The sequence below is a fragment of the Trachypithecus francoisi genome, unplaced genomic scaffold (genome assembly GCF_009764315.1).
Source record: "Trachypithecus francoisi isolate TF-2019V2 unplaced genomic scaffold, Tfra_2.0 Lachesis_group8, whole genome shotgun sequence".
In the NCBI taxonomy this organism is placed as follows: domain Eukaryota; kingdom Metazoa; phylum Chordata; class Mammalia; order Primates; family Cercopithecidae; genus Trachypithecus; species Trachypithecus francoisi.
In genome coordinates this window covers 24,702,870-24,774,958 of record NW_022681473.1, presented here as the reverse complement: position 1 = coordinate 24,774,958, position 72,089 = coordinate 24,702,870, and the positions used below count along the sequence as shown (strand labels likewise).

At 37.8% G+C, this 72,089-nt stretch overlaps 1 protein-coding gene across 1 annotated transcript; it reads right to left on the bottom strand.

The window, feature by feature from the left end:
* Positions 1-18,262: 18,262 nt before the first annotated feature.
* LRRC4C (leucine rich repeat containing 4C) lies at positions 18,263-46,272 on the bottom strand. The gene is made up of 3 exons (XM_033204539.1): positions 46,221-46,272; positions 45,906-45,966; positions 18,263-21,183 (listed from the first exon to the last, which is right to left on the bottom strand). The coding sequence occupies exon 3, from the start codon at positions 21,139-21,141 to the stop codon at positions 19,219-19,221; it is 1,923 nt and encodes a 640-aa protein (XP_033060430.1). The 5' UTR covers positions 21,142-21,183; positions 45,906-45,966; positions 46,221-46,272; the 3' UTR covers positions 18,263-19,218.
* Positions 46,273-72,089: the final 25,817 nt, after the last annotated feature.

Below are 72,089 nucleotides of genomic sequence, written 5' to 3'. Positions count from 1 at the left end.
ATGTTCTCTTTTATGAACCTAAGAAAGGATGTGTAAAATTATGTTATGGATTCATTAACTATTTTTTTCAGTTCTTTAAGAGACATTTATTAAGCAAGATTTAATAAAAGGGTGGTTTTATGTAAGTAGAATGTATAACAGAGTTTCTACTTCTGAAGGGTAGGCATTGGAGAAGGGAAATAAAATAGTATGTACCTCTGGTCCTCATTTTCCTACCTTGGGTGGAATCTTCAGACTCATTCTTTATTTTTCTCATAGTGCTTAGTCTTAATATTGAGGACAGTTGGAAAAGTTGAGGAATGTAAAATCAAATTTATAAACCTAAGAGTGGGCTGACCTGAGAATCCAATAAATGCTAGCTATAACAATGTTATTAATATTATAATGAATAAGTATTATTACCAATGATGTAGATACACAAACGACATATTGAGAAACAACTGTCTCTTTCAAAACAAAAGGAAAACTATATTAATGAATAATGTGATTTTAAAGTCGGTACCATTATAACTTTTATATTTTGAATCTTTCAGAAGCAGGTGGAAAAATTAATAAACAATAAAGAACATATAACTGAGAGTTTTAAACCATAAAACTACTAGAAGAGGAAAACCTATTGTCCTACACATTCACTAAAAAACTTTTATAAAATGTGTGTTGGGCAGTAGCAAAAGAAAGGAGAATATAAGTGTGGAAGAAGTACATGTGGATTTATGTCCACACATGTATATACTCACGAAAATATTAGAGTCATGCAGTTTAAAACAAGTCAAAAATTTTAATGGAAATTTGGAACTCAAAAATAAAGGCTAAAATACTGCACCTAGTGTCTGAATGGCTACTAAAATGCTATTTTTAAATTTTTAAAAATATTTAAAATGGAAAAAGTGAATAGTTGGAGTTAGAAAAGATGTAATGGTTTCATGGTGTTCTACCCCTTTCCCTGCTGTTCCTGTTTCAAAATGACAAATGGGCAAACTTAGTAGAGTGTGGATTCATTCAAGGAAAGTATGGCTGTGTAAAGATAGAATCTGTCAATAGGCTTAAAGGCAGCAGGTAAGTATTTTTAAAGTACAATATTTTCCATAGCCATGGGACAGCTGAACAAAAGTTTCCAGGTATAAAATAAAACAAGAAACTATAAAAATAATTTGTCTGCGAACATGTTTGTGCTTATGTTTCTAGGACCCAAGTAAAGGTAAAAGCAAAAACTATACATACTTGATTCACTGGATACAAACAGACATAGGACAGGTGCTTACCAAATTCTAAGTAATCAATTAAAATATAGAAACTCTACATTTTAAACTCCAGAAAGAAAACCTATCTAAATTCTAATATTGTAACATACTCAGAAGGCTTGTAATGAATGGTGATAATCTTCCTCCTGGATGCTGTGCTAGTAATCATCCAATGAAAGAACCAGAAAGAAACTGATGTAGAATCCAAACCATTAATTATCAGACTTACAGACTGAAAGACTGTGATTTTAAGATTCTGTGTGTGACTAAAAACATCTTATTCTTTCTTTTTTTTTTTTTGGGACGGAGTCTTGCACTATTGCCCAGGCTGGAGTGCAGTGGTGAAACCTTGGCTCACTGCAAGCTCCGCCTCCTGGGTTCACACCATTCTCCTGCCTCAGCCTCCTGAGTAGCTGGGACTACAGGACTCACCACCACGCCCAACAAATTTTTTGTACTTTTTTTTTTTTTAGTAGAGACGGAGTTTCACCATGTCAGCCAGGATGGTCTTGATCTCCTGACCTCGTGATCCGCCCGCCTCAATCTCCCAAAGTGCTGGGATTACAGGTGTAAGCCACCACACCCGGCCAAAACTTATTATTTTTTGCTTTTCCTCTGTCCCCCACCCAATTCTGACATTTATTATGTTGATCCAGGTGAGGTTATCTGCTCATGACTCTATTTTTATTTCATTGCTTAATGATTAGCATAGACATGTTTCTCTCTGACCTGCACTACAAGCAAAATAAACCCAGTTATCATGACCCAGAAGGTTCCAGTTCTTTCCATGTTTTCAAAATGTTACTTATTAAAAGTAAATTTACTATTGTGTAATAAATATATACTGCTATGTTTTGCAATGCCAGCATAAGCAGACAGCTTATGAATAATATTTTATAAAAAAATTAGAAATCATGGTCAATTACCAATTTTAATACTTTTTTTTTTAAAAACAAATACCAAAGCATTTTAAAAAGCTTTCCAAGCCTTGGATTAATAATACACATGATGTCACCTAACATTGGGTGACAGGCCCCTGAGATGGCAGAGGTGTGTATTACTTCACTTCTCATGTGTGCCTTGGTGTTCACAGCAAAATGGTTACCTGTAATCTGGTCTTCAGAGGTTTTATTTATTCATACTGCAGCATCCACTACTTTCCTTGAATTTCTCTTCAGTGGTCTAATCACAAGTATAAAAGCCTACATTCCTTCTATTCATTATATTTCTTATCTGACTGCATTGGAAAACTGCAACTGCAATTTTTCTCTGAGCTATTATAGCATCAATTAATAAGTTATTTAGTAGATGATAACCTAACTTCATTCTCATAGTGGACTTTGTAGTATTTTGAATTTCCTGTTTCATGGTTCTTCCATTAAAAACAATTCGTACTATATATTAAGGAATGAAAGAACCTCCTAAAATGGATTAGTTAGCTCTTTAGGAAACTTATCAAAGGCATTTGCTTTCTATTTTTTCAAGCCACAGTAAACCAGTCTGAATGTAGATATCATGAGTTTGTGATTCTTCAGAAAATTCTCTTTATTGCATAGTAATTGTGGGCTGCTTGTGTGACATAGGTCAGAAAATACAAAGTTCCTTATATATATATATGTGTGTATATATATATTTACTTAAGGCATCTTCTTATTTCTTCAGTCCCAGCTAGAGATTTATAACTTCACTGATTCCTCATTGAATTCTTATAAATTAATCATTTTGATGTGAATTTTGGTTCATATCTATTTTTCTTCTCCATGACCTTATTGCCTATAGAATAAAGTCTAAATTCCTTAGACTGCAACTTCACTTGTCCTGTATCTTCTTCTAATTAACATCAATTACCACTAATTTCTCTAGTTCCACTACTTTAAAAGAAATTCCCTTTGCAGTATCATCTACCCTGCAATTTTACCTTAGAGCAGTCAACGCAGTTGCAATTAATTATCTTTGTCACCTGTTTTCTGTTTCTGGCCTAGGATTCATATTTACAGAGATAACCTCAGGGCCTAGCATAGGGCCTTACCTACAGTGAAAACAACAAATATTTCTTTAGTGGCTGTTTAATTAATGTTTTTCTCTTCCTCTTCACATCTATGAAATGTTACTTCTCACAGTTCTTTCTTTTCCCACTGAAATAGCTGTATTGCATAGTAGGTGATTTCACCCACTGTTTTCACTACAAATTTTATATTGATGACTGTGAGATTCATATTACCAGCCCAGAAAAGCTTCCTACTGGACAACTCTACTAGAATTTCCCATAGGTATCCAAACTCCATATAATTAAAATTTAGCTTTACCTTCTGAGACAGCCCGTGGGAGAGGGTCCATGGAGTAACTCCAACCAGCCTGCCCGCTGAGGTGGAGCCTAGGGAACGTCAGGACGTTTGCAGCAGGGTGAGCCTGGGCCTGGCCCCTCCTCTTCCTGTGTGGAACCTGGGATTCTAACCCTCTGGCCGGAAGTGCTTTAGCGGAAGTACTCTGGCCTTGAACGAGTTACCTGTTTCCCTCTTTTTTTCTTTTTTCCTCCAGTAAAATCTGTCTTTACTCATCCTTTAAACTGGTCTGCGAGCCTAAATTTTCATGGCCATGAGATGGACGAGAACCCCATCTTTAGATCAACTAAGGAAAAGTCGTGCAACATTTTTCTGTAACGTGGAGGCTCTAGAAGCCCTGAGAGAAAGGGAGACTCAAAGCTTCTCACTGTTGCTTCTCAGCCTTTTAATCTTCAGACTTCTGAGTGTGGGGGAAGCCATGCCTCCACCCCGCGTAGCGCCCGGGCCTTTTCATGGCCTTTTCCTTCCTTTTTTGGGACCCACCGGTAACCCGCAGCTCCCTTCGCTCCCCGCTCCCTACTGGGGCTGGGACTCATGGCCTAAGGGTCCTGCACAGCCAGCTGGCTCGTTCCCATCCCCTGTAGGCTGCCCCAGCCTTCCCCTTCCCTGTCCGAGGGGTTTAACTCTCAGACAGTAATTAAGCTAAACTTGTCTCCCTGGTGGAGGAAGCACTTGCATAAGAATAAGAGGTTGCACTTTTAAACTGTTTCTCTGTTTCTTCTCTGTAGCCTTCTCTACCCTGTCAGCAAGCTAACTTTTAAAGTTTTTTTTTATTGTTGTTGTTGTTGTAGAAGATGTTTTACTAGGCCAACTATAACCGTATTCTCTGCAAAGTTTTTGTTGTGAAATCAAGCTTCCATCTTGTTTTACATCCTGAGGGCATGGCTGGTTACTGCTTGGCAAGGCTTAGTTTAGCAATACTGCCTGAGGGGATGAGGCCCCCCCAGCTTAGATGTCTGCAAGTTTGTTGTCTTAGCCCTGTTTCTTTTTTCTTTCCTTTTCTTGAGATGGAGTTTCACTCTGTGGCTCAGGCTGGAGTGCAGTGGCATGATCTCAGCTCACTGCAACCTCTGCCTCCCAGGTTCAAGTGATTCTCCTGCCTCAGCCTCCCAAGTAGCTGCGATTACAGACGCCTGCCACCATGCCCAGCTAATTTTTATATTTTTAATAGGGGTTTCACCATGTTGGCCAGGCTGGTCTTAAACTCCTGACCTTAGGTGATCTGCCCACCTTGGCCTCCCAAAGAGCTGGGATTAACAGGCATGAGCTACTGCACCTGGCTGCCTAGCCCTGTCTCTTAAAGTGCCCCACCCAGCGACTGGGTTTTTTTTTTTTTTTTCTGCCTGTCTGTGTGTGTACTGTGTGTAATGTCTGTCAAAAGAGCTCTAATTAATTTGGCCTGAAGAAAGATAAGCACTTGGATCTAATATTTTTTAAAGGGAAGATAAAATCTGTGGTAACTTTCAGTTCCCTGACTTAAATCTTTCAGAAATAAAAACAGCCCTAAAAACTATTAGTAAAATGGAGATCACATGCAAGGTTTGCTAAGTGTTTTAAGGTTACAAACTGCTTTTTGAATTTTGAGAACTATTTGACTTGGCAGCTTCACAATTGCTAAGACCTGGGGACAGATGGAACTAACCACTCTTAACTAAGAAGGCAAACCTTGGCTGCAGTTAGCACACAATTAAAGCAACTTACCAAATTTTACCTTAAAGTTAAAGATTGCTAGGAGTTACTGAAACTCCTAGCGCTAGATTTACATGCAAGGTGTGTAACAACAATAAAATGTGTTTTTAAGCAAAAAGTTAAGGAGACATGGAAATGTAAACTAAAAGGATGGTTTTAAGTTAAAATAGGAAAAAGCTGAAGGTTCAAAGAAGTGGTGGAAGAATGGTGGAAGTGAATCTTCCAGAAGAGGCTATCTGTGTAAAAGTATTGACTAAATTCAATAAAAGGTATTTATAGTTTTTCTGTAAATTGAACATTGAAATAAAAGCATAACAAGGTTTTCCTAAGGTGCTAATCTGCTTTTTAGCAAAATTCGTAAAGAGTTATAAAAGGTTTTGCTTTTAAATTTCTGAATCATCATTTTGGCAAAATAAATAACTTATGGTAATCCGGAATTCTATTTCATAATATCAAGTATTTTAAACCTATAACATTTAACAGCCTTTTCAGAATCAAACTTCAGCTTCAAAATTGTCTTTCCTGGCCCAGCGCGGTGGTTCACGCCTGTAATCCCAGCACTTTGGAAGACAGAGGCGGACGGATCACGAGGTCAGGAAATCAAAACCATCCTGGCTAACACGGTGAAACCATGTCTCTACTAAAAATACAAAAAATTAGCTGGGCGTGGTGGTGGGCACCTGTAGTCCCAGCAACTCAGGAGGTTGAGGCAGGAGAATGGCATGAACCCGGGAGGCGAAGCTTGCAGAGAGCCGAGATCATGCCACTGCACTCCAGCCTGGGGGACAGAGTGAGACTCCGTCTTAAAAAAAAACAAATTGTCTTTCCTGACACATGGCTTTTTGAATACTTCAGGGGGCCCCTGAACTGTCCAGAGAAGAGAGGCAAATTTGACATGTTTAGGTACATGGTATTGCTAAAATAATGCTCAATCTTCTTTAGTTTTATATCTTGGTGAATAATGATAATATATGTTCCTAAACTGTGTAGTATTTCTAAAATTCTAATGTCTAAGTATATGCCATCAATCATAATTAAGGTTGTTATGTTAAATTATTGTAACACGGAGATAACCAAACTTATTTGTCAATTGTGTTTCTAACTGTAACTACCCTGGACATTTTGCTATTCATAGACAATTGTTGTTTGGTTTTAATCCGTTTCAAAAAATGGTTTATAATAGGCTATTAGACTCTGACCACAGACTGTGTGGCTTAAACAACAAATTATTTGCTCATAGTGCTGGAGGCTAAAAGATCAAGGCCAAGATGTTGGCAGCATGGATATCTTAGGCTAGGCGCAGTAGCTCACACCTGTAATCCCAGCACTTTGGGAGGCTGAGGTGGCTGGATCACGAGGTCAGGAGTTCAAGACCAGCCTGACCAACTTGGTGAAATCTCATCTCTGCTAAAAATACAAAAATAGCCTGGTGTGGTGGCGTGCACCTGTAATCCCAGCTACTCAGGAGGATGAGGCAGGAAAACCACTTGAACCCAGGAGGCAGAGTTTGCAGTGAGCCAAGATCACAACATTGTACACTCCAGCCTGGGCAACAGAATGAGACTTTGTCTCAAAAAAAAAAAAAAAAAAGAAAAAAAGACCCTGACAGGTGCTCTCAGATACAATTTCTGATTGTGTTTGAGACAATTAGGTTTCTGATAACTTTGGAGATTGTGACATTGGAATAAAGGAAAATGTACAGGACTCATAAAGAGCTGAAATGTTCATGAATATCAAGCAAAACAAGATTTAACTAAATTGACCGAACTCAGGAAGCTGAGCAAATCTTTTTGACTTTTGCTTGGAATATTGCTAATCCTTGTTTTGTTTTTCAAAGTCAATGAAACTTATTTTGAACTATTTACGGCCTTTAATAATTAAGGTATACTCCTGTGGACAAAATTTGGGGCATGTTTGTTTCTCTCTGCCTCGTTCCTCTAGAATTTGGAGACTTTCTGTGAGTATTCTTAATTTATGGCAATATTTGCATCAGTGCAATAAGAATCCATTTTTCTTTTGCGACAGAACACAATTGAAGAAAATGGTTATTTTACCAAGGCTTTGACTGGAAGGGTATGCTTTGCTTTAAGGAGTCAATCTCCATTTGGAGAGCCAATAAAAGCCCAGTGCAGAAATTGGCCTCATACCCTTGGCTACACAGTCCCTATGCAGGGTTCCTTACCTGTGGTCAGTAAACAATTTCACTTTCTAACAGGTGCAAGGGCTCCAAGTTTATCTTGGGACCTTAAGGGGAGAGGATCACCCAACTCACAGGTATTTAAGAACGCAAACCCATGACTGGGCTCCGCTTTAAACGGTCTTATCTGAGATTCCTTGTGGAACAGACTTCCATCAAAGCCAATCCAAAAGCCCTATGTAGAAATAATTGCTCTTGCTGCACTTTATGCAAATAATCAGGCCAAGTGTAAGACTAAAGTCTATTTTGAAAACCACTCAGTCCTATCATAATTTGTTTTCTAACAGCCATGATGTCTGCAGAGACACAAATCATGCTTCAAAACTTATATATTTGTCATTAAATTCTAAACTCGTTGTTTTTAAGTTTCTTGCCTACATTTTAGACTAACCCTGATTGTTCCTGTGAACCAACCAGCAATCTCTGGCTGTAGCTCAGAAAGAACAAAAGGCATGGGTAATGATGAAATGTGGACCAGTATTCTAGTTCTGAGCAATTAGCCTGCAAATCTTTCCAGGTGATGGGAATAAATACGATACCAATTACTCAGTAGTTTCCTTTTGGTAAAGTAAGACCAAGGGAGCTAACCAAAGCAAAGCACCATGCACCCAAATTCTAGTGAAAGAGATCAAACGAAGAGACTAAGAGGCAGAAATGAAGTCCACAGGCAAATAGCCCGGGCGGCGCCCTGACAGCCCGGGCGGTGCCCTGAGCCTAGTTACAGATCGACCCCGGACCTAACCGATTAAGGTTATCTATAGACTCCAGACATTGTAAGGACAAACACATTAAGAAAAACAACACCTGGGGAAGCTCCAATAAGGTTACAACCGTTTGTAAAAGCACAGGAACCGATAAGAAGGCTGCTAAAAGCATAACTTAACATTAACATGTAAACCAATTGTAATGCTGTAGCCTAGAGAAATGCCTTGTTCCTCTGTAACCTGACAAGTCCTGTTTACCTCGAGCTATAAATAGCAAGCGCACGCATTGTTTGGGGCCCTCTTGTATGTTGTGGAACGGAGGGACCAAGTTCGAACTTGCATTAAAGATCCTTGCCGCTTGGCTTTGACTCTGGACTCTGGTGGTCTTCTTCGGGGAACAAACGGTCTGGGCATAACACTAGCAAGCATACCTATAGCAGCCAGTTATCTGGATGTGTCACAAGACATCCTTTCCTCTCCCTTGTTGGAGGAGGACTCAGTTCCACATTTTCACCTTACCATTCAGCTTATGATAAGGAGTTCATGCAACCCCTCTTGAGACACATTTTCGTCCCAAACTCAATTCCAAGCTTCAAGTCAAAGTCCCAGGAAGGAAAACTGGATCTGAAGGATCCAGAAGCAAAGACAACGATAGGTTAAAAGGCACAGTGCAGGTGAGTGTGGCTGATTCCCACTGATTAAGCCAACCCCAAGTTTCCTGTTTCTTGGATAAAGACCACGTTAATATCCATGGCATAAATGAGGTCTAGGGAACTCCAAGGCTTCTGACAGTAGGTGGAAAAGAGACCTAGGTGAGAGCAGATGATTCCTGCTATCTAGACCCCCCTGCTTCATGGGTGCAAGCCGCTTTAACATTCATGGCAGCACCTGCCAAGGTCACTGGAACTCGGGGATGCAAGGTCGGAAGAAGGGAAAGAGGACACTCTTCCTTGTCTCCCTTGCATACCCCAGGTATCTCCTAAGAACTGAAGGGAACCAGGGCTACCTGCTCCCCTCTTTCTAGAAGGGTAGTCATTCATCTTCAGTCTGTACCCCTTTAGAATGCATTCTGAACCTTTGGGACTCCTTTGAAAAAAATGCTTTCTTTTTATTCCTTTCTCCTCCTTGGTCCTCTATTCCTAATAGGTAATTATGTCTCCATACTATGAGACAATCCCCTCAGATGCATCCTCCAAACTGGAGAGTTAATTTCCTAAACCTTAAACTGGTTGGTTTAATATTGAGCTCAGGAGATGGGAACCCCAAAACCCAACATGCCAGCAATGGGGTAAAGCTTTTTACCAGTCAGCTATTGGCCTCCATCTCCCTGTGTAAACTGGTAAAAGACCTCAGAAATTTTGAGCTGTCTTTACCCCTCCCCTTGTTTTGTTTTGATACGTTTTCTAATAACCCAGTTTGTCTGTTCTTGCCTTCAGGCCATCAAACTCCAAACTCTCATGCAACCGAAGCCTCTGACAATGGCCCCTTTTGTCAGGAACGCTTATATAGGCCTCTGGGGACTGCTGTTTCCCCAAACAGCACCCTGTCAGCAGGAAGCAGTTAAGATCGGTCTTTGTCCTTATCCATAATCTAAGGGCAGTTAGATGTAGTTCTTTAGAGGAGGGACTGAGACAGCCAGGTGGGAGGGAGGTCCCTGAAGAAACCCCAACCAGCCTGCCCACTGAGGTGGAGCCCTGGGAAGTTCATGATGTTTGCAGCAGAGAGGAGCCTGAACCTGGCCCCTCGTCTTCCTGTATGGAACCTGAGATTCCAACTACCTGGCAGGAAGCGCCCTAGCAGAGGGACTCTGGCTTGTGAGAGTCTCTGTTTTCACCCCTACTCCCCGCACCCTGGTTCTTTTTTTCTTTTCACCCAATAAAACCCTACTTTACTCACCCTTTAAACCATCTGCAAGCTTACATTTTCAGGGCCATGGGATGGACAAGAACTCTGTCTTTAGATGAATTACGGAAAAGTCCTGCAATACTTCCTTTCCCAATCTTCACCTGGAACAACTTTTTTTCAACTAACTATAAACATTATCTTCCAATCACCCCTTACCTGCTGATTTTCCATTATTTCCACTACTCAACAAATATAAGAAACCTTGATTCCTTCTCTTCCTCTCATCATACAATGAGAAAACAAGTCTAGCTAACTCGGTTTATTGTATTTTAATTGGACCTTAACTTCCACCAATTATCTCTCCATTATGATAGTAAAACAATCTCCAATATGGATTTCTCTCCGACCTAGTCTTTTTAATCTTAAATTTTTTTCTTCTGCCGTGCTAGTAACCCATTCAAAGCTCAAATATATTATCAATGCCACACAACCATTTAGAAAATGTTAATATTTCATCGTTATCCATAAGTTACATTTAATAGGGTCAACATGCCATATACAGCGCCTTAAATCACTATCTTTGTTTTGTCTTTAGCAATCTCCAAATTGAATGTTTAGTTCTATTATAGAAACATGAAGCCACTTGCAGTTGTCTATCATCATGATGTTGCTTGTTCCTTGACTTTGCTGTATTTGTTCTGGGAAAAGTGATATATCACCTTCTACCACCTGGCTAACTCCTATTCATCCAGTAGGACACAATCTAGTTTGCTTTTATTCATATAAAAAACAAATCTGATTCTCCATCTTCCAACTACACAGCCCAGGTCTCTTTCCCTTCTCTATGCTGATATAATATGTGCTACCTCTCCCATTCAGTTCATCATATTGTATTTGCAATATTGTTAACTCCTTGAAGGCAAAAGCTGTGTCCCTTATTTTTGTATTAACAACAACTTTATTGTTGGGATAGCAAAAACACTCAATAAATGTTCCATGAATAAATGAATGAATGTACTTACAAATGAAGTGACACTGAATTGGGTCAAGTATTTAAAACTAATCTACTCGTTTCGTATTAAAAGTTCTACAACTAGTGTTCCATTCTCAAGTCTGTCACATATTTCTTTACGTGGAAAGCTTTTCTACCGTATTGCAATGCTAATCCATATTAACCAGTTAATTCTCTCATGTTTCCATTTATTATTATGGCAATATTTTTACTTTGGTTGCAATTATTATTTACCAAAGGTAATGCTTTTACTAAATATAAAAAATAACTAACCAATACTGAAGGGACTTAAATTGGTCAGGAGCACTCAGTTGGGATAATTTGATTTTTAAAATTTAGTACTGTTTATTTGAGTCTCCAACTTTCAGAAGTTAAATGTCTTGCTTTTAGGGGCACGTCTTATGTTTTTTCTGTTTTTTTAGCTACTTGGCAAGTGCAAAATGGTTGCTGCCTAATGGTTACCGCTTAAGAAGTTTAGACAACTTTAAATAGTGTGTTGTATTCTAAGAAGGATGAATTGGATGATTCTACTGACTTCATAAAAACAATGTACATAATGAGATGTTAAAGAACTATTGAAGTTAGGAAAGATAATTTTATTTTCTTATGGAAAGGGACTGGAATATGCTGGTTTAGCTACTGTGGTATTCAGGGATATCCATCAATGACATTTGATTAGAATATAAAAGTGAATCATAATGCAACCCTAAAATAAAATATCTAAAACTGTATAATTATGATAAAAAAGTGTTGATTGATTTATTTTCATCTTTGAATGCTGGCTGATCCATAACGTCTTCAATTTGAAGTTCCTCTATGAAATTCAATAATAGTCAATACAAAAATAGTTCAAACATTGCCACATTAACCAAGCCAGTGCTTCAAAGGTGCTGTCCTATCCATTTCATTAGTAAACTTGACTGAACAAGAATAAGACTAACGTTGATTACCAAAATGTGTCCCCAAAGAGAAGCCAGTTTCCAGGAAAATATAATCCAATAGAACACAAGAAATAAAATATACTGAGAGCATTAATAGTTTTCTGTTCTGAAAAATAAATGCTATTGCTTAAATAAGACTTTCTACAGCCATCTGAAAGCTCCAATTCTCTTCTTTTATCTTAGGTTTTCTTTCTCATTATTACCCAATAATGGGAGAGTTTACTCTCAAAGTCTTTATCCTTACAATGGAGATAATGATACCTACCTTAGAGGGCTTTGTAAGAACTAGAGACTATATACATAGGTGTCCTGCAAATGGTAGTTATGATTGTTGACATTCCCAGACACTAACTTTTCCTTGAGGGCAAGTTGTGCTTTTGGTACTTCAGCTGCACTCCAAGGAGTGTGGTCTAGAAATAATTCTAGGAAATTTGATAGTACTGTAATTTGTTCTTGTCATAACTTTGCCCCAGTTGGAAACAGGTATACTAGCCATTGGCTACTTGTGGTCAGTGCTACCTTGCATTGTCGTTAACAATGAGATAAACATATTAATATGAATTTGGAAATCAAGATGACAGTTACCAGAAAGTGAGGTTCTGATCATGGTGAGCAACCATCTTGATTTGCCCTAGACTACGAGGTTTCTGGAACACAGGGTTTTCAGTACTAAAACCAGGAACATCTGTGCAAACTGAGATGAGTTGGTTACCTTATCTTGTGGGCATGATTTAAAAGTTTTGTTCATTGCTGTATATCCAGAGCTGCAAATAGTGCCTGGCATTAAGTAGGTTCCTCAATTCATAGTCACTAAATGAATCTATTCTAAAATAAACATAATCTAATCATTTTTTCCACTTTTACCATTTACTTCTTTTTCTTCTCCAGTGTTGTTTCCCCAGCATCTCTTCCTTTCTATCCTGTTTATAGGTTCAAAACATCAATAATTCCACACACAGGCATATGCACTATTTATGAAATATCTGATGCTTGAATTTGAAATACCTACTATTATTTCATGGCTCCACAAATGAGAAAATAGGTGAAAGCACTTTCTGAGCTACAAAGCATATAATTTTTACTTTTGAATTATTATATCTTATGAATGCCTAATGGTATCCCACTAATTTCTAAGAGCTCATGGTTTATTTCTGACATTTATCTAATTGTTGATTTTTTACTGCTTAATATTAGTGCTTGCTATGATTACTAAAATGGCTTTCAAATAACAGTTACTAATCACTCTCAGGATTTATAATAAATTGAGTTTTATGAAAGTTTAATGATAATATTAAAACTATGTTGGCTAATAGATGAGATTATTTTAGTAGCATATATTTTCTGACGAATATTCTATCTATCCATATATATTGGCACTTGTCTTTGATAAGAAATGGGATGATGTTTTTGTTATAAAGATATATATAAAATCTGCAGTTTTAAAGCATTTTTCAATATTGTGAAAATTTCCATTCTTAAAGTTCATATTAATAATAATAAAACTATCTGGTCTTTTAAGTGGGATTTAAGAGTAGAATGAAAAAGAGGCACACTTCAATGCCTAGGCTATAATTCACTCGCTTATATGAGTTGCCCGATATTGTTTAGAGTTGAATTCCAGATTGCATAACTAAATGTTGAGCAGTAGTGACAGATTTTGATTTTATACTTCTCTTAGAAAACCTGAAAATGTGCTGAAAAATGGAAACCAGGGATACAATCTACTTTCACATAAGGTAAGAATATGTATTGAAAAACCAAAATGTAATTGAGCACATAAACATTGTCATTAATTATTTTAGAGTGACTTGTTTGCAAGACTCTTGAAAATGTTTCAGATGAAAATACATAGCTACATGACATTTTTTTAAGGTCAGAATTAACTGAAGTTCATTCTCTAACAATCCATTTATGCTGAGAAACATCTTTACAAACATCCGTTAGTCTGCTTCAGGGCAACTGGAAAGAGAAACTGTATTACTTTTCTCATTTTATAAAATATTATTATGATAATTTTAATAGAAGTAGCTACAGGACCTGGAAGTCCATTTCAACATCTAACTTTTAAGGCATTTTACAAATTGTATTAAGATTAATATTTTTTCATAATTTCATTAGTAAAACCTGAGATTTCCCTAGTATTACAAATTTTTTGATTAAAATTTGATAGTAACTACAATAAAAAGTACATATCATAAATATATTTATTTTGTCCATGTTTTAATATATTTACTTGAGGTTTCATATATTCCTCTTAGAAGTCTATAGACTTTACAAAACTAGCAAATGTGCTTAAATAGCAATTGGTGAGTTCCACTTTTTACTTCTTTCAACGTGGAAGGGCTGAGAAGTAAGGGGATGAACTAGACTGATTAATATATAGGCACAATAGTTGCTAACGGTGCCCATAATGGGTTTCCACCATAACTGAACTAGGGTTGAACTAGGTGGATGCTCTGGCAAGTTTTCAAGGTTAGAGGACATCAATCGGAATATGTTCTACTGCCTCCACACAGATCAGCCCCTCTCCTTCAAACAACATTGAATCTTCCCTTTCATCAGGATGAAAAGCAATATATTCACTACTTCTGGCAATGAGATAAAGGCAGGATTGATGCCATTTGGACAAGTCAAATTCAGAAATTCAGCATCAAATATATAATAAAGTGCAGCATTAATAATCTGGAAAATGAAATTAAATTACTAGACCAAATAATGAAAAATAAGACTTCATGGTCTGATTTTCATAGGCCTTCCTTTCTGATTTTGGTGCAAGGGATAGATGGATGTGCTCATTTTCTGCACAGAACAAAATTTACAAAACAAAGATTTTTCCAATATCGTGTGATTTCATTAAAATAGCTTCATTTATTGTCTGCCTTGCAGCAAGTTCCTCTCTATTTTTCTTTTTTCTTAATCCTGGGCAAAACAAAAAATGAACAGCAGTTTTACACTTTACTGCTAACCATATTATAAAATTTAATTATATAATTTTACATACAATTTATATAGTTTTCTCAAATAAGGTTGAAATTTCGGAAGTTCTGTTGGCAGCAGTTTAAGAAACAGAAGGATGTGAACTGGTATGTGTTTTGAGAAGACTTCATTCAGCATCTAAATTTGAATCCTAATTGACAGTGTGCTACATTAATTCTAGAAGATTTCTTTTTTCTTTCATACAGCCAGATGTATCTTGTTCTGTATCCCGATGGAGCATGAGAAGACAGTGGTGTCCCAGCTGCTTCCTATCTAATATGTACAGAGCTTTTAGGAATTCACATTTCTTCTTGCAAAAGAAGAGAAAGAATTGCAGGGACCTTGATTTTTGGAAGGTAACTTTTTAGACTCATTTTTATCAGAAGTAGCTATTGTACAGAATCACATTCTAATCAGATATAGTGGTGCATATGTAATTTCAGCATATGTTTTCTAAGATATTTGATTCTGTGTTACTATATTTAAGAGAAAGACAGCTTTTTGCAGAGTATGACTGCTTACCCAGCATTCACATGCTATGTCTGGATAGTTAATGATATCATTATGTTCAAAATTCTTATTAAAACAAGCTGAAGCAACAAATAAGTAGTTGAACACAGTATTTTAAAATTATATTGCTTTAGAGTGCCACATTGTATTTGTAAGCACTCATCTAACTCTTCTACTTTATCTAAATATCTTGAAGATTATCCCAAAAAGATGAGACTGAATTTTTTTTTTTTTTCTCACCTTGATCAATCTTTACCTTAAAAACGTTGGATACTCTGGCACCATCTACTTAATATGGTTTTATGTTTCAGTGAAGGCTATTCTTAATATGCCTTCTTCCTTTTCTTTCTGCCATGTAAATAGCCCTTACATTGTCAAGAATTTTTACCCCCAGCACATCTATATTTATAATTTTATTTCATGGTAAACGGGTCTCAAACAATATCCTAATATTTAATTTTTTGATTATAAGGACTAAAAGCAATTATGAACTAGCCACATTTTCTTTACCAAAATTTTTTTTTATCACTCTTCCATATGCAAATAACCTATTTCAGTCTTTGAAAAAGATACACGATTTCAGAATATTTGAAATACGAAGGGGAAATTATTAAAGCTTTATCAGAGCCTATATGTGTGAGCTACACCAAATCCTTCTATTATTTTGCTAATGCAAATACATCTGTACACTTTCAAAAGAGTGTTCAAGACTAAGGTCATGGCAGACGTGGAGGAGTAAAATTCCTGAATAGAAAAAGATGTTAGAGAATCTTCTTTCTGAAGCATCTTGGATGTTTAGGGAAGCAAAATGCATACTATTAGTAGGAAATACAAATACAAACACACACACACACACACACACACACAGAGATTATCACTGAGTTACTTTAACTTGATGAATTGTAAATGGTGTATTTTTGGTGTGCATATTTCAGAATAGTGCCACCCAGTTGCCTTTGGATAGACTACAAGGAGCAGTAGACATAGAATTATATTTTGGTACAACAGTATAGGGAATATTTAAACAGTCATCTAGGCTTCCTGCTAAACTAAGTAAATTCACATTTGTAATGGTCTCTAATACATCAGTGCAGCTACTGTTCTGACGGGCCAATGGTCAAATATGTTATGTAGGGAAAATAGAGGCTTACTGTTAATCAGAAACATCTAGAATTCATTTTAGTTTTCTTTAAATAATAGATTTATAGCACTCTACCCTTTATCCCCAAAACCTGCAATGAGGACCTTTGGTAAAAGAGTTTCTAAATTTATTATAGAAGTCAAATCTGGTTTATTTAAACCTTGCATCAATTTTTTTCACAAAATATATTCATTAGTACTACACTATAATCTCCTAGAAGACTGAATTGTATGCTTTAGATTCCAACTCAACTTTTTAAGTACAAATTCACCTTTCATCCTATTTGGTAGCATTTTTCTAACTGCTCAGCCACCTCTCACAGCCAAGGGTAATTGCATACTTGGACTAAACCTGCAAGAATTCTAAGTTTAAAATGAAAGAAGCTTCAGGGTCAGCAAAGAGAGTTTGGTGAACGCAAGGCAAGTAGAGAAAGCAGGATCATTTTCCCTCTCGATTTATATCACTTTTGTTTGTACTAGTGCTTGCTTGTTGTTATAGATATTTGTTGGTGTTTTTTGTTGTTGCTTGTTTGTGTTTTTGTGATCTGCAGGTTGGGAATATGTTAAGTATGTTCAATACTGAATAACTCGACAAACAAGAGTCAAAATACGTTTTCCCTTTTCTTGAGTCTTCACAGTGAAACCAAGTGTGGATTGTGTTCCTAACAAAGGGAGGTAAGATATAAGGAAGAAAAAAGCCAGAGAATTGGTGATCAACAAAATAGAAGCAAGACTCTTGCATGCTCTCCTTCATTTCCCATCCTTTTCTCCCATTTCTCTGACCTACTTTGCTATTAATAATTGATGTTTCACACCTGGAAACCACAAAACCATGGAGTAAGGTTCAGCCTGCAGAATTAAGGGTGAGTATCCAAGCTTCTCAGCCATTAGGAGCTGAAGTTTTCTTCAGCTTGGTCAGTCCTTGTTTCACCACCAAGGTAGCAAGTTTCAAGGCCAATAATGAGATCTGTATATATTCACTTGTTTCACATAAAGATAGAAGTCATATACATAATATATGAAAATATCAGGAGAATGCCAAGGTGCAATAACCAGAAAGTTCCCTTTTTACTTGGAAACTAGTGGATGGTCTCTTAGCCAAAATGCTCCCAGCTCCTTAAAAAATACCATTAATTAATTACCACTGATTTAGCATTGCCCTCTCCTGGTATGCATTCATCCTTCAGAGCAAATCTAAACCCACACTTCTTATAGCTCTGCAGTTTGCATTTAGAAAAAGATAATCACCTCTTCCAGAAAGATGGAAGAAACCAGAAATCCAAGAGCTTCCTATAATAATAATCTAATAATCTAATATTTTGAAAGTTAAGGTTCTGATTCACAGCCTTTTACCTAACAGTAAAATTAGAGCTGGCAACCAGTAATGAACTGAGATGATTTCTTTAATCATTTTTATATAGATTGGGAGTAATGCAAGAGCAGGAACCAGATCTTGTCAACTGTGCACCCACAATACTAAAATCTGTATTTTGCACACAGTAGGTCTTTAATCATTATCATTGAATTGAACTGAATTTGCTAATACTCATCACCAACTATTCTTTTTCAGCTTCAGATGATTTAGAATACTTTCATGTTTTGCGGTTATAGTTCATCTGACCAATGAAATTATGTTTAGGAGACAGTAAATAAATTATACTGAAACTTTCCTTCAAGTAGAATTAAATTTACTTCACAAAATCATTATTTTTGAACCTGAGCATTCTACAAAGTGTAAGCCTAATGAGAAGGAAAAAATACCACAGCATCCTTAAACATAGATCTAAAACTCAAGTCAACTAGTCAAACAGGACCCCGTAGAGATTGGTTTTGTGACTAAAGAATACTGTAGTATTTTCTTTCTTAGAAAGCAGAAAGTCTAATTACCTTCAAGTTTCTCACATTTGAGCCATACTACAAATGAGTTGTGTCCAGGTACAGAAAAACCAACAATATTTTATTTATAATCTTATTTTTAGCTTTTTAACTACAAATTCTGGTTCTAGAGTTGTTTAAAAGTCATGGGTTTTATAGATGCTCATATGTAAATTAATCTGTTGTTTGCTTACTTTTCTTTTCCATAGAATGGTCTCCCTCATAAATACAGAACAGGTCATTACATGAAAAATATAAGATCTTGCATTTTTTTCCTTGTTCTCTCTTAAAAATCTATTTCTAATATTGCATTCCCCATTGGATTACTTCATATGGGTATGAGGGAAAAAGAAAAAAATTAAAAAAAGAGAGAGAGACAAAATAGACTGGATCTCACCACTAGAATTCACCATAAAAATCTCAAAGTGTAACAGAATTCTTACAAAAGTTCCTAGACCAGTTCTTTAAGGAATTGAGATCTGCTATGAAAAATATGGCAATCAGGGAAGGGAGGAACGAGATGTGGGAAAATAGTGAATAAGTGCAGCAAAAACAGGTTCTGAGGAATACACATAATTTTGTCTGCTTTAGATCACAATAGAATTTTTAATAAATAAATTTCTTTTCTTTTTTGTTTTTTTGTAAAGACACTTTTTTGAAACAGTAGATTTAGCCCAGTCATTTGTGTCATTTTTAATAAACTGTCTTTTTTTTGATTGTTTGTTTTTTGTAACTCTGTAAATGTTTTAGATTTGAGTCTCTTGTACATTGTCTTTAGAGTTCATTCGGATCAATAACGGTTCATGCACTGAACTGTGTATTGAATTTATTGTGTTAACTGTTGTTGTGTGGTTGAAGGGAGATTTGTATGAGTTATAGTGATTCAGGTGCTCATGCTCGATAGCAGGCATGGGCAGGTGGCTTTCCATGGGTGTGTCTCCCGTAATCTCATCATCCACATTAATGATTTCAACAGTCCTTGTTGGGGCGTGATGGTTTTGCCGATGGTGCTGCTTCCTCATCTTGTAGAAAATGACCAGCATCACTGCAGCCATGAGTGTGATGGCTACAAAACACCCAATGATGATTTTGGTAGTCTTCATGACCTCATCAATTCCTGGGATCCCACTGTTTATATCAGTCACTGGGATGGTGAAGGTTTTCTCTGTCGATCTTGTGCTCTGTGGCGTGAGAGAGGTGGTCACATTGGTGGTCTCCCAGTAGACCACTGGAGTGGGACCCACATTGTTATCTGTGGTCCGTGCCTCATCCTGAGACGGTTCCATAGTCTCTACTGTGACGGTTGAAAAGTAGGAGAAAGGAGTAGTGGTTGCTGCAGTAACATTCAGGGTGGCTGAAGCAGTAGTATTCCCAACGGAATTACTCACCATACATGTGTACATGCCTGTATCTTGCACAGTTACATTTGTGAAATTTAATGTACCATCACTGAGCACAGCTATCCGCACTTTGTACGCCCCATGTGTCATGACTGTTCCATTTGGAGTAATCCAAGATACAGATGTCAGGGATGTGGAAGCCCGACATTTCAGCTCAGCTGCCATGCCTTCAGTGACATTGAGGTCTGCAGGGGGCTCCACAATCACCGGAGCATAGCATGTGAAGTAATTCTGGTCAAGCTCTCCAATGTACCTCCCCTTTAGATTGGGAGGAGTGTTACACCGGGCACAACAAGCTGTGTTGGAGGGGGCCATGTCTTTTATCCACCAACTGAGCCACAGTATGTCACAGTTACAGTTCCAAGGGTTGTGATGTAAATGTATCCGCTCTAGATGATGCAAGGGAGTGAAGAGGTCATGAGGCAGTAATGTTAGATTATTGTGTGCCAGGTTGATCTCCACTAGTGACTGAAGGTTGTCAAAGGCATTCCGTTCAATCACTTGAATCTGGGACTGTATCATCCACAGTTTTTGAAGGTGCATCAAACCCTGGAAAGAGCCAGGCCTGATGGCAGATAAATGATTCCCAGAAAGATCCAGCTCATCTAGTTTTATGAGCGGCGTGAGGTTAGGGATTTCCCGAAGGTTGCACATGGCAAGGTTCAAATACCTCAAGTTGGACAGACCTTCAAAGGCACCTTCTGAGATATATGAAAGTCTTTTCAATTCCCCTAAGTCTAGTCGGCGTAAAGAAGGAATTCTGTTAAAAGCATAAGAAGGGATGCTTTCAATGGGGTTATTTCGCAACCAGAGCTCCTTCAGTTTAGACAAGTATACAAAAGCTCCATTCGGGATGGTAGTAAGACGATTGTCAAAGAGTTCCAGAGTGTTGAGGTTTGCCAGACCATTGAAAGCCCCAATTTCAATGGTTCTGATATGGTTCCTACTCAACTGTAGGATTTCCAAGTGCCTCAAGTGCTTGAAACTGTTCACTTTGATGATCTGGATTTGGTTCTCATGGAGGTTCAGCAGCCGTGTGTTGGTGGAGATGCCATCCGGAACCTCACGCAGGTTTTTCCGAACACAAATCACCTTGCTGAACTGGTTGCTGCAGGAGCACACAGAAGGGCAGGTCTGAGCCCGCACCAGACCAGCCACCACAAGAAGTTGAAGAGCCAGCAGCACCACAAGCAGGGGGTCAAATAGGGCCCTGTTAAACCTAGGACCTATCATTATCTGCTGTGGATGTAAGGTCATCTTGTTCAACATTCATAATTTATCTGGTGTTGGTCCTTCTAGAATTCAAACAGTCTGCAAAACAAAAGCAAAAAACAATTATTAGATTAGATTTTCTCTAAGTGTCTTTCTGGAGTAATGTCAGTGATATAGTGTATCAGCTAAAGCCATTATTTGTCAGACAAATTAAAAACAAACCTAATATCCTTTATTAAGCTGTGTGGTTCATATTTAGAGGAAAATGTACCTTTAATCCAAATTAGGAGCCATCCAAAGCCCACATTCCATGAGATATATAACCACAGAGTAAGGAATCAATGAGGTAGAGGACACTAATGTGTTGTTTACCAATCAAATGTGGCCCAAATGCATGAGGACATATATACCCCACCATTACCTTCAATGCCTACAGCAGATTGAAAAAGTTTAGAAAATAGGACTTTGGGGCTATATCAAACAAACTAGAAGCTCCTTTGCAAAAGCAGTAATAGCTGACATATTATATTGAAGGTTATTTTATGTGCCAAGCACCATGGGCTATATACTTCATAAAAAAAACCTGTCTAGAAGTGATTACATAATTTGTGGTTCCCAGTGCAAAATGAAAATGTAGGAAGCCTTATAAAAATTATTAATAATATCAATCAGTAACAAAAGACCACTAAACCAAGTGTGGGTCCATCTCAACGTTAGTTTCTTTGCAACTGCACAGGTTGTAGGCCCATGAAGCTGGTTGTGATCCTTCGTAATCCTTACAACACTTCTCTGAAGTAGGAATTGTCATCCTTTTCATTTTCAAAATGAAGAAATATCATCATAGAAGTGACATTCAAGAAGTCACATGTTTAGTAAGTATAAATCAGGGCTCAGATGCTCATTAGACTGGTCCCAGGGAATATGATCTCAGATATTCCATAAAAATGTTGCTATGAGAATAAAGGTAAATGCAAAATATTTTTCACTAATTTCTTTAAAATACCTTTCCTTTGCGGGTGACCTCAGCTGTAAGCACTGGCAACTTAATTTATGGTACCTGTGAAGATGCACTGAAATAGTGACATGCACATGTATATATAAACTTCTAGAGATTCTCATATACCAACTCATTATAACATAGCTGACTGCAGCCTATAAGCAGACGTACCACATATTAACTATTTTCCCATGAAACATAATTTTTATTTACAGAAAAAAATAGTATAACAGGACTATTATGTCTTGTGTCCCTACTCTTACTGGTTTTGAGTAGATTTTTGGGAAGGAAAATAACTCATCTCCTGCATTTCTTGTGGCCACAGGAAGTCTTCTGAAGGAGCTTATGTTGTTACCAAGTATACGCCCCACTCAGCTGGCTTATTGTGGACTGGGCGCCTGTGTAATAACTTCTCCCAAGTCTCTCAACTCAATAAACAGTGTGTCTTCTGTGAATCTCTTGGAAAGAAAAAAAAAGGGAGGGCAGTGAGAGGGGTCACCACATTTCAATTCAAAAAGGTACTAATGTAGGACCCATTATGTGTCACCTTGAGCAAGTTACTTATCCTTTCTGTAGCTTAATTTCTGTCCCACTTCAAAATGGGAATGAAGATATTAATATTACACACCACATAGGGTTGTTGTGAGGATAAAATGAGTTAATACAGAAAAAGGACTTAGAACAATGCCTCCCACATGGTCAGAACTCAATAAATGTTAGATATGATTATCATATCATGACAGATTATACAAAATAATATTTCAATATGAAATATTAATTTCATAAATAATAGTAGTCATTATGGTAATAATTATAGATTTAGATTTATAATGAAATATTAATTTCATTATAACTATTTTTAATTTTAAAATATTTTAATATTAAATATTAAATAAATATTACAATTAATAATAAATTATATTAAAATATAGTTTGAAATAAATATAATTATATTAATATATTAACAATAAATATAAAAATATTTTATTATAAAACAATCATATGTAACATTTATTGAGTTCTGACAATGTGGGAGGCATTGTTCTAAGTCCTTTCTGTTGTTTCCCTCAACCAGATATTTTGCTAAGTAGTGGGCATATAAGGATGAGGAACAGAATCCTTACCTCGGGAGAATTTAAATTTCAAGAGTGAGACAGATAGGCAAACAGATGAAGTACAATGATATATGTTCATTGCTATGACAGAAGTCCACACCGGCACAAGAGCACTAATATCAGAGCAACTTAATCTATGCTGGAAAACCAAGGTTTCAGAGAAGACGGATATCTGATCTATATTTCATAGAAGCTGCTGAGAAAAGGAAGGAAGGGCATTTTAAGCACGGAGGGATCAGCTGAACCAAGGCAAGCACACATGAAAAATGCTAGTACATCCAGGGAACAGTAAAAAGTGCCCTCTGTCAGAATGGAAGGCCTGAGGACGAGAATGAGAAAGGAAGCTGGAATGAGATCGGTAAAGACTCTTAAGAGCTGGTTACGTCAAACTTAAGAGTCCCAATTTTAAAGTGCAGGCAACCTGTTTTGTTTTTAGAAAAGAATGCTATCATCAGCTTTGTTTTGAAAAATGATGATGTGAGGTTAATATGGGGCAGAGACAAGCAATGGAAGAAACTAGTGGCAAGCAGAGCAATTAGGAAGATCTTCCTGTTGGCTCAAGTGAGCCTTGGAGAGAAGCCAATGCCAGCACTTCCTTGTCTACCACCGGAGGGTTTGAGGAAGAAGGGCTGGCTCTTTTTTAGGACATGATCCTTTCACTAGTGGTGAGATCCCCAGTGAGAAATAGTTGCATTTACTAAATAGCCTATAGAAGGTGGAGAAGAGGCTTTTCCCCCTCAGTAATAGGAGATGCACTCTTAAGGAAAACTAGCTGCCATTAGCAATCCTTAAACATATACCCACATTTACAAAACCACTGTAAGGAACCTTAGTCTTAAGAAGGTGATATTTAAAGTCCTCGATTGCTTTCTGGCTTCAGAGGCTTTTGTGTCCTTCTCTATGACAGCAAAAATATTTGACTAATAGATTCTGAGTTACTAATTTTTTTCCCCAGCCTTCTAAGGCCAACCAACTTGCTTCCTTCCTTGGAGCTGTTGCAGCTCTAGGTTGACTTTTCATACCATCTGGTACTGTGATTATTTGTTTCTGGGTGGTTTCCTCCATCAGCCTGTGGACTCTGTGAGAATAGGGGCCATGTCTGATGGATTCCTCTTAGCCTATTGCCAACACAGTGCCTGGCACACTGTAGGCACAAAACGAAAACATATTGAAAAATGTACCACAAAGCAAATATCTAATCACAGCCCTTTGTATATATGTAGTCACATGTTCTAATGCATTAATCACGCCTTTTTATTTTTTGTGTTTCCTGATGTTCTAACATTTGAGGTCTTGCTGATCCTAGAGGCTACCCTTTCAGGGCTAGCAAATTCCTAGAAGTAGTCAAGGACTTGCCTATAAGCATGACTTTCATAAGCAAACCAGCCTATCCAAAGGTCAAACCCCAGCCACCTTCTTTATCAGCTTCTCCCAAGACTCTTAACACTCAGACCACCATTTCCCTGCCTTAATCACCCCACGTCCACTTACCACTTACCAGGCAACAAGGGACAGCCCCTATGTCTCAGAGCCTGCCAAAATTATTCAAACTAGCCAATCAGAAGCCCATTTACCCTGCCTTCCCCTAAAACCACAATAAAGACTTTTGCCCACATTTTCCACTGGCTGCTCCCTACTGGCTGATCCTGCTGCTTCCCAGTGTGGCCTCCACATGCTGTGTCATGCCCCCTCTCCTGTGAGCTGTGAGTAAAACATCACTTTTTAAACAGCAGCCATCTCCTGGTCTGTTGCTTCACTATAGCTAAATAATAATAAAACCTGAATTTTAAAACAATGACTAAACAAAAAGGCCTGACTCATCATGTCAATCTTGTTAACAGGTTTTATAGGACTACACCTCTGTCCCGTTTATATCATGACAACAATGTGGTTGGTAGCTTTCACAACCTAAGTCAGATAGAGTTATCTTCCTTGTAAATTTAAATATGGCCTTAAATAACTCTTTTATGTTTCCATTATCAATAGAAAGCTATCCAAATTTCCAGTAATAATGACCATCAAAAATTTATCATTTGAGTGATTTAGTGTAGTTTTACATATGCCCTCTCTCCCTGAAACAGACATAGGTTTCAGGGGGAGAAGGCATATGTTATTAAGGTTATTGGGTATAAAATAACATAGCATGCAAAATCCCTGATACATAAACAAATTAACGTTTTTACTGTCGGGGTCCCAGGGTCCAGCTCCTCTAAGCTTTCTCCCATTCCCTACCGCATAGCCATCCTTAGAATCCTAGGGTCTCAGGCAAAACAGGTAGAAATAACTGGTTGACTGGAAATAGCACAAAAGTAAAGAAGATAATTCCTTACTCTGCTGTTTGCTACCTTTTTCTTTTTAAAATATGAGGCAATAAAGGCAGCCATGCTCAGTGGTCAAGAGAAAAGGGTCCAGTGTGAGACTTCTTGAGATCATATCCCTTTTTGACCCTCAATGACCTTAAAAATGAGAAAGTCACTTGATCTCCTTATACTTTACTTTCCCCATCTGTGAAAGAACAACACTGTTTTCTACTCAAAAGGCTTTGGTTAGAACTGTCACACAATACTGTGTATGTAAAGTTACTGGCTCATAAGAAGCAATATATAATAAATATTTAATACATATTAAAAATAAAGTGATGAGACACTCAGTTTCTTCCTATTTTATAAGGCAGGAGCAACAATAATATATCTTATACAAATTTGTGGTAAGGATTACTTGATATATTCAGGAACATACTATCAGTAAAACACATGCAACAATGATATAGTGCTATTAATTATAAGGTATGTGCATCTATTATTTCTTACTCTCCAGACTGAGTTTTATTTTCTACTTCTTGCTTCAAGGTCTTTGTGCTATTGCAATTAATGAGATTTTCTATAAATCAGTCATAAGTAATGCTTTAAGAATTATAGCTGGTTCAGGCCGGGCGCGGTGGCTCAAGCCTGTAATCCCAGCACTTTGGGAGGCCGAGGCGGGCGGATCACGAGGTCAGGAGATCGAGACCATCCTGGCTAATACGGTGAAACCCCGCCTCTACTAAAAAAATACAAAAAACTAGCCGGGCAAGGTGGCGGGCGCCTGTAGTCCCAGCTACTCCGGAGGCTGAGGCAGGAGAATGGCGTGAACCCGGGAGGCGGAGCTTGCAGTGAGCTGAGATCTGGCCGCTGCACTCCAGCCTGGGCGGCAGAGCGAGACTCCGTCTCAAAAAAAAAAAAAAAAAAAAAGAATTATAGCTGGTTCAAAGCTAATTTATAACCTACAGCGAATAATGCTTGGTACATGCCCTGAATTAAATCAACTACTATCAACAAAAGGTTTTTTACTTTAATATCTAAATTATGTTGCTTTATATCAAAAGCCAGGCTTCAACATCTCTTTCATAAGATGTTTTTATCACATCAAAGGAAAATTAATTTAAAAGTATGCACTATCCATTACAATGTCATCTGACAGCATTTATTTACAAATGCATTTGTGTGAGTTTTGAATTAAACTATGATACTTGTAGCCTTGTCCTAGAGGATCTCTTGACTTTGTCAATAGACTTTCTTCCTTTACTACCCATGCTTTAGTGCACTGAGAGCCAGTGCAGTGAGAGACACAGAAACAAGTATATATGAAATAGTTAGCTAATGGAAATGCTTTATTTAGCACAGTATCATTGCTAAATCATCATAGGCTTTGCCTAGATATTAGAACTAGTTTGTAAGCAAGGAGGGAGAAAGATGAATTCAGCTAACCACAACTGTACCCCTTCTTTCCTTCCTCATATTATCCTTAACAAACCTCCCTAAACAGGAGAACTAAAACTGCTTACCCCGGACCCTAAGACTCCAAACCACACCTTACCATCTACATTAACATGACTTTGCTGTTCCACTGTCTGTCTTAGCACCTCTTTCCTCTTCTGGGGCTCTTCCACCAAAGCAAATGGCTTCACTGATCCTAATAAGAACTTCCCCCAAAGTTCTATCTACTCTTTCATGGAAAATTCAACAGACATCTGTGCTCAGATTTACTGAATCTTTTGACTCCTCAATCCTAAATTGTTGTGTCATAATTCTTGTATAATCCTAAACAAGTTTCTACATTGAAAAACCTTTCTAGACTCAAACTTCCAATTCTTTTTTTAAAAATTAAATTAAATTAAATTTTAAGTTCCTAGACACATGTTCAGGACGTGCAGGTGTTACATAGGTTAAACGTGTGCCATGGTGGTTTGCTATACCCATCAACCCCTCACCTATGTATTAAACCCTGCATGCATTACCTATTTCTTTCTGATGCTCTTCCTCCCCCCACATCCCAAACAGGCCCCAGTGTGTGTTGTTACCCTCCCTGTGTCCGTGCGTTCTCATTGTTCAGTTTCCACTTATAAGAGAGAACATGTGGTATTTGGTTTTCTGTTCCTATGTCAGTGAAACTTCCAATTCTTAATAAATTCTGAACTAATCTTCACAGTTCCACTCACAGACACTGCCAAACTTTGTGAGGTGGTTCTTTTCCTCACCACCATAATCAATAAAGTCAGCTCTGCCTTATCAACAGGTTATATTGGTGATATTTCAGGAATTACCTTTTTACAATACTAAAGTTGTATTTTTCATTTAAAATGTGATTGAATCTCAAACAATATCTTCACCCTCCCCCACCCCACAAACACAAATTTGTTGCCTACCCAAACATCCTAGCCCCTTACTCTTTTCTAAGAAAATTTTATATAGAAACATTTACTCCCATGCAAAAACAAAACAAAACAAATATATGTTTAAAAATATATAGATATAGGTCTATATACTTTTTATGTCTATATAAAAAGTGTGTATATATGTATACACACATATATATATACTGTTTTATCTGTTTTGGGAGAGGCTGACCCAGTACTTAAGGGTGAATAAATTTCGTTTAAGCTAGAAGTAGGCAAACTTTTTCTGTTAAGGGCCAGATAGTAATTATTTCAGGCTTTGTAAGCCATATGATCTCTTGTTGCAACTACTCAGTTATGCCACTGTAGCAGCCATAGACAAAAGGTATATAAATGGGCATTGCTGTGCTCCCATAATACTATTTATAGTATAAAATAATATTTTTGGAAATTGTAGCTAGAGCAATCAGACAAGGCAAATAAAGGACATCTTGGAAAAGAAGAAGTCAAATTATCTTTGTTTGCAGATAATACGATCTTATATTTGGAAAACCCTAAGGACTCTACCAAAAAACTGTTAGAACTGATAAATTCAGTCAAGTTGCGGAATACAAAATCAACATACAAAAATAAGTAGCATTTCTAAATGCCAACAGCAAACAATCTGAAAAAAGAAATCAAGAAATTAATCCCATTTACTATAGCTATAAATACAATAAAATACTGAGGAATTAAATAACTGAAAGATCTCTACAATGAAAACTATAAAACATTGATGAAAGAAGAAATTGAAGCAGACACACAAAAAATGGAAAGATATTCCATGCTCATGGATTAGAAGAATCAATAGGATTAAAATGTCCATATTACACTAAGCAATCTACAGATTGAATGCAATCCCTGTCAAAATACCAAAGACATTCTTCACAGAAATGGAAAAAAAAATCTTAAAATGTATATGAGACCACAAAAGACCCAGAATAGCCAAAGCTATCCTGAGCAAATAGAACAAAACTGGAGGAATCATATTACCTGACTTCAAATTATACTACAGAGCTATAGTAACCAATACAGCATAGTACTGGCATAAAAGCAGCCACATAGACCAATGGAACATAATAGAGAACCCAGAAACAAATCCATACGTCTACAGTGAACTCATTTTTGACAAAGGTGCCAAAAACATACACTGGAGAAAGAACAGTCTCTTTAATAAATGGTGCTGAGAAAACTGGATGTCTATATGCAGAAGAAGAAAACTAGACCTCTATCTCTGGTCATATAAAAAAATCAAAATGGATTAAAGACTTAAATAGACATTGTAATGAGATATCATCTCACTCAAGTTAAAATGGCTTTTATCCAAAAACAGTAACAAATCTTGGTGAGGATGTGGGGAAAAGGGAACCCTTGTACACTGTTGGCCAAAATGTAAGTTAGTACAACCACTAGGGAATACACTTTGGACGTTCTTCAAAAAACTAAAAATAGAACTATAATATAATCCAGCAGTTCCACTGCTAGGCATATATTCCCCCCAAAAGGAAATCAATATATGAAAGAAATATCTGCACTCCCATGTTTATTGCAGCACTATTCATAATATCAAAGATTTGGAAGCAATCTAAGTGTCCATCAACAGACAAATAAATTTTTAAAATGTGGTACATATATACAATGACGTTCTATTCAGCTACAAAAAAGAATGAGAAACTATCACTTGCAACAACATGGATGGAACTGGAGGTCATTATGTTAAGTGAAATAAGCCAAGCACAGAAAGACAAATTTCATATGTTCTTACTTATTTGTGAGAGCTAAAAAGTAAGGAGAATGGCGTGAACGCGGGAGGCGGAGCTTGCAGTGAGCTGAGATCCGGCCACTGCACTCCAGCCCCGGCGACAGAGCGAGACTCCGTCTCAAAAAAAAAAAAAAAAAAAAAAAAAAGTAAAACAATTGACTAATGGAGATAGAGAGTAGAATGATGGCTATCAGAGACTGGGAAGCATAGTCAGATGTGGGGAGGTGAAGGAGAGATGGTTAATGGATATAAAAATATGGTTAGACAGGATTAATAAGATCTATTTGATAGCACAATAAGGTGACGACAGTCAACAATAATTTACTGTACATTTTAAAATAACTAAAATAGTAAAATTGTTGTAACACAAAGGATATATGCTTGAGGTGATGGGTGCCCCATTTACCCTAACGTGATTATTATGCATTATATGCCTGTATCAAAGTATCTTATGAATCCCATAAATATATACACCTACTATGTACCCACAATAATTAAACTTTTTAAAAAAGAATATATATATATATATACTCTGTTTTCTAAACATTTAAAAATTCACAAACATTCTTAGCTCATAGAGCACACACAAAAAAGTAGCAGGTTGTCTTACGGATTACAGTTAGCTAAGCTCTTGTCTAAGCAAAGATTGATAGTACCATTCCTGCTTTCAGAGACTAATGAGGTCTGAACATGTGACACACTAATAAGAAGAAAAACATGGGGAAGACATAATTCTTTGTTCTGTTTCTAGATATTGTTGAGGGTGAAAGATGCCTAGAGCTGCTGTAGCCATCTTGTGGCCAAGAGGGGAGGCAGCCTGAGGACAAAGCTGATATATCAAGAAAGAAAAAAATGAAAAAATGGAAAGAACTTACATCTTTGATATTTGTGATAAGCAGCTGAATTAATGAACCCTGTAACTGTTTTTTCCTCTTGACTTCTTATTGTGTAAAATAATACATTACAGTATAAACAGTTATTTATTTTCTGGTTATATGCAGCCAAACTTATCCTGATACATTCATAGTCATTTCTTCTCCCTCTCTCTCTCTCTGTCTCTCTCCTTATTTCCTCAGTGAATAGCAAAGAAAAGGGAAAATTTTATATTTTATTTTCCTATACCATTATAAATACGAGAATGTTCAAAGGAAACAAGCTAAGGTAAAGCAACATGATATCCTTATAAGAAAGGTCTGAAGCTCATCCCACATCATGCTAAGAAGGATTTCTACTGCAAAATAATTTATCTGGACATCTCTGGGTTTTAAAGAACGCTAGAATACACAGGAGAAAAAACAAAACAAAGATTTAAATAACACCATTACCAAAGGTAACACACATCTTCAAATCAAGTTTATTTCATAAACATTTCCTAATATAGATATATAGATCATTTGTTTTCCCATTTTTAACCCAATCTTGCACATCTTGAGCTTTCTCCACCCCTTATGCAAGAGTATGTAGTTCTGCAGATTTTCAGGGAAAAGAAATTTTTTTTTGTAAATATGCCCAGGGCTGAACCAGTAGGTAAATGTAATGGAAAGCTACAACATTTAAACGGCTATAACCCAGTGAATCAATCTATCAAGTTAACAGGCAGCTGTTTGGCTAAACACACTGACTCTGCAATGTTTCTAGAAAATGCTAAAATTTCAGAAGTTGAGATTTATGAAAAAAAAAAAAAAAACACCCACCTGACTCTGCATTTTCACTCTTCTAGAAGACTTATTTGGCTTACGGTGGAAGAATGTATAATATATTCTTAGGGTTTATGTTTCTCTGTAGTCAGGACTTCTCACCTAATGATATTTTAATGTTGTCACAAGTGTTGTAACTATATATTACTAGTGGTAACATTACCATATCATTAGGTGAGAAGTTCTGACTACAGAGAATTATGTACTAGCAAAGTAAAGCAACAACAACAATGTGGCTGCCACCAACATGGGCTCATGTGCTGGAGAGTATAATAAGGATTGTAAGAGAGCTAAATTACCCATGTCTTCAAGAAGTTTCCCATCTTAGAGCTATAAAACAAATTATAGACATATATCAAAAATTTAAAAATGCACAGATATGCATATAGGTACTAGTGTAAGTCAATACATTCAATATTTACGTGCCATAAAGAATTGCCAGAGATTAATGTAGGCATAGCTAATCAGAGACTGCTTTAAGAAGAGAATTTGGGGATGGGCATGGTGGCTCACACCTGTAATACCAGAACTTGGGGAGGCCGAGGTGGTCTAATCACCTGAGGTGGGGAGTTCAAGACCAGCCTGACCAACATGGAGAAACCTCATCTCTACTAAAAATACAAAATTAACCAGGCGTGTTGACGCATGCCTGTAATCCCAGCTACTTGGGAGGCTGAGGCAGCAGAATAGCTTGAACCCAGGAGGCGGATATTGTAGTGAGCTGAGATAGCACCATTGCACTCCAGCCTGGGCAACAGAGCGAAACTTCGTCTCAAAAAAAAAAAAAAGAGAATTTGGGGCCAGGCGCTGTGGCTGATGCCTGTAATCCCAGCACTTTGGGAGGCCGAGGTGGGCAGATCACAAGGTTAAGAGATCGAGACCATCCTGGCCAACATGGTGAAACCCCGTCTCTACTAAAAATACAAAAAGTAGCTGGGCATGGTGGTGGGTGCCTGTAATCCCAGCTACTCAGAAGACTGAGGCAGGAAAATCGCTTGAACCGGGAGACAGAGGTTACAGTCAGCCGAGATTGTGCCACTGCACTCAAGCCAGGCAACAGAGCTAGACTCCGTCTCAAAAAACAACTACAACAACAACAACAACAAAAAATAGAGATTTGGAATTTTATGCAGGTCATGAAAGCAGAGGAGTAGGAGCACAAAATAATAATAAAACTGACTTAATGGAAGTAAAGGATTTACACTATAGAATTTAGTTAAACTAGCCCAATTGAGGAGCACTGCAAGCCTAATAAAAAGTTTGAATATATTTTAATAAAAAATCTTAGAAACTTGAGGCTCTTAAGCAGGAGAGGGTATAATGAGAATATTGTTTTAGAAAGTTTCTGCCCTTGTCCCTAAAGGAAATTGGAGAGAAGACTTTGACGAGAAAGTAAGTGACTTTAATAATCGACATCCCTAGTATTGCTTTGGAAATGAATGGAACCGATCTCCAATCTGATTATCTGACTACTGAGACGTGTATAGTTCAAATTAATACGCCCTAGTTAAAATCCTGTAGAGCATGAAATACCAATGAAGAGAAAATTAGCTTCTGCATATGGTCACGTTAGAAAATATCAGGGTACACAAAAAGAGCAGTGTATCATTTTGGAATCTCCGATCTGCAAGTCAGGAAAGAGGCATCTTTGATATCTAGTGTGGCTCATGTCCACCCTGCAAATTGCACACAAAGGACTACTAAACACACATTTAGTTTTAGTCCTCTTTCTAATTTGAAACAATGCTGAAGCACACAAAGAATGCCCAATCTACAATAGTAAGACCCAGCAAAACAAAAACCAGCTTTAGAGTACAATGCCTCCTGCTGGAGGGTTGGTTTGGTATTCCTGACTCTTTGATCTTTGGTAAATTGACCTTTTCGGAGCTGCACCTTCCTAAGTGGGAATGATGATAACAGCGCAATAGACATTGTGAGGATTACACGAATTAAATGGCATTGTGCACACTGAAAGCAAATCCCCAGACTGGCCCCTGAACCTCCATAAAAGCCACTACCACGTAACCAGTTGCTCAAGGCAAAAATGTTAAACTCTTCTTTGACTTTTCTTTTTCTGTATTCACCTGCAGCCCAGCACTATTCTGATTCAACTTTAAAACATAATGTTGGTCGTCTACTTTTCCTCATTGTCTCTTTCTAGATTATATGTCATCTTCATTTCTAACTTGAACCTCTGAAACACACTGCCATTAATTTCCCTACTTTCGTTAACTGCATTAGCACAATTCATTCTTTATAGAGTATTTAGATTGAATTTTTAAATTATAAATATGTTCATGCTATTTTTTTTAGTTGAAACACCCCTATTAGCTCCATACCTTTTTAGAACAAAATGCAAACTGCTTTGGTCTCCAAGACACAGCCTGACCTCTGTCTGCTTCTCCCACTTTTCAACTTTTTCTTACTCCACCTTCTCGGTTCAACCCCACTGGCCTTTCGTGGTTTCTCAAAAGATTCAGCCTTGTTCCCAATTCAGGACCTTTGTACTAGGATTCCCTCTGCCTGCAATGTGTATCCTTTGATTTTTGCATAGTTGGTTTTCCTTTTAATTCTGGGCTCACTTTAAATTTTACCTTCTCAGAAAGTTCTTTTTGATTACCTAGCAAAAAGTATCCCTTTTGTCATATTTAATAAGTTACCCATATTCAATTTTCATCATAGCACATATCACTATTTGTTATTTTTTCTCATACACTCAGGTGCATATTTTCTTACTGCCTGTCTCACCTCGGTGGAAGGTTAATTTCCATGGAGTAGAGACTTGTCTTCCTTATTCAGTAGTATTCACCTAGAACAGCAATCATGGAGTATTTGTTAAATGCATGCATGAATGAATGAGTGCTCAACCAGACAGAAACAGGTTGAAAACTCATTAAGTCAAGGCTGTAAACTCACTAAGGACCCATAGGATGTCATACTTACTTATTGATCCCTAGCACCTAGTAGAACCCCATTCACATAGCAGGAATTTCATCGATTTTTGGAATAATGTTTTCCAGTTTGTAGTTATTTTCATAGAAGTTTCTCCTACCAAGAGCTGGGAAGAACAGTAATTTAAAGATTATCTCACTGTCTCTTTGCTCTCTTTGCATGTTTTTTTTTTTTTTTTTTTTTTGAGGGGGATGGGGTGGGTGATAAAGTTGGGGAAATTCCCTATTTCTTTCTCTTTGTCTATTATTATCAGTAGCAGCCCTGTTTTATGTTTGACCAAACAATGCCCTCTGCTGTATGTGCCTAAAATAACATGATTGCCTTGAAAATTTCTGCCTAAGAGGATGCTTAGTTGTTTTCATGATTTGCTTCTTCCCCCTTACATGTACTCCAGAACTAGGGAGGACTGGCTTATCTTTCAGGTCACTGCATTGGATCAGACCACTTTATAACAGAGAAAGGAACTCCTAGAGTCAGCAAATGGCTTTAAAATGGAAGGGCTTCTTGATCACCACATTCCTGCTACAGACACTCATTTGAACCATTTATTTAAAAATCCATGGATGGAAAAGATCTTCTCATTCTACTATCACAATCTAAAGCAACAAGATAGAATAAGCAAGGGACTGGGGAAGGCTATGGCGGCTCCAAACCTTGTCTTAGCAACAAAAAGTTGAATCTACTTCATGCTAAAAAATCCGACCCAGGGATACATTCACAGCTTGGCAGGGCTAAAAATAAAATTAATTTGTTTTTTTCCTGCTTGTTTACCCTCTCATGATGCTGGAGAGATAAGTGTACCTGGCATGAGGTTTCTGGCTGTTTATAAATCCTTTTGATCTTAATTCACTTTTTGATATTAATTATTTAAGAAAATGTAAAATATAGATGATCAACTTGTTTCTCAAATTACAGGGTGGGATTTGAGGTGTTTGGGGATATATATATGTTTTTGACAGCCATTTGCTTTAGTGAAATGTATAACCAGAGAAAAATATTTAAAATCTCGAGCTCCATGTACTGCTAGATATTTCACTCTCCAGGTAATGAAATCAGAATGCTCCAGTGATTCGAAATATGCCTGTTTGTAACAATGCCTACATTCTCCTTTGTGCTAATATTTTAAGTCTGGAGACCCACAATGCATGAAACTGTTGCTTCTTTTTTCTTCCTTTTCTTTTTTTCTTCAAGTTCAAGAGACATTTAATGATTAATATATGTTATTCCTTATCTCCACAAGTGGTCTTTTCTTTTCATATTTTTCCCATAGGATATTTTCAAAGCAACGTTTTGCAGACTTAGTATAACAATACATAGGTGCCTAGACAATCACAGTGCAAGAAAGCATAGCCCACCAATAGTTCCCCAGTGCCTACAGAATTAAGCCAAAATCCTTTACTGCCTCTACCCACTAGATGCCAGTAGCAACCTCAGTTGTGACAATCTACAGTGTCTCCAGACATTGCCAAATGTCCCCAGGGGGGCAAAATTGTCCTCTTTGAAAACCACAGCCTTCGTGTGACATGTAAGCCCCTCCATAGTGCTGTGCCATTCTGGTTTCCCAGTTCTATCTCCTACTGTTCTTAACACAGTCTAGGCTGCAGTCTGTTCCGACTCTAAAAATACTCCCTCTACTTTTCCTCTTTGGGGACTTGCTCCTTCTTATTTTAGACTGAAATTACCTACCCTGATTTTTTTAAACCAAAATTGTATCCAGTCAGAGCCAATTTTACAATGGCTCTTTCTACTAGGCTGTCACCAGCCTTATTGATCAGTATAAATATCCATCCTTCCCCTAAATTGTCTGTAAAGCCAAGACTGTAACACTTACCAAATCTGTGTTTGCATGTAAATGTTTGGGAATGTGTTCAACCTATTTCATCATAAGCTTTCTCAAAGACAGAAACTGGATGCTATTTAGGCATTCAATAAATATTAGCTGAATTGAATTACTGAAATATGTCACATATTTTAATTCATAGTCAGCAGCCAAACTGATAAATGAATTTTATAAAAACATAATGTATTGAAGTCCATTGCTAAGACTTACATGTGAACCAAAAAGATAGAAAAGGTATAAAACTTAGTTTAAATGATAAAGACAGGGCTCAATAATTACTCCTTGCCACCCTCCATATAAACAAATGAAAGCTTATATATTAAAATTGTGAAGAAGTAAATTACCAAAAGTCAGCATGTAAATAGGGGATTGAAAATGATGGGTTAGGGTAAAAAATCTATCCTTAGCAGCAGTAACCTGTCTCCTAAATATTACATCCAGAGTATCTTGCATATTATGTATGCTTAATATAGAAATAAATATGTGGCCTCAAGAAAAGGTTGATTGTTGCAGATTTCTAGCTGCTTACACAACTAAGCAGACACTAATAGTACATAGAGACTTAAAAAACAGAACAAATTTTGTAGTACCCTTCTGTGAAACTGCCTGGGGATTGAGTATTGTGATTTTGGACTCTATTATTGTGAGGATAAATGAGTATATATATAAACTTTTAGAACAGTGTCTTGTACATAATCAATACTGTAGGAATATTTGTTATTGTCTTCATTGTTTCCATTACTTGTCTAGTACTGATGACAGTTAAAGTCCATATATGGAGAATGATTGATGCATCGACTATAATAATATAACAATTTGAATCATACAATTAAGTTCTCTTGGTTTTATTTTTCAGCAATAACCTTATTTGATTATTATTTCCCTTTCCATGAAATTATACAATACCATCATGGGTTCCTAAGTTTATTAACGGGCTTCAAATCATTTGTGAACCTCCTGAAATTATATGCCGATTTTTGTTTAAATGTGATTACATATTTTTATAGAAAGATTATTCATTAGTCTTAACATCATACTCTCAAAGAGATTTATGACTCCAAAAAAGTTTAAGTTCCTTACAAAATAACTGATAGACTGAAGTGCTTGGAAGGTCTGTTAGAGTTCTAGCTACAAATTAGCGAATTGGCATTCTGCTCTATACATCAATTTCTTACGTGTTTAGCAAGTACATTTACAACCTTCTCATAATGAGCTACCAAAATCAAATTTCTGAGAGGAAAAACCCAGGTCTTGAGTAAATTCCTCAAAACAAATGCCCGTTGGGAAGGGTCTTGGGATGCAGTCTATCCTGGTGACAGCAATCTTTGCCAAACACCTCAAACATCAGTACACAAGTGACATTTTGTCACTCCATGTCATTTCTTTAAGGATTTTGCGGCAATGTATGAATCAGGATGCAGAATGATAAAATAAGGTCCTGTGCTCCCTCAACAGAGCAGAAATAGGAACTTCTCTGTTTCAGAATCTTCTTTCATTTTGCTATAGTTTATTCCTCAAAGGAAAATGTAGTAATGCATTAACAAATGCATTGATGTTTATCTCTTAGGTTGTTTTGGGTGACCATGCCTGATGCCAAAGGAGAAAACACTGTACTTATGAATATCAGTGGAAAAACAACCTTATAAAAGAAATAAATATGAAAAAATAATGTTCTATTAAAACAAATATAACCAAAACCCCAATAAGGATCCTCCCTCAATAAACAAATCTGCTGTTAGAGAGAGGGTAAACTGCAGAAACAGGTCATATGTTTTAGCTTCTCGGGATGCACAATAGGCTGATTTGCTCTAGACTTTCAGTTTGAAAAATATATGGGAGAGAAAAGCATATAAAAAGGGCTGAGTATTTCAAATTATGTTTAATCAAAATATGTAGAAAATTATTTTCCATATATATTTTGTTTTCATCTAGGTTAATGACAAAGCAAGTAACTAAAGAAGTGCTTTTGAAAAAAGATCTAACAAGCCCATCTGAAACCTAAGTCCTTGGCAAGGCAGGCAGAGAAGGATGTGATTTCAGAAAGTTGGTAATGCGGTTAATAGCCTTGCTTCCCAGGCTTCCTTTGGATTGATGACTGGCTGGGAGGAGTTGATAGTCATTAACCCCCAACTTCTCATTAATCCTTAGAAAATGCCCTGTGCTAAGATCACCAATGCCTTTATAGGTTGAAAACAAACAAACCAACAACAGCACCCAAAAGGCATATGGATTTTTATAATGAGCAATGCAATTTAAATTACCATGCAAGGCAATTCGAAGAGAATAAATATCACGTACATAGAGTCATTCAGATTTAAAAATCACCTTCCAACGTTTTACCAAGTACTTACTTCCTTGTTCATTATTAAATAGTACAAAACCCCAATTTCCTAGAGAGTAACCAAAAACATATTTATAACCCCAGGCAAAGCACTAAAGATGTCTGGAATCCATTTTATAGTAGGGTGTGGGGAAAGAGAATGTCTACAGTCATTTCAGCTATAATAATATATGATTCTAGGTATACTCTCTAATGCTATATTTACCGGGGAACTCCAATTCAGTAACTTGCCATCATTGATCATTTGTAATAGGGTATTGAGACAAGCCCAGTATAAACAATAGTCATAAACCAATGCCAACATGCTCCACTGAGGGAGTGTCTATGATTGCGTAGATCCTTGTAAGTAGTCTGGGTGTTCAGAAAGAACCAGTGAGGCTTGAGCAATCAGTGAAAGGTATGTGGACAGTGGATATAGGGGATATGTAGATTTGAATAAGCAAAAGGTCTAGCATTTCAAGAGAGAAAAGAAATAAACAGGCACTTTCGTCCAATAATGTTTTTTGAGTGCCTACCAAATTTCAAGCACAATGCTCACTTCTTGACACTTAGGGCCAAGTGTCTCTCATCAAGAATCTCACAGTGCAGTATGATTCACAGGTGAGTACACGGGGAATTATAATGCAGCAGAAAGTACTAGAGAAATTCTATTCTCTATTCTTTAGAATGAGGTATTATAGCAGCACACAATAAGGAACATGCACTAACAGAGAGCAGAAAGAGAGAAAAAAGGGAAAGAACCAGGTATGGTGGCAAGTGCGTGTAGTCGCAGCTACTTGGGAGGCCGAAGCAGAAGGTTCACTTGAGCCCAGGAATCTGAGCCTAGCCTGTGCAACACAGCAAGACACTATCTCTAAATAATAATAATAATCACGAAAAGAGAAATAATTTGTTTGACAATAGGCGCAAGTTGAGTAGGGAATATATGAAAGTAAACATGACATAGGCAGTGGAGTAGTAAGTAGAATAAATGAAATAACACCAGAATATAAAAAATAGGCCGGGCGCGGTGGCTCAAGCCTGTAATCCCAGCACTTTGGGAGGCCGAGACGGGTGGATCACGAGGTCAGGAGATCGAGACCATCCTGGCTAACACGGTGAAACCCCGTCTCTACTAAAAAAAAATACAAAAAACTAGCCGGGCGAGGTGGCGGGCGCCTGTAGTCCCAGCTACTCGGGAGGCTGAGGCAGGAGAATGGCGTAAACCCAGGAGGCGGAGCTTGCAGTGAGCTGAGATCCGGCCACTGCACTTCAGCCTGGGCGGCAGAGCGAGACTCCCTCTCAAAAAAAAAAAAAAAAAAAGACAAGGAATTGAGATTTGATATTAACTCATGGATAGATTGTAGGGACTTGATTTTTCTTTCTAACATGTGAGCAGAACTAGAAAGGTAATGGAGATATAAACAAAACTCTCAGATAAATGGTTTGGAAACTACTGCCCACAGGCAAAACTGGAAGGGAAAAGGACAGTGGGAAGAGTATTTAAGGAAAAGCAAGTCTGCAGTGGTATGGAATATGAATAGAACAGAGTGAAATAGGTTATTTCAATAATCAAACTATAAAATAATGATGGCCTGGGTTAGGCTTTGACTTTTACCTAAAATATAAGCTGAAATAACATCATGATTTTTCCATCTCTGCTCTGGAATCTTTAATATGTGATACTCTTTATATATATATTTATCAGATCCCATGATTCTTGACCTGTGGCTTGCTCTGGTTTCTGTATATTTTATAGTCCTTACAACTTTGAAGTAAGTCCTACAAATCCAGTGGCTCCCACTGAATATCTCAGACCCACTGCTTTCCAGTTTTCAGCATGACTTAAGAGTTTAATAAATTCACCAAAATGACCCACAAAAACCTGATAAAGAAACTCTCTTTAATTGAGCCTGTGTTTATGAGATCTGAGCAAGGGGAGGAAACAGAGTAGACTCTTTCTGTGATTTCCAGGCAACGTCATTTAATCAGAATGCAGATAGCAGGGATGGCCTCCTAATTGGAAATGGAAACTGGTTTAAAGTAACCTCAACACTGTTAACATTGCATAATGAGGAAACCTTGGTGAAGACATGTCAGATAATGGAAATGACTGGAATCAGTGATTTTTTTTGCTTCTTCCTAATGACCGCAAAAGGGAATTTTTCAGCAAATGCAGACATTTGAAAATTAGATTCGTAGTTATTTATTTACTTTAGGCAGTTCCTCATTTTGCTCCATGCTGTGTTAACCACAGGTTGTGAATATTGAAACCAAGTTTTCTTTTTTTGCACAATTCCTATATTTGCTCTTAGTTACCATGGAACCTTGCAAAACTAGGATTCAATTCCAGAATGAATGAGCTTCAGTTAACACAGTACCATGGAAAGTAAAAACTCCCTGTATTTTTCTGTATTCACTTTGCCTGCAATGCATCATTTGCAAAAATATTTCATGGGAAAAAAATAGAGCTATACATGAAAAGCAATAAGGAATTGGGTCCTTATGGTATCATCATGGGATCAGAAAGTAGGGAAGCCTGTGCATGCTCCTATTTAAACCATTATTGACTATGTTTCCTTGATTTGGATGGCTAAAATTACTTTTTAGTTATTTTTCCCTCCATGTTTTCATTCTTGAAAGGATGCATTTTTAAAAGAACAATCCAATTGAAAAAGCACAGGGCTGACAGATTCTAATATGGATATCAGAGATGTTGAGTGATAATAATGCAAGTTACTTAAACTTTCTGTACCCATCTGTAAAGTGAGGACAGACTATGTTGTCTTTCTATGTCAAAGACATACCACAAAAATAAACTTTAATAAGAAATCAGTGTGTACAAAGTACAATCCACAAAATTAGGTTAAATTATGATATAGGTGTCATTCCTACATTTCTTACTCCCATTTTTTAAGCTGCACCTGACATGTGAGCAGAACTAGAAGGGGGATGGAGATGTAAGCAAAACTCTAAGATGAATGGTTTGGAAATTACTGCCCATAGGCAAAATTGGGCTCACCACCCCAGTTTTTGTAAGTAAAGTTTTATTAGTAGACTTCCACACCCATGCATGTAACCATTGTCTATGGCTGCTTTTACACTGAAGGGCAAAACTGAATGGTTATGATAAACTATATGGCTTGCAAAGCCTAAAATATTTACCACCTGGTCCCTTAAAAAAAAAAAGGCTGCTACAGTATCCATCCAGAGACTTTTCTTTCTTTCTTTCTTTCTTTCTTTTTTTTTTTTTTTTTTTTTTTTTGATGGTGTCTCGCTCTGTTGCCCAGGCTGGAGTGCAGTGGCGAGATCTCAGCTCACTGCAAGCTCCGCCTCCTGGGTTCACGCCATTCTCCTGCCTCAGCCTCCCGAGTAGCTGGGACTACAGGTGCCTGCCACCATGCTGGGCTATTTTTTTTTTTTTTTTTGTATTTTTAGTAGAGACGGGGTTTCACAGTGTTAGCCAGGAGGGTCTTGATCTCCTGACCTCGTGACCTGCCCGCCTCAGCCTCCCGAAGTGCTGGGATTACAGGCTTGAGCCACTGCGCCCGGCCCATCCAGAGAGACTTTTCTTACCTACTCTCTTCAATCCCAAGGCTACCAAGATGATCTGTGAGGGCATGGAAGAAAAATACCAAAACTTCTATTTGTAATTAACTTTCATCTAAGAACTAGTTAAGAAATTCAGCTTCACCAATTTTGTAATGTTGCCATGCATCATATAACTTATGGAGGAATCCTGGGGAAAAGTGGGAGTTCCAGAACAGAGGGCTTGCCTGCAGCACCATTACTTGATCGCACTTTGAGTACACTGTGACATATTGTTATTTCTGTGTGGCAGATAATTGGCTTTAGAGATTATATTACTTAGTTTTAACTGAACTAGCACTCACCAAATGGACATAGTAGCTTAAGGTTCTTCCAAAGATAACATGGAATCAATATTCTTTTTGTTTTGTTTTTGATTTTGCTTTTGTTGAGAATCAATATTCTAATAATAAGGCAAGTATAAGCATACAACAACAAAAAAAGATAGAGCTATCATTTTTATCTCCAATACGAGCTCTTTGAAACAACAAAATTTTAATTTAAAGAAGTGTTTATTTTGCTTAAACCTGTACACCTATGTATGCATGTGGGCACGTGTGTGTGTGTGTGTGAGAATAGGAACTAACGCTTTTACCAGTAATCATGTCCTATCAGACTCCTGTCTTAGCTGCACTCTCACACTTCCTGTTCCTAGTAACCTAGTAATGAATTCACCATGTGTCAATCAACATCGCTGATTGATATCTGGATTTTTATTTTTATCTTTTTGCTTTTTCTCTTCACTTCACCCCTTTTCTCTAGCCAGCAACATAGGCATATTGTCGCACAAAGTCATTGCCTCATTTATCCCTGAAATTGAGAATTACATTTCCACGTGTCCCTTCAGATCCAAAAAGAATGACCTGGAAACAGGACTGCAAGAGACGACCCTCTCCTTGCCTCCTTTTCCTTCTTCTTGACCAAAAGTGTCTTCCTCTCACATTCATTAGAAAGAGGAGTTAATATCTGCTGGGTTTTAGCCTTAAAAGCTGTGAATATAGGATCCAAATTAAGAACAATGGAGTTGGAAATTTTAATTATAAAAAGGACTCTGGGGAATTAGGTAAAACCTCAGCTTCTTCATTCACTATATTAAAGATCTCTCCTTTTTCCTAACCTATAAAATGTGTGTGGTAGCATCTGTCTTTCCTTTCTCATTGTTATCAGGATAACTTGAGATAGTTTATGAGTTGTAAGATCACTTTAAACTGTAAGTATTAGATAGACTTTGGGGATCAATCATTTTCAAACTTTGAATTCACACAAAACCAAAATAAATCAGAAAAGTGAGGGGAGGAAAGGAGACAAAGAGATCAAAAAACAAGGTGTGCTTTCCATGACAGGCACTAACTTACATACACAGTTTTATTTAATTCTCACAACAACCCCATGAAGAACATTAGCAGCCAGATGCTCTGTAAGTTTGTCACTTAACCCAGATCACACAATTAGTACTGTCCAAATCTACCTCCTTTTAGCCACTGTACTGTGTAGACATATCTTCTGCTAGCTATGTAAATTTGGATAAGTGACTTTTTTTTCTTTTTTCCTTTTTTTTTTTCAGAGACAGAGTCTTGCCTGCCACTCAGGCTAGAGTGCAATAGTGTGATCATAGCTCACTGTAACCTTGAACTTCTGGGCTCAAGTGATCTTCCTACCTCAGCCTGCCTTCCAAGTAGCTGGACTATAGGTGCATGCTACCACACCTGGTTGCTTTTAAAATTTTTTATAGAGATGGGGTCTTGCTATGTTGTCCAAGCTGAATGACATATTCTTTTGGCAACTTGTTTTCCTCATTTCTAAAGGGATGAAGACTAGCACTACTACTATGATGTACTAGCTGTAGTCTCACATCTAATCCTAACCAAACCTCATGGCTTAGAAGTACTCCTATCCATTTTGTCTTTGAGCAACCAAGACAAAGCATTAAAGTACCATGTTTAAGGTTTTACAGTCACTCTGTGGTGGGGCCTGAACTTGAACTGCCAGCTCCAGATTCATTTTCCTTCCACATGCTATCTGGCAGTGAATTTTGTAGGATTAACTAGAAAATATCAGTAAAAGTACATAGCAAAATATATGTTGCACAGTAGGTACTCAATATATAGTACATTTTATCTTTCCTAAGTAAATTCTTACTTTCTCTTGAATTATGATCAGCACACAGTTTTTATTCTCCAGGAGGAAAATAAGGACTCAGCAGAAATATCAGTCTGGGTTGAATAAATAAAGAGCAAGCCACAGCTGGATATGAATGTGGATTATGATACACAGACTAGAAACTTCCAAGTGACAGCCAAGAGTTCCTTCTTACCAATGTGTGCTATCTTAGTAAACTTCACTCCCAATTCTTTCATTTTTGAAGAAAAACATTTCCAGCTAATAACACAATTACACTTAAGTATCAGAGCCCATTTGAATATTATTGCATTTGTTAAATCTAACTAAGTCCAAATTACTTCCTCATTGCCAATAAGAGAAAGAGAGGGAGGAAGAAGAGGAGGAGGTGAGAACTGAGGGGAAAATCGTTTCGGAGGGTTAAAGGAAGAAAAGACACATACACAGAGTACTAGAGAGGAAAACAGTGAGCTATCAATGCTGCATATAGCCTCAAGTCCAATAAATGTCAGTTAAACTTGCTGCTCACAGTTTCTATGGAAACCCCTTAAGTTAGGAGTGGAACACAGACATTTTTTGGACTGCAATTCACAAGCTGTTTATTTAATTATGATGAAACATGAGACAGTTAGGGACAATACTATTATCATACTGATAGCATTTAGAATTCAACAAATAGGTATGGCAAAATAAAAAGTTGATTTCTTTTTTTAAATCATTAACTCCATGTGCATTGCATGCGAATAAAACTCATCTTTTTTTTTTTTTTATGGGACTTCACACATTGTTTCCTTCAGGCGAACCCCAAATTAGTCAAATGACATTCATTAAAAGGGAATTCTTCAGAGGCCTCATGCCAATTCTACCCCCACATGCCCAGTGAACAAAACCAAGGTCACAGCGTATTTTCAATTAAACCCAAGATAGCACCAAAGTGCAGCACAGCTGGGAAAACAAGCACATTATTGCCCCATAGATCATTTGTGAGCAATGAATAGGTCTCTGGTGTTTTTCTGTTTTATAGGTATTTGAATATAAAACTAAAGAAAATAGCTTCAGATTAGCTTTTGCCTTCCAAAATAAACAACTACTTTTAGGGCATTACTCCTGGGGGTCTGAAGAAACAGGACGTGAGGCCATCACTGTTCTGTCTCTGATGGTTGAAAATCACTTGCTTAGGTATTAATTTGGCTGCAGGAAACCATCTAATTGATGAACTCATTTGCACCTTTGTTTTTTCACTAGACAAACATGTACTTTTCCTCCTATTATGTGTCAGTCACTGTACCAGGGACAAGGGAGACAAGAAGGTTAAACTCCAGTTCCTGCCTTAATAATAAAGTTTTTGGAAGGAAGCACATTAATTTTGTCAAATATTTATAAAGGGCCAACTATGGCTCATAGGTACTAAGTAGCTAAATAAGTTAGAATCCTGCCTTCAAGGACATTACAATTTAATGACGATACAATAAATCACAGAGCAAAGAGTCAGTGTTCCTGCCTCCTGCTACCTCCTCATCTTATCTCTCTGAAGATAGGACTACCATTCATGGGAACTATGCTACACAAGGTAAATACGTTTATGTGTATGGGATGGTTTGCTGGTGGATGGTGGTGTAAAGAGGGAGCTTTAGAAATATTGCCACGGGAGAACCACATTTCCAGTTCTGTCCATAATCCACTAATACTCTTATAAAATATTTAGCTCACAAAATATGACTGAATGAGGAAACACTCACCAGATAAGTGAATCCCAAGGAAAGTCATCTCTTGAGTCAAGCAGGGAACATGAGGCTGTTTCTAAAGTGGCAAAGAGAAACACAAGAAATTTGCAAATATGACTCAGTGGATATGTCTTTTCTACTATATTGCAGCTTGTATTTTGAAATTCAGTAGTGGTTTGCAGTAGCTGGACTTCCCACAAATTGCTCGTGCTAGCAAAACCAGTCGTTGCCATTATCAGATTTGACAGTGTTTAATGAGTCATTTCATATTAGCTGCAGTTGTAGTGTTCAGTATACTGTGGGAAAGATTTAGTATGAATCATCACCCACCTAGCTCTCCACTGGGGTCTCTATGCTGTAAGTAGGCTGTGCGTTTGTCAATCTAGAAAAAAAAAAAAAAAGAAGAAGAAGAAGAAGAAAATAAAAGCATCTGTTAGAATAATTCAGGACAATTCTTGATCTGCCACCACCACAACCATTACCACAGACACCACTGATGACATTTATTGAATTGCCACTGTATTTTAACACTATCCTGGGCAGAAAGCCAAAGCAACTCTCTTAACTACTGGCCATTTTGAACAATGCATTTTGTAATGCCAATAAAAAAAATGCATTTGGATTCAGAAGAAATGTAGTCTATACTTGGTTCTGACTTATTAGATACATGACCTTAAGTAAGTCACATTTTCTCTCTGATCTAGTGTCCTGATCAGAACCGCATCATAAGATTAAATCAGATAATGCATTATAATGATGGATAGGAAACAGTTAAATAGAAAACTCCATTATTAAAGTCAAATGGGATGTTAAGAGTTTGACACAGGCATCTGTTGCAAACTCTATTTGGGATTGCCCACCACCAACACCACATCCCCAAACAAGGAAGATATAAAATCTTTCCTCGCCCTACACATCTCTCATCTCACCCCACTACTCCTGTGGCACTGGCAGAATAAAAATTAGAATCTGAGACTGAGGGAATGCACAGTACTTAAAGCAAAGAGATCCTAAGAGATAGAGCTCACATTTTCCGACCTGGGCCGGTTCACCCCTCCTAGGCCCAGCTTCACAGCTGGGCATTTTACTGTATTAGATGATTTTGTTTGGAACAGACAAGGTAAATAAAAATGCTTTTTGAATGTCATAGCAATATATCACTAATGAATGTTATTATTACACAAGTAAAACTGAATATGATCAAAATTTATTTTAGAGATGATATGTGGATTTTCTATCCATAGGTTTAAAATAAATGGATAACTCAGCCAGGCGCAGTAGCTCACACCTGTAATCCCAGCACTCTGGGAAGCCGAGGTGGGTGGATTACCTAATGTCAGGAATTCGAGACCAGCCTGATCAACATGGCGAAACCCTATCTCCATTAAAAATACAAAAATTAGCCAGTATGGTGGCACCGCCTGTATTCCCAGCTACTCGGGAGGCTGAGGCAGGAGAATGGCTTGGACTTGGTAGGTGGAGGTGGCAGAGAGCCAAGATCATGCCACTGCACTCTGGTCTGGGTGACACAGACACAGTGAGATTCAAAAAAAAAAAAAAAGAAAAAGAAAAAAAACTCAATCTTATAAAATGTTTTCCCATATCTCATGGTTTCAAGAAGTATTAACTACTCTTCAACAGGATATATGAAATATGAATTGGAATGTAATGTGCCTGAGATTTATAACTTTAGAGGAAGGCATAGGTAACAATTAGTGTGTTAGGCAAAGAAAAGGTGGGAAGTGAAAACATGTTTATTGCTAAATCAAATAGCCAGTTCTCAATTTTCATATTAGGCAAAAATTATTAATGTTTGACATAATGATCATTCTGTCCTTTATGAAACACCTTTTTCACTTGGCTCCTATGAAACAACTCCCTTGCCTCTCTTCTTGCCTCAGTGATAACTCTGCTCAACATCCATTGCTAGTTATGTCTTGTCTCACAGGCCAATGAACCTTGGAGCGCCCCAGGTCTCAAATCAGTGGACCTCTTATTTATCTACACGTACTCTCTAGGTGATTGTATAATGCTTTTAAACACCATCTATAAACTGAAGACCACCAAACTTAAATCTCCAGCTGACTCGCAGACTTGTATGTACTACTGCTTATTCAAGACCTACACTTGGAGGATTCAAAAATCAACCTGTCTACAGTCATACTCTTCATTTTGATTTAACCCAACAAAGACTTTTTCTAATGGCAGTTGAATTCATTCATTCATACAACTAAACATTTTAAGCTCTTACTGTGTGCCAAGCACCATTTCAGGAATGATTTTTCTAGTAGCTCAGGCCAATGTCTACCTTGAAACTTTTTTTTAGTCTCATACATTCTCTTTTTGGATTGTATCACCTCTATACCTTATCACCTTTATATCCTATCACCCATGTGTTGGAAATTCTGTGTATCAGTATTCTGGTTTTTTCTCCAAACACATCTATTGCTTTGTCTTGGTCCAATTTCTATCTGGATAACTGGAGTATCTCATAGCTTCGTCCAATATCTGGGTTTCCTGCTTCTAATTTCTCCACACAGTGGAGGGATCCTATTTGAATTAGAGTCAGATCGTATTCCTTCTCAATGCTCAATGGCTTCTCACAACACTCAGAGTAATATTTAAGTCCTAATGGCCATTCATAATTTTTTTCCTACATCTCTCCTGTTTGTTTGATCTCATTTTCCTACAACTATCGCTCATATTCACTCCACTCTGACCACCACACTGGCTCCTGATTGTTTCTCCTGCACAGCAAGCATAGTGCTTTCTCAGGAACCCTGCACATGCTGTTCGTCTGCCTGGAATGCCCTTCATCCAGACAGACCTATACCTATGCCTGCACTCCATGACAATAGTGCCACCTTTCATGCAAATACCTGTATACTTTGCTTCTTCATTTCCTTCAGGGCTCTGCTAAACTTGCTCAGAGAGGTCTTCCCTGGTTATGCTGCTTAAAACATAACCACTCTTGTTCTCATCATTCTCTGTCCCCTTATTCTGTTTTATTTCTGTTGATAAAACATCTCAAAAGTAGAGATAACATGTACATATTTATTTTCTGTCTCCTCCAACTAGAATATGAGTTCCCAGGATACGGAGTTTATATGATTTGTTTATTGATGAATCTCCAAAAGTAGCCCGATTTTATAGGTGAGGAAACTAAAGCTCAGAGAGATGAGTGCCTTCCTTGAGGGCGTTTCTGGAGAAAATGGGGATTACTAAGTATCAAGGAGAGTATAAACATGGGGGTGGTAACAATAGCTAGATCAGAGCTGTAAAAAGTACAGCAGTTAAGCTCATAAATTCTATCATTGGCGATAGTCATTTTGTGACTTGCGGGAAGTTATATAAATTTTTAGGTTTCAATTCCCTCATCTGTAAAATTAGAGTCATAAGAATACAATCAACTTCAAAAGGTTGTTCTAAACTTGAAATGAGATGATACCCATAAGCCAACAAGCCTGGCATGTCATACATTCTCTAATAATGGGAATTATTATTATCTGAGAGTTAATTTCTTTGAATTGTATGTATTTTTCTAAATTCTCCTTCATTAAAAAAATGCTGAACATAATTATCCATTTGCTACCAGCAGACCCTTCATTCACTATTTATTGAGCACTGCTCGAAACACTTACAAATGGCTAAACAACTCATCTACTTTTCTAAAATGATTATTTAAGGCCAAATGTGGTACTCATCCCCAAATGTATTATTAAGCCTGGACTTGGGAAAATACCTTGATCTTTTACATAGCACTTTGTTGAAAGGTGTTGTTGAAAACAAGACTGGTAATAAGAAAGATGATGATGAAGATTGTATTTTTTGTTAATATTATAAATTATAATTTGAAAAATTGTTTCATGTGAATTATCCCATCTGACCCTCAACAAATACAGGAGGAAGGCAAACAAGATTACAATTTTCATTTTGCAGTTAAGAAAGTTAAAGTATAAGAAAGTTAAATAATGTTGTTAAGGTTTAAAAAAAAGCCCTAATATGTGATGAGTTAATATAAGAAGTCAAATATTTGAAGCCTTAGGCTAGTTATCTGCCTATTACATGGTCTTTTAACATAAGGTAAACAGGAGGTATTTTCTGCAATGAATCCTTCCAGGTTGTGTAAATTTATAGAGACTCATTCTTCTGTGTTCCTTTAACACACTGCACTTCTATGTCCATTGTGAGAAGAAGGGAAAGAACATTTATTGATCAACTATCAACCAGTGTGCTACTTTTCTATCTCATACTTGCTTGCTTATGTGTCTTTCTGACTTATTAGACTGCATGCCCCACTAGGACAGCCAACATATTCCATTCCATGGGCATGCATACACCGCAGTACCTGCTGTGTAATATCTGTTCAATAAATGTTTCTTGAATAAGATAATGAAATAGTTTATTTAGTGAAATAAGCTTACATATAGAAAAAAGCAACTAAAGCATATCCCAAAATTTAAATTATATAATCAATTAGCATGATTACAGAGAATCTCATCAAATTGTCATCTCCTAGGTCAAAAACTGGTGACTATCAACAGTTTCATGTGGTTCAAAACAATAGTTTCCAAAGAGAAATAATGATTTTAGAAACGCCCAGTTGGCCAATCAAATTTCTAGGATCTGTGGAAATCCTTTTCGGCTTATGTCCAGTTACATAAACTTTTATGTCCCAACCAAGGGGGAAAAAGCCAATACTTTTATTTCAATGTAAATTCTTCTAACCTCAAACATTCAATTTGTGAATGGGTAATTAAAATTACAACCGGAACAGTTCATTCAGTTACTGAGTTATAAAGGGGTCTTATCTATTGATTACCTATAACAGGGTCTACAAGCTAGAGCAGAGAATTCATCCATTTGCCTTACCATAGCTTAAAATCCAGTCATGCTGCCATTTGTACAATAGGGAAAGATAAAGTGTCCATACTGTTTTCTCTAATATAGCAGTTTAAATATTACCACTTCTCAACAGTTCTCACTTACTCCTTTCTCCTTTAACTTGCTCACAGGGAAAAAAAAAATACTTTATTATTATTTTTTCCATAGTGTTTGCTTCATTTTGATATTTATCAGTATAAGGACCAGGAGGATATTCTTTTAATCAGTGCATTGTCATTGCAAAGCTCTATGCTGGGCATATACCAGGAAATGGATTGTTTAAATTAAATGCATATCTGTAGACATAGATGAAATTATAAAGGCTACCAAATCATCTCTCTGGCTGCTAGAAGTACCCTAGTTTAATAGGAGAGAGCAAAGTATATGGGGTAGGAGATGGTATATATAAAATGTCCTTGATTTTTAAGTAACAGCGCCTGATTGACCTCTTGCTCTAACCGATCTGACTCTCCAGTCTGAAAGGACACATGATAGCTGTGCTCTCCTGAAATGTGGCATTTATCTTCATGAGTGTAGTGATGAAGGATGGATCAGGACTGGAACAGTCATCAGTGACTTATCCCATCTCTTTTCACAAGTGAAGATAAATGACACAAAATATCAGCCACTGTGCATTATATATATTTATTCCACATTTACGCCCACAGACACAAACACACTATAGACCTTTTCCTCAACCTGATTGTTTGTCATTTTCAAAATATACACCTAACAATAACAAAAGCAAAGCTAGGGGAAAGTCAGAGAGAGTGAAAAATGCTGAAATAACTTCTATGAGACAAGCTATACCCTGTGAGGGGATGCCTCAACAGACCCTGTCCAAAGGAACTCAAAAATGGCTGTAAGCCTTAAAATACAATATCCACATGTCTCTGTTGTCATTAAGCTAACTTAGAAAATAGTCACAAAGAGCCCCGAAGGATGCTGCATAAAGACACTCTCCAACCTGCAGAAAATCAGAAAAATGGTGTTCCTGACGGAATGGCTTCTAAGACCTTCCCGTCATCTAAAAATAGTCCTCCTGGTTTACATTATTCTAAAACAACATTCCTTATCCTCAGATGATATGCTTTCCTTAATTTCTGAGTTGGACTAAGACATCCTCATTAAGCTTCTTAAACTGATAATAAGGTAGACAAGGCATAAAAAGTTGAATAATGACACCATGAGTGATGGACTTCCTGCTCAACACTGGTAGCTAGATACTGTGGGAACTCTGTGTCAGCCTGGCATTGGGTATAGCACTTTCTATGTTGCAGTGGTATAGCACCATTGAGAGCACACAGGATCAGATTAAGTCATTGCTTTCAAACTTAAACTTTACTTAAAGTGGGTCCTGTTGGGAAGGACCTAGTCTCCTAGATTTAATCCACTAGAAAATGGTTATGTCTAGATGATCAGAAAGCCAAGTGTTCTCTTTACCAAAGCAGTTGGGACTGTAGCTCCTGCCTCATGTTGCAAGTGTCTGACTTTTTCCCAACTTCATTAGCCCTTCTCTCCATTTAATAGTGGGTACTGACCTCCACTTGCAGGTAGAACAAATCCTGGCCATCTTGTTAGGCCTAACTCTCACACAGCCTCATGACATCATTACTGATCTTAGGCTTCAAAAGTTCTACTCTGTACCCTATACGACTTTGGGAAATTTTTCCAATTTGGTCCCAAGACCACACCTCCATATTTATTTCAGATCTCTTATAGGATCCCTGTCCTGTCGCGTAAATCTAGGTCTTTTTATTATAACATATCCAATCTCCCAGTCCCTCAAAAACTAAGAACCTAGCTTGCTGCTCAAATTCCTAGATTCCAGCCTTATCAACGTAACTGCCTCCAGCACTGATAGCCTTTCTTCTACATTTTTTTCTTATTCAACATTAATTAATATCTTACTTAATAGAAGAGACTGTTCTAGACACTGGGGATTGTGCAATGAATCAGATAGTGAACACCTCTCACTTCATGGGGATGACTTTTTGTAAGTTAGACAGATAATAAATAATTAAAAAAAAAGAAGAGGTAGATATAATTGTTGAGATGAAAAGAAAATAACTAAAAGAATTATTGAGAGGAAACTTTATTTTTTCTTTTCCTTTTTATGTAACTTTTATTTTAAGCTTGGGGTACATGTGCAAGTTTGTTATATAGGTAAACTTGTGTCATGGGGGTTGCTGTACAGATTATTTCATCACCCAGGTGTTTAGCCTAGTATTCATTAGTTATTTTTCTTGATCCTCTCCCTCCTCCCACCCTCTACCCTCTGATAGGCTACCCTCTGTGTTGTTCCCCTCTATGTGTCCATGTGTTCTCATCATTTAGCTCCCACTTATAAGTGAGAACATGCAATATTTGATTTTCTGTTCCTGTGCTACTTTGCTAAGAATAATGGCCTCCAGCTTCACCCATGTCCATGCAAAGGACATGACCTCATTCCTTCTTATGGCTGCATAGTATTCTATGGTATATATGTGCCACATTTCCTTTATCCAATCTACTGTTGATAGGCATTTAGGTTGATTCCATGTCTTTGCTATTGCGAACAGTGCTGCAATGAACATACAAAGTGCATGTGTCTTTATGGCAGAATGATTTATATTCTTTTGGGTATATATCCAGTAATGGCAGGGCTGGGTCAAATGGTGTTTCTGACTTTAGGTCTCTGAGGAATTGGCACGCTGTTTTCTACAATGGTTGAGCTAATTTACACTCCCACCAACGATATATAAGCATTCCTTATTCTTCACAGCCTCACTGGCATCTGTCATTTTTGACTTTTTAATAACAGCCATTCTGACTGGTGTCAGATGGTATCTCACTGTGGTTTTGATTTTCATTTCTCTAATGATCAGTGGTGTTGAGCTTTTTGTCATATGCTTGTTGGCCACATGTATGTCTTTTTAAAAAAAGTGTCTGTTGATGTCCTTTGCTCACTTTTCAGTGGAGTTCTTTGTTATTTTCTTATAAATTAGTTTAAGTTCCTTAGAGATGCTGGATATTAGACCTTTTTCAGATGCGTAGTTTGTAAATATTTTCTTCCATTCTGTGGGTTGTCTATTTATTCTGTTGGTAGTTTCTTTTGCTGTGCAGAAGATCCTTATTTTAATTAGATCCCATTTGTCAATCTTTGCTTTTGTTGCAACTGCTTTTGGTGTCTTCATCATTAAATCCTTGCCTGTTCCTATGGCCAGAATGGTATTGCTTAGATTGTCTTCCAGAGTTTTTATAGTTTTGTGTTTTACATTTAAGTCTTTAATCCATCTTGAGTTAATTTTTGTATATGGTGTAAGGAAGGGGTCCAGTTTCAATCTTTTGCTTATGCCTAGCCAGTTACCCCAGCATTATTTATTGAATAGGGAGTCCTTTCCATATTGTTTGTTGTTGTGAGCTTTGTCAAAGATCAAATAGTTATAGGAGTGCAGCATTACTTCTGGCTTCTCTATTCTGTTCCATTAATATGTCTGTTTTTGTACCAGTACCATGCTATTTTGGTTACTGAAGCCCCGTAGTATAGTTTGAAGTTGGGTAGTGTGATGCATCCAGCTTTGTTCTTTAAATGCCTTGGCTACTTGGGCTTTTTGTGGGGTTGGGGGGGACAGGGGTTCCACATGAATTTCAAAATAATCTTTTCTAGTTCTGTGAAGAATGTCATTTACTGTTTAATTGAATATCATTTAATCTATAAGTTGCCTTTGGCAGTATAGCCATTTTGACAATAATGATTCTTCATGTTCATGAGCCTGGAATGTTTTTCCATTTGTATATGTCATCTCTGATTTCATTGAGCAGTGTTTTGCAGTTCCCATTGTAGAGATCTGTCACCTCCTTGGTTAGCTGTATTCCTGGTGTTTTATTCTTTTTGTGGTAATTGTGAATGGCATTATGATCCTGATTTGGCTCTTGGCTTGACTGTTGTTGGTGTATAGGAATGTTAGTGATTTCCGTATATTAATTTTGTATCCTGAGACTTTGCTGAAGTTGTTTATTAACTTATAGAGCTTTGGGGCTAAGACTATGGGATTTTCCAGTCACATGATCATGTTGTCTGCAAGCAGGGATAGTTTGAGAGAAAACTTTAAATTGGTGGTCTGGTAAGGCCCCTCTGAAAAAGAGATGTGTAAATTCAAGAATGACAAGAAAGAACTTAGACATAAAAACACCTGGGAGAAAAATATTCCAGGAAGAGAGAATAGCTAACATAAAGTCTTCAATTTTTAAGGAGCATATTGTACTTAAAGAATAATAAGGGAAAGAAAGAGGCCAGTCTAGTAGATATAACAGGGGCAAGCAAAAAGAGTCAGAGATGTGGCTGGCGAAAGTATTAGTTTCCTGTGGTTGCCACATTACCACAAACTTGATGATATAAAACAACAGAAATGTATCCTTTGCAGTTCTGAAAGCTGGAAGTCTGGAACTGAGATGCTGTCAGGGCTGTACTCCTTTCAAAAGCCCTAGGGGAGAATTCTTCCTTGCCTCTTCCAACTTTGGTGGCTCTAGGTCTTCCTTAGCTTGTAGCTACATGACTCCATTCTCTTCCTCAACTCCTAAATGGCCCTTCTTCTCTTCTCCCTGTGTCTCTCCTCTGTGTGTCTCTATGAGGACATTTGTCATTGTATTTGGGGTCCACCTGGATAATCCAGGATGACCTAATTTCAAGATCCTTAATTTAATTATGTACACAAAGACTGTTTTCTCCAAATAAGGTCACATCTGGCTTCTGGGGGTTAGTACATAGATTTTTTCTGTAAAACCATTCAACATACTTCAGAGAGCTAGGCCTTGCAGGTGAGGTAAAGCAATTTATTTGTATTCTATATGCAATGAAAAGTTCATAGAGAATTTTACATTTGAAAATAATAATTTGATTTAGACTTATTTCTTTAAAAGATACATGGTCTTGCTCTATTGCCCAAGCTATATTGCAGTAGCATGAACATAGCTTACTGCAGCCTCAAACTTCTGGGTTTAGTCTCCTGAGTAGTTGGGGTAACAGGTACACACCACCATGACTGGCTAATTTTTTTTTAATTTTTAATTTTTGTAGATACCTGGTCTCGCCATTTTGTCTAGGCTGGTCTCAAACTCCTAGGGCTCAAGAAATCTTCTTGCCTCAGCCTCCCAATGTACTAGTATAGGCATGAGCCACCATGCCCAGCCTGATTTAGACTTTCAATCTACCATTCTGACCATGTATGAGAACTAATTGAAGGGAGCAGTTGTAGATCAGTGATACATGAGAGAGATGGTTTGATCTTTGGTGGCAGCAGTAGAAATAGAAGTAGAAGATTAAGAATTTGTTATGGAGGTAGAGTTAAGATTTGCTTAGGGATTACATATGGGGGTGGTGGTGAGAGAAATAAAAAAAAAATGCCATCTGCCAACTACCAATGCAACTACCTAAATGTCGTCTGCTCCTGAACTCCCCACTGCCATGCTCCATATGCCTGCAAGAGTATTTGTGTCAAGGGATCACCTCCACCTCCCTAGCTATTCTTAGACCTTTGAAAAAATTATCTTCTCTGTTAATCTAGTTATGCTGTGCCTTCTCTAACTTTTCCCCATGAGGTTTCCCTGTCCAGTGACAAATTTTGCTTTAAAACAAGGCTGTTCTAATTCTTTCCCACTCCAATGCAGTTTCCTGAGGCATCCAAACCACAACCCAGACAACAGACTCTGAACTGTCAGGGATTTTTGCATTTTCTTTAGATCAAGGTGATTGAAAACTCTTTGAAAACAGGACTAACAAAGTTTCAGAGCCCATTTATACAGCAATTCTTACCTCAGTGGCATGCATACACCCAGTACATAAGCCTCTATGGAACTAGAGTTTATAGACTGTTTTTCTCTACAGAACTAGAGTTTCTAGACTGTTTTTCTAGTTCAGATACCTCTTCTGGCTGGATACACAAAGAAATTTGTATCATCAAAATAATATCAATTATCATAGTTATATCTTTTCAAGAAATTATAATTTCAAGTCAAGTATAATGTTTCTCCCTTGCTAGTATGAAATTCTGATTAAGAACTCAGGCTTAAATTGTTCTAAAGTAGTTCGTGGAAGGTAGAGACAAGAAATGGAAATGTGCTACAGTTGTGCTACAGTTTATAAAGTGAAGTCTCCTTGATGAAGGCCAAATTTTCACACTGAGAAAACCATTATAATAAAATATAGCTGGAGGCCTCCACTTTTGGATTCTGGGGAAGAAACAAGGCAACATGAAATCTCTGTCATTATTTTCTGACATTAGGCTATTCCTAATTGTTGTTCCCAGAAGATACTCCAAAAAGTCTACAACTATTTATTTCTAGTAAGTGCCTGCCAAGCTTATTTTTAAGTAAACTAAATTTTTCAGAATAATTTCAGCTTCAAAATTTACATTTATCGTGATGGAGGGGATCATGGCGGATGGCAAGCAGGACTAGATTGCAGCTCAGACAGAGCAGCATCCAGAGGCTTGCACTGTGAATTTGAGCTCCAGATGGACTGCAAAAACAAATTGGCAATCCCAAGAGGAAGCACAGACCCTCTGAAGGAAATGGACTGCTCCTGCAGGACCTGGGAGACACCCCAAATACTGTGAGTGCCCCATCTGTGGAAGCAGGAAAGGGAGACCCTCCTCTCCAAACACACACCCCCGCTGGAGAAGCTGAAGGTCTGTTTGCGGGAGAAGTTTCCGACTTTACCTGGAGCTCAGTCAAGTTAGAGAGCCAAGTGAAATACAGGGAAGAGGAAATAGCAGAAAGGCCCTGGGAGCTCGCTGGGTCCCCAAGCAGCCCATTCCTGCCTGGCACCACGGGGATCCATTGGGAGCGTGATAGGAGGTACAACTCCATAGGGAGAAGGAATTCCCTAGAAGAACTTTGTTATTATTTGAAGGGGGTGAGAAGCCTCTTGGTCAGAACTCGAGGGAGGGCACAAATCTGGCATGCAGACTTCACAGGCAGGGGAAGAACTAAAGCCCTTTTCTTTTGGACCTAGCAGGCAGATAGCCTCCAGAAAGTTTTCAAGCCCCTCTCGCCCTCCGACTGGAAACACTCAGGGCTGTTGCAGGGCACAGTGGGAGTGAGACCGGCCCTTTGGTTTGTGTGGGAGCTGGGTGAGGCCTGTGATTGCCAGCTTTCCCCCACTTCCCTAACAACCTGCAGGACTCAGCAGAGACATCCATAATCCTCCTATGTACACAACTCCAGTGACCTGGGACTCTCACCCCCACCCCCAAAGCAGCCACAGCAAGACACGCCCAAGGAGAGTCTGAGCCCAGACATGCCTAGTCCCGCTCCTACCTGATGGTCCTTTCCTATCCACCCTCATAGCAGATAACAAAGGGCATATTATATTGGGAGTTCTAGGGCCCTGCCCATCACTTGTCCCTCTCCACACTACTACAGCTGACGCTTTCTGGAAAGCACCACTTCCTGGCAGGAGGCCAATGAGCACAAAAATAAAGCATTAAACCACCAAAGCTAACGACCCTCACAGAGTCCATTGAATCCTCTGCCACTTCCAACAGAACAGGTGCTGGTATCCACAACTGAGAGACCCACAGACAGTTCACATCACAGGGCTTTGTGCAGACAACCCCCAGTACCAGCCTGGAGCTGGGCAGACTTGCTGGGTGGCTAGACCCAGAAGAGAGACAACAATCATTGCAGTTTGGCTCACAGGAAGCCACATCCATAGGAAAAGGGGGAGAGTACTATATAAAGGGAACACCCCATGGGACAAAAGAATCTGAATAACAGCCTTCAGCCTTAGATCTTCCCTTTGACAGAGCTTACCCAAATAAGAATGAGCCAGAAAACCAACCCTGGTGGTAGGACAAAACAAGGCTCTTCAACACTCCCCGAAAATCAGACTAGTTCACCAGCAATGGATCCAAACCAGTAAAAATCCCTGATTTACCTGAAAAGGAATTCAGGAGGTTAGTTATTAAGCTAATCAGGGAGGGACCAGAGAAAGATGGAGCCCAATGCAAGGAAATCCAAAAAATGATACAAGAATTGAAGGGAGAAATATTCAATGAAATAGATACCTTAAAGAAAAAACACAATAAAAAATTCAGGAATCTTTGGACACACTTTTAGAAATGAAAAATGCTCTGGAAATTCTCAGCAATAGAATTGAACAAGTAGAAGAAAGAAATTCAGAGTTCGAAGACAATGTCTTCAGATTAATCCCATCCAACAAATATAAAGAAAAAAGAATAAGAAAAAAGGAATAAAGCTTCCAAGAAGACTGGGATTATGTTAAACAACAAAACCTAAGAATAATCAGTGTTCCTGAGGAAGAAGAGAATTCTAAAAGCTTGGAAAATGTATTTGGGGAAATAGTCAAGGAAAACCTCCCTGGCCTACCTAGAGACCTGGACATCCAAATACAAGAAGCACAAAGAACACTTGGGAAATTCATTGCAAAAAGATCTTTGCCTAGGCACAATGTCATCAGGTTACCCAAAGTGGAGACAAAGGAAAGAATCTTAAGAGTTGTGACACAGAAGCACCAGGTAACCAATAAAGGAAAATCTATCAGATTAACAGCAGATTTCTCAGCATAAACCCTATAAGCTAGAAGGGATTGGGATCCTATCGTCACCCTTCTCAAACAAAACAACTATCAGTCAAGAAGTTTGTATCTAGCAAAACTAAGCATCACCAGCAAAAGCATCATGCATGAAGGAAAGATACAGTTGTTTTCAGACAAACAAATGCTGAAAGAATTCACCATTACCATTTGCCTATAAAACAAAAATACAAGCTAAAAAGCAAAAGAAAAAAAACAAAAAACAAAGTACACAGGCAACAAAGAACACGATGAATGTAACAGTACCTCACATTTCATTACTAACATTAAATGTAAATGGCCTAAATGCTCCACTTAAAAGATACAGAACTGCAGAATGGATAAGAACTCACCAACCAACTATTTCCTGCCTTCAAGAGACTCACCTAACACATAAAGACTCACATAAACTTAAAGTAAAGGGGTAGAAAAAGGCATTTCGTGCAAATGGACACCAAAACTGAGTTGGGGTAGCTATTCCTATAGCAGATAAAACAAACTTTAAAGCAACAGTGGTTAAAAGAGGCAAAGAGGGACATTATATAATGGTAAAAGGCCTTGCCCCACAGGAAAATATCACAATCCTAAACATATATGCACCTAACACTGGAGCTCCCAAATTTATAAAACAATTACTAATAGACCTAAGAAATGAGATAGACAGCAACATAATAATAGTAGCAGACTTCAATACTCCACTGACAGCACGAGTCAGGTTATTAAGACAGAAAGTCAAAAAATAAACAATGGATTTAAACTATACCTTGGAACAAATGGACTTAACAGATATATACAGAACATTCTTTTTTTTTTTTTTTTTGAGATGGAGTCTTGCTCTGTCACCCAGACTGGAGTGCAGTGGCCAGATCTCAACTCACTGCAAGCTCTGCCTCCTGGGTTTATGCCATTCTCCTGCCTCAGCCTCCCGAGTAGCTGGGACTATAGGTGTCTGCCACAATGCCCTGCTCGTTTTTTTTTTTTTTTTTTTTGGATATTTTAGTAGAGACGGGGTTTCACCATGTTAGCCAGGATGGTTTCGATCTCCTGACTTCGTGATCCACCTGTCTTGGCCTCCCAAAGTCCTGGGATTACAGGCTTGAGCTGCCACGCCCGACCATACAGAACATTTCATCCAACAACCACAGGATACTCATTCTATTTAACAGTCCATGGATCTTTCTTCAAGGTAGACCATATGAGAGGCCATAAAATGAGCCTCAATAAATTGAAGAAAATTGAAATTATATCAAGCACTCTCTCACACCACAGTGGAATAAAACTGGAAATCAACTCCAAAAAGAACCTTTAAAATCTTGCAAATACATGGAAATTAAATAACCTGCTCCTGAATGAGCATTGGGTCAAAAAAGAAATCAAGATAAAAATTAAAAAATTCTTCAAACTGAATGACAATAATGTCATAACCTATCAAAACTCTGGGATACAGCAAAGGCGTTGCTAAGAGGAAAGTTTATAGCTCTATATGCCCAAGTCAAAAACTCTGAAAGAGTACAAACAGACAATCTAAGGTCACACCTCAAGAAACTAGAAAAACAAGAACAAACAAAACCCAAACCCAACAGAATAAATAACCAAGATTAGAGCAGAACTAAATGAAATTGAAATTTAAAAATATACAAAAGATAAATGAAACAAAAAGCTGGTTCTTTGAAAATATACATAAAATTTATAGACCATTAGCAAGCTTAACCAACAGAAGAAGAGAGAAAATCCATATAGCCTCACTAAGAACCAAAACAGGAGATATTACAACTGACACCACTGAAATGCAAAGATAATTCGGGACTACCATGAATAGCTTTATGGACATAAACTAGAAAACCTAGAAGAGATGGATAAATTCCTGGAAAAAGACAACCCTCCTAGTTTAAATTAGGAAGAATCAGATACCCTGAACAGACCAATAACAAGCAGCAAGATTGAAATGATAACTAAAATATTACCAATAAAAAAAAGTCCAGGACCAGACAGATTCACAGCAGAATTCTACCAGCCATTCAAAGAAGAATAGATACAAATTCTTTTGGTATTATTCCACAAGATAAAGAAGGAACCCTCCCTAACTCATTCTATGAAGTCAGCATCATCCTAATACCAAAACCAGGAAAGGACACAACCAAACAAGAAAACTACAGGCTGATATCCTTCATGAACATAGATGCTAAAATCCTTAACAAAATACTAGCTAACCAAATCCAGCAATATATCAAAAAGATATTCCACCATGATCAAGCAGATTTCATGCCACAGATGCAGGGATGGTTTAACATACACAAGTCAATAAATGTAACATACCACATAAACAGGATTAAACACAAAAATCACACAATCATCTCAATACATGCAGAAAAAGCATTTGACAAAATCTAGCATTGCTTTATGATTAAAACTTTCAGCAAAATCAGCATACAAGAGACATACCTGAATGTAATAAAAGCCATCTATGACAAACCCACAGCCAACATAATACTGAAAGGGGAAAAGTTGAAAGCATTCCCTTTGAGAACTGGAACAAGACAAGGATGCCCACTCTCACCACTCCTCTGCAACATAATACTAGAAGTCCTAGCCAGAGCAATAAGACAAGAGAAATAAATATAGGGCACACAAATCAGTAAAGAGGAAGTCAAACTGTCACTGTTTGCAGAAGATATGATCATTTACCTTGAAAACACTAAGGACTCCTCCAGAAAACTCCTAGAACTGTTAAAAGAATTCAGCAAAGTTTCTGGATACAAGATTAATGTACACAAATCAGTAGCTCTTCTATACACCAACAGCAACCAAGCAGAGAATAAAATCAAGAACTCAACACCTTTTACAATGGCTGCAAAAAAACAAAACAAACAAACAAACAAACACAAAAACCACTTAGGAATATACCTAACCAAGGAGTCGAAAGACCTCTACAAGAAAAATGACAAAACAGTGCTGAAAGAAATCATAGATGACACAAACAAATGGAAACACATCCCATGCTCATGGATGGGTAGAATGAATATTGTGAAAATGAGCATACTGCCAAAAGCAATCTACAAATTCAACACAATCCCCATCAAAATACATGATTTTTCACAGAATTAGAAAAAACAATTCTAGGCCGGGTGCGGTGGCTCAAGCCTGTAATCCCAGCACTTTGGGAGGCCGAGGTGGGCAGATCACGAGGTCAGGAGATCGAGGCCATCCTGGCTAACACGGTGAAATGCCGTCTCTACTAAAAAAAAATACAAAAAAAAAACTAGCCGGGCAAGGTGGCGGGCACCTGTAGTCCCAGCTACTCGGGAGGCTGAGGCAGGAGAATGGTGTAAACCTGGGAGGCGGAGCTTGCAGTGAGCTGAGATCCAGCCACTGCACTCCAGCCTGGGCAACAGAGCGAGACTCTGTCTCAAAAAAAAAAAAAAGAAAAGAAAAAACAATTCTAAAATTCATATGGAATCAAAAAAGAGCCCACATAGCCAAAGCAAGACTAAGCAAAAAGAACAAATCTGGAGGCATCACACTACCTGATTTCAAACTTCACTATAAGGCCATAGTCACCAAAACAGAGTGGTACTGGTATGAAAATAGGCACATAGACCAATGGAGCAGGATAGACAACCCAGAAATAAACCCCAATACAGCCAACTGATCTCTGACAAAGCCAACAAAAACATAAAGTGGGGAAAGGACACTTTTTTTTTTTTTTTTTTTTTTTTTTTTTTTTTTTTTTTTTTGAGACGCAGTCTGGCTCTGCCGCCCAGGCTGGAGTGCAGTGGCCGGATCTCAGCTCACTGCAAGCTCCGCCTCCCGGGTTCACGCCATTCTCCTGCCTCAGCCTCCCGAGTAGCTGGGACTACAGGTGCCCGCCACCTCGCCCGGCTAATTTTTTTGTATTTTTTAGTAGAGACGGGGTTTCACCATGTTAGCCAGGATGGTCTCGAACTCCTGACCTCGTGATCCGCCCGTCTCGGCCTCCCAAAGGACACTCTTTTCAACAAATGGTGCTGGGGTAATTGGGTAGTCACTTATAGGAGAATGAAACTGGATCCTCATCTCTCACCTTATACAAAAATCAACTCAAGATGGATTAAAGACTTAAACCTAAGACCCGAAACTATAAAAATTCTAGAAGATAACATTGGAAAAGTCCTTCGAGACATTGGATTAGGCAAGGATTTCATCACCAAGAACCCAAAAACAAATGCAATAAAAACCAAGATACATGACTGGGACCTAATTAAACTAAAGAGCCTTTGCACAGCAAAAGGAACAGTCAGCAAAGTAAGCCGACAACCCACAGAGTGGGAGAAAATCTTCACAATCTATCTGACAAAGGACTAATATCCAGAATCTACAACACACTCAAACAAATCAGTGAGAAAAAACAAACTATACCATCAAAAAGCGGGCTAAGGACATGAATAGGCAATTCTCAAAAGAAGATATACAAATGGCCAGTAAACATATGAAAAAATGCTTAACATCACTAATGATTAGGGAAATGCAAATCAAAACCACAATGCAAAAGCACCTTTCTCCTACAAGAATGGCCATAATCGAAAAATCAAAAAACAGTAGATGTTGGCATGGATGTGGTGAACAGGGAACACTTCTACACTGCTGGAGGGAATGTGAACTAGTACACAAACGGTGGAGATTCCTTAAAAAAACTAAAGGTAAGAACTACCATTTAATCCAGCAATCCCACTACTGGGTATCTACCCAGAGGAAAAGAAGTCATTATTTGAAAAAGAAACTTGCACACACATGTTTATAGCAGCACAATTCACAATTGCAAAATCATGGAACCAACCCAAATGCCCATCAATCAATGAGTGGATAAGGAAACTGTGGTATAGATCTATGAGGGAATACTATGCAGCCATAAAAAGGAATGAATTAACAGCATTTGCAGTAACCTGGATGAGACTGGAGACTATTATTCTAAGTGAAGTAACTCAGGAATGTGAAACCATACATCATATGTTCTCACTGATATGTGGGAGCTAAGCTATGAGGATACAAAGGCATAAAAATGATATAGTGGACTTTGGGGACTTGGGGAAGAGTGTAAGCGGGGACAAAGGATAAAAGACTACAAATATGTTGGAGTGTGTACTGCTCAAGTGATGGGTGCAGCAAAATCTCACAAATACCACTAAAAAACTTACTCATGTAACCAAATACAACTTGTATCCCAATAACTTCAGGAAAAACTTAAAAATTACATTTATCTGTGACTATAGTTTCAGTTTAACAATTATGGTATGCAATGTGGTCTTTTGTCCCTAAGAACAAAGCAAATTTTAGGATTTGGTATTCTAAAACCAAAAGTTTATTTTAAAATAACATTATTAGAGCTTAAACATACTTACCAAAAGAAAAAGGAAAAAAAACGATTCCCTGGCATGTGAAATTTGGCAAGGATGAAGAGAGGGGCTGTTGCTCTCTGGCCCTGGATTAGAACATTTGTACATCAGAAAGATTTTTAATGTGATCCATCAAAGTGCCAACTCTTTAGGAATACAGGTTGCCAACCTAATTCCAGTAGCAAATGACAAAAATGTTGCATATGTTTAAATTGACATTTGATTCTAGTCTCATGTTGGCTTTGTTTAAATGAATGCTACTGTCTTCCTCATGCAACTCACATCAAATCAATTGTGGATTAATAGTAGGAATAGAGTATCAGGAAAGCAAAACAAAATGAAATGAAACTTCCTGGTTGATTAAAATTCATTTCTTTATTCACTCATTAATTATTTTTTTCTTATCTTTAAATCATCTAAATCTTACTGAGCATGAAATGATTAAGTGGGAATTGGGCAGATAGTGGAGTTGGGGATGGATCGTAATTATACTACACTGCGAGAAAGCAAAGTACACATTTCTACATCTAGGGAAAATCCTCTTGCAGATGAAAATTTGGTCGTTGATTTTTTTCATACTCCAAAGAGTCTAAAATATTCCTCCCATTGTTAACTGCTTGGAGAATCCTTATCAGGACAGAAGTTTCAGATGTCAAAGGTAATTTTCAAATTGGAGTTAGAAAAGCCATTCCCAGGTTAATGAGCACAGAGCAGCAGGCATTTTGAAGAGTTTATTTGGAGAAAGGAAACGTCTGCAGAAATCAAGTGATTAAGATGTGGTACTCAAAGCGAACTCTGAGCGATCTCATTAGCAGAGACTAAGAATAGTCTAAAAATGCAATAAGAGCCCTTAGACAAGGTCACAAACATCCCAGTGCAGGCCAGCTGTGTGGAACCCACTGAAGAGAAATATGAGGAACCTGATTGTACCAGATTAAGAAATCTTCCTTAGAAAAGCAAAAATTGATAAATGGGATCTAATTAAACTAAGGAGCTTCTGCATAGCAAAAGAAACTACCATCAGAGTGAACAGGCAACCTACAGAATGGGAGAAAATTTTTTGCAATCTACTCATCTGACAAAGGGCTAATATCCAGAATCTACAAAGAACTCAAACAAATTTACAAGAAAAAAACAAACAACCCCATCAAAAAGTGGGCAAAGGATATGAACAGACATTTCTCAAAAGAAGACATTCATACAGCCAACAGACACATGAAAAAATGCTCATCATCACTCGCCATCAGAGAAATGCAAATCAAAACCACAATGAGATACCATCTCACACCAGTTAGAATAGCAATCATTAAAAAGTCAGGAAACAACAGGTGTTGGAGAGGATGTGGAGAAATAGGAACACTTTTACACTGTTGGTGGGATTGTACACTAGTTCAACCATTATGGAAAACAGTATGGCAATTCCTCAAGGATCTAGAACTAGATGTACCATATGACCCAGCCATTCCACTACTGGGTATATACCCAAAGGATTATAAATCATGCTGCTATAAAGACACATGCACAAGTGTGTTTATTGAGGCACTATTCACAATAGCAAAGACTTGGAATCAACCCAAATGTCCATCTGTGACAGACTGGATTAAGAAAATGTGGCACATATACACCATGGAATACTATGCAGCCATCAAAAAGGATGAGTTTGCATCCTTTGTAGGGACATGGATGCAGCTGGAAACCATCATTCTTAGCAAACTATCACAAGAACAGAAAACCAAACACCGCATGTTCTCACTCATAGGTGGGAACTGAACAATGAGATCACTTGGACTCGGGAAGGGGAACATCACGCACCGGGGCCTATCATGGGGAGGGGGGAGGGGGGAGCGATGGCATTGGGAGTTATACCTGATGTAAATGATGAATTGATGGGTGCTGACGAGTTGATGGGTGCAGCACACCAACATGGCACAAGTATACATATGAAACAAACCTGCACGTTATGCACATGTACCCTAGAACTTAAAGTATAATAAAAAAAAAATTTTTTTTTAAAAAGAAATCTTCCTTAGAAAAGGTGAGAGATTCTTCCCACTGACTAAGGGAGAAAGAGCCAGAAATACATGAAAATCCCATTGCATAGTGTTCATAGTTCTCCAGATGTGCTTATGCATCTTAAAATACATATACTTTTATTCCATAGTGTAGTTTTAATCAGTCGAAATTAATCTGAATCACTTCTGTACAAATACTACTTTCTCACACATCTTTCTTCACAAATTTCCCTAAAAAATCCTCCTACTCACCTGCACACTGTCACTTTTACCTCCTTTCCCTGAAATCACATTATATATTTGTTTCCTTTTAAAATTATATTCCTGCCATCAAAATAATGGAAGCTTCATGGGTGGAAGGCCACTATATAACTTGTTCACTATCTCATTTCTCAAGCCTAGAATAATATTTGGCATATAATTTCCAAAACATTAATTGAATAAAAGAATAAAGAACCCTTTTAAATTTTCATAAAATCATTGTTGAGACTACACCTCTATGTGTTATTACATGAATAACGGAATGTTGAAATGAAAGTTTTGGCCAGGGAACCAGACACAGTGGATAGTACACTGGAAAGGGTATGCATTTACAATGGAGGTGGTCATCCGTGGTTGTTCATAACCTCTTTTTTTTTTTTTGAGACGGAGTCTTGCTCTTTCGCCCGGGCTGGAGTGCAGTGGCCGGATCTCAGCTCACTGCAAGCTCCGCCTCTCGGGTTTTACGCCATTCTCCTGCCTCAGCCTCCGGAGTAGCTGGGACTACAGACGCCCGCCACCTCGCCCGGCTAGTTTTTTGTATTTTTAGTAGAGACGGGGTTTCACCCTGTTAGCCAGGATGGTCTCGATCTCCTGACCTCGTGATCCGCCCGTCTCGGCCTCCCAAAGTGCTGGGATTACAGGCTTGAGCCACCGCGCCCGGCCTTGTTCATAACCTCTTAACACAACACAGGCAAAAATGGACCAGAGAAGAGTTGTGAAGAAGATTTTTTTGGGGGAACAGAGTTTTACTATGAGTCCCACTTTTAAGTGAAGTTATGGGTGATATTACATCCTGACCCTCAATTTTGTAGAGAGTAGCTTCAAGATGATTATTAGATTTTTGAGCAAACTGGCAGCGGGTTGGGACTTACTATCTTCAACTCCAAGGGGAAGAGGATTGCAGAAGGATCCTGGTATCTCATCACAAGGCTAAAGATAGGGTCATGATGGTAAAACAGAAGAGACTCAGAAGTCTGTTGTCTAAATTTCATCTGAAAAATTTCAAGGGCATGAGAACAAATGTTGATCATATATACAAAGGTGTCAACAAGAAAGCCATGAAGATACATAAGATCCTGTACAAGAGCATTGCCTGCAGGAGTCAACAGCTTACTAGAGGGAATGTGAAAGTATTTCCGAATACTTAAGAACTGAAAAAAGAGTAAGTGATGTGTCAGTAATATGCCATCACTCTCATCAAGGCAAATTTATAGACGAGCAAAAGGGCAGGGGTGGGTCATGAAAGAACACATTAAAATCACCATTAAAAAGTCAGTTTCTAATGTCTGCCAGATCCAAAGATTATGGTGTCAACTGAAGACGGTAACTATCAAGTGCAAGCTATTCTCCTTATTTCTCACCTATTTTCCCTAACCATGATGCAGCAAAGGAGAGTCAGAACTAGGGGTAGGCAGACAGAAGAAGAGGAGGAATAGAAGACTATGTAACAACAGAGAGAAGAAACCAGCCATGTCCATGCTTCAGTCAGCGACTTCCGGCTTCCCACCCAAAATTGAGCCTGTGTTGGGAAAGGCAGGAATCTTAATATCAGTTAAAAGTCTTGAATATCATATAACCAGATTATTTAAATTATTGACCCTGGGGCTTCATGTTAACTTAATGTTTCCAGAAAGTTGTCATCTAGGAACAGAAGTAAAACTTGGCTTATAAATAAGTTTTAATAGGAGACAAAAATGAAATCTGTTTACAGTTACATCCCAGAATTTGTACAAGTTCAATATAATGACTAAAATAATTTTACAGAGTTTTTAATTCCAGGTAAGAACCCCTCTCAAATATTAACCTTATTTCTCTCTGGCCATGCTTTACATTTTGTTAATGACTGATAATGAGGAGGCAGTTAAATAAAATGTTTACTTGAGAATAGGACTCCTAAATGTATACACAAGTTATTTTTTAAATCAGCAACATGATTCTCAATGTGTAAATTTTTTTTTTTTTTTTTTTTTTTTTTTTTTTTTGAGACGGAGTCTCGCTCTGTCGCCCGGGCTGGAGTGCAGTGGCCGGATCTCAGCTCACTGCAAGCTCCGCCTCCTGGGTTCACGCCATTCTCCTGCCTCAGCCTCCCGGGTAGCTGGGACTACAGGCGCCGCCACCTCGCCCGGCTAGTTTTTTGTAGTTTTTAGTAGAGACGGGGTTTCACCGTGTTAGCCAGTATGGTCTCGATCTCCTGACCTCGTGATCCGCCCGTCTCGGCCTCCCAAAGTGCTGGGATTACAGGCTTGAGCCACCGCGCCCGGCCCAATGTGTAAATATTTTTAAAGTATCTGGTGTTTCTAAAATAGCTCATGAAAGAAAAATACATTTAGGAGTTATTTGAAAATTAGAGGAGGCCAGGCGTGGTGGCTCATGCCTGTGGTCCCAGCACTTTGGGAGGCCGAGGCAGGCGGATTGCCTGAGCTCAGGAGTTCGAGACCAGCCTAGGCAACACGGTGAAACCCTGTCTCTACTAAAATACAAAAACTTAGCCTGGCATGGCAGCATGCGCCTGTAGTCCCATCTACTCGGGAGGCTGGGGCAGGAGAATTGCTTGAACCCGGGAGGCAGAGGTTGCACAGTGAGCAGAGATCGCGCCACTGCACTTCAGCCTGGGTGACAGAGCGAGACTCCTTCTCCAAAAGAAAAAAAAAAAAAAAAAAAAAAGAAAAGAAAATTAGAGGCAATAAGTTCTGTCATATAATCTAGGAAAGTGTATAACTCTGTGCTGAACAATTTACAGAATCTAGGAGAATGAAACCCAGTGGTTGTGTCTGTGTGTGTAGTTGACAAGGGGTAACGTGTTAGTCCATTTGTGCTGCTATAATACAATTCCTGAGTCTGGGTAATGCATAAATAATAAAATTTATTTCTCACAGTCCTGGAGGCTGAGAAGTCAAAGATCAAGGCACCAGCAAGTTCAGTGTCTAGTGAGGGCCCAGTCTCTTTAAATATTCATGAATAAGTGCAAGCAGGCAATGGGTTGTATTCATAGTTCCAACGATTCAACTTCTTACCCATTATTATCATCTTTTCATTGTCTGGAAAACTGGTTCCGGAAGAAAAAAAACAAAAAACAAAAAAACACTGACTGTTATGATAAGCCAGACGTCATTTCCGGTGCCAGCTTTGCTGTCTCTCCCCAGGGACTTAGTCTGCTTGACCTTCATTAGCTCCTAGGTATCACAGCTGCAAACGCTCAAACATTTTGGCATTTTTCTTTGGTGGAAAGGTTAAATAAAAATTGATTTTAATAATTTTGACACAAACTTAGAGAAAGAGATATAGATGAAATGGATAAATAAATTGCTTCCTCTAGACCCAGGATAAGAGAACAAGCAAGCACCTGTTTGCCTGTCACCTAGGGAAGAGAAAAAGCAAGCACCTCTCTTGATGACTGAGATTTCTGCCATGACTTTGGAATTTGGGAGATTGCTCTGCAACTTTTCTTTCACTTGTGTAGTACTTTCCACCTCCCCATTAGATACTAATGTACATAAAGAAATCTGCAAATGTTTTGTCATTTTTGTAGCTCAGTGTTCATCTGCTTGTTTCCTTGTTTTGTTGTTGTGTTTATTAGGGCCAAGTACTATAGCAAACTTTACATAAGATGTATGATTTATATCCTCCTAGACTCTAAGAAAATGGTAACTTAATAAGGTTAAGTAACTTGGTCAAAGTTAGCATAGTTGATAAGTAGCAAAGCCAAGTTTCTTATTCAGGCTGTCCAAATACAAAAACGAGGCACTTTAGCTTGTACTTCTAAGCACCTTTCCAAACCTTTCTTTCTACTGTGATCACTTTCATGAAATAGGATTTAACTCTCAACTCTCAGCCTTTCTGGGTGGAATGTTCTCATTTGCCATCTTACCTAATCTATAGCTTCATTATCCCTCTAACCACATCTACTACCTATCTCTTTTGTCTCTTCTCTTCTCTTACAGTTTTGTTAAAGGGCAGCAACCATATTGCACCTAGTCTTGATTAAGCAGGCATGCCATTTGTCACAGAGCCAAGCAAGAAAATTCCTCGTAGTAGTCCCCTTAAGCCATTGCTTGGAACGTTTCCCAGAAAGCACAGTGCATCCTATCCATACCCTATCCACCATACCATGTGTAAGAACATTAATGTCCATTAAAAGTTTCTGATAAATTTTCAATCAAATTTTTTAATACAGCCCAGAGAGAAAGATAGTTTCACATTATCTTGAATGTTTGATCTTAGTAAAGATTGCCTGTCTTTCAGAGGGTTTAGAACAAAGTATGCTGCATTTCAAAAGAAGTTACCACCTCCTTCAATGTCTGAATGACACTAAGGTAATAAAACTCTCCCTTAAAGGAATCACTGGGTTGCAAAATATCTAGACCATGAAGACATTTGCTGGCAAGGTATCAAGTGTGTAAATTGAACCATGGCTGATTTTAATTTTGTGATGGAATGTGAAACTAAAAATAATTATATATATATATATATATTTGTGTATATGTATGAGTATGTATATATTCTGAAATGCAATATGTGGTTATGTATGAATTGGATGATAAGCTGCTTCTAGAGTCAATCTATCCTATGAATAGAAATTGATTATAATAACATAATAGCAATTATGGTACCTAGTTAGAAATACCACATGAAAGAAAATTCCCAAGCTAAGTACAGTAGGCAGAATTCTAAGATGACCCTGAGCCACACCCTTATATAATCCTCCCACTCTCTGAGTATGAACAGGATTTATAACTTGCTTCTAACCAGTAAAAAATCGCAAAAGTGGTGGGATTGTAATTTGTTTCTATAACATAAACAAATACAAACTCCCTTGATCGGGTTGAATTACACAAAGATGATGGGAAGTTGCACATATGATAAAATAATTTTTATATAAGACTGTCTTAGCACATTGTAGCAAGAGATTCTTCTGCTGGCTTTGAAAAACTTAGCTTCCATGTGGTTGTGAGAGGACCATGTGTCAAAGAACTCTGAGTATCCTCTAAGAGCTGAGTATGTGGCGTGACAACCAGCAAACAAGCTAGGACCTCAGTCCTAAGCCACCAGGAACTGAATTCTGCCAATAATTACTTAAGCTTAACCAGGAATGTTCAGC

Bases quoted from the DNA above. Each gene is read 5' to 3' on its own strand.
- LRRC4C (XM_033204539.1), bottom strand. From the start codon at position 21,141: ATGTTGAACAAGATGACCTTACATCCACAGCAGATAATGATAGGTCCT.